This window comes from Prunus mume, linkage group LG6 (assembly GCF_029339155.1).
Source record: "Prunus mume cultivar Tortuosa linkage group LG6, ASM2933915v1, whole genome shotgun sequence".
NCBI lineage: Eukaryota > Viridiplantae > Streptophyta > Magnoliopsida > Rosales > Rosaceae > Prunus > Prunus mume.
Genome location: NC_142703.1, coordinates 1237909 through 1308791, shown reverse-complemented (window position 1 = coordinate 1308791; position 70883 = coordinate 1237909). Strand labels below are relative to the sequence as shown.

At 37.5% G+C, this 70883-nt stretch overlaps 6 protein-coding genes and 2 long non-coding RNA genes across 15 annotated transcripts; 5 read left to right on the top strand and 3 right to left on the bottom strand.

Moving 5' to 3' along the window:
• Positions 1 to 7160: 7160 nt before the first annotated feature.
• On the top strand, positions 7161 to 10970 carry LOC148915767 (uncharacterized). Its single transcript, XM_089054194.1, is given in 3 exon segments — positions 7161 to 8866; positions 8869 to 9773; positions 9910 to 10970. Coding segments are annotated over 3 exon segments (2772 nt in total). The 5' UTR covers positions 7161 to 7623; the 3' UTR covers positions 10534 to 10970.
• Positions 10971 to 18089: 7119 nt separating this feature from the next.
• On the top strand, positions 18090 to 19301 carry LOC148915766 (uncharacterized). Its single transcript, XR_016127706.1, has 2 exons — positions 18090 to 18785; positions 18877 to 19301. It is a non-coding gene; the product is annotated as an uncharacterized LOC148915766 (long non-coding RNA).
• A 5403-nt stretch (positions 19302 to 24704) lies between these two features.
• Positions 24705 to 28640, bottom strand: LOC148915765 (uncharacterized). Of its 6 annotated transcripts, XR_016127901.1 has the most exons (8): positions 28356 to 28623; positions 28139 to 28188; positions 27938 to 28026; positions 26762 to 26969; positions 25905 to 26004; positions 25765 to 25819; positions 25435 to 25663; positions 24705 to 24985 (listed from the first exon to the last, which is right to left on the bottom strand). It is a non-coding gene; the product is annotated as an uncharacterized LOC148915765 (long non-coding RNA). The 6 variants fall into 6 exon arrangements; XR_016127903.1 differs by having other exon boundaries at positions 25435 to 25671; positions 25905 to 26969; positions 28356 to 28640; XR_016127902.1 differs by having other exon boundaries at positions 25905 to 26969; positions 28139 to 28278; positions 28356 to 28636.
• A 138-nt stretch (positions 28641 to 28778) lies between these two features.
• Positions 28779 to 33663, top strand: LOC148915764 (somatic embryogenesis receptor kinase 1-like). The gene is made up of 7 exons (XM_089054501.1): positions 28779 to 29242; positions 30171 to 30303; positions 30402 to 30473; positions 31913 to 32056; positions 32837 to 32908; positions 33050 to 33121; positions 33204 to 33663. The coding sequence occupies exons 1-7, from the start codon at positions 29095 to 29097 to the stop codon at positions 33322 to 33324; spliced, it is 762 nt and encodes a 253-aa protein (XP_088910627.1). The 5' UTR covers positions 28779 to 29094; the 3' UTR covers positions 33325 to 33663.
• A 3145-nt stretch (positions 33664 to 36808) lies between these two features.
• LOC103343995 (somatic embryogenesis receptor kinase 2) lies at positions 36809 to 44897 on the top strand. The gene is made up of 11 exons (XM_008247619.3): positions 36809 to 37344; positions 38268 to 38400; positions 38499 to 38570; positions 40010 to 40153; positions 40934 to 41005; positions 41157 to 41228; positions 41311 to 41423; positions 42298 to 42429; positions 42506 to 42847; positions 43080 to 43474; positions 44337 to 44897. Exons 1-11 carry the CDS (start codon positions 37197 to 37199, stop codon positions 44649 to 44651), a joined length of 1938 nt encoding a protein of 645 aa, XP_008245841.1. The 5' UTR covers positions 36809 to 37196; the 3' UTR covers positions 44652 to 44897.
• Positions 44898 to 50339: 5442 nt separating this feature from the next.
• LOC103336108 (uncharacterized) lies at positions 50340 to 51198 on the top strand. Its single transcript, XM_008239146.2, has one exon. It carries the CDS (start codon positions 50340 to 50342, stop codon positions 51069 to 51071), a length of 732 nt encoding a protein of 243 aa, XP_008237368.2. The 3' UTR covers positions 51072 to 51198.
• Positions 51199 to 52168: 970 nt separating this feature from the next.
• Positions 52169 to 53289, bottom strand: ATPD (F-type H+-transporting ATPase subunit delta). The gene is given in 2 exon segments (XM_008239125.2): positions 52169 to 52953; positions 52955 to 53289. Coding segments are annotated over 2 exon segments (771 nt in total). The 5' UTR covers positions 53152 to 53289; the 3' UTR covers positions 52169 to 52379.
• Positions 53290 to 53549: 260 nt separating this feature from the next.
• On the bottom strand, positions 53550 to 58714 carry LOC103336091 (Regulator of Vps4 activity in the MVB pathway protein). Of its 3 annotated transcripts, XM_089054499.1 has the most exons (7): positions 58543 to 58635; positions 58359 to 58432; positions 57845 to 57977; positions 57586 to 57689; positions 55219 to 55390; positions 54940 to 55080; positions 53550 to 54842 (listed from the first exon to the last, which is right to left on the bottom strand). In XM_089054499.1, the coding sequence occupies exons 2-7, from the start codon at positions 58406 to 58408 to the stop codon at positions 53826 to 53828; spliced, it is 1617 nt and encodes a 538-aa protein (XP_088910625.1). In that variant the 5' UTR covers positions 58409 to 58432; positions 58543 to 58635; the 3' UTR covers positions 53550 to 53825. The 3 variants fall into 3 exon arrangements, with proteins under 3 accessions (XP_088910625.1, XP_008237348.1, XP_088910626.1); XM_008239126.3 differs by having other exon boundaries at positions 58359 to 58714; XM_089054500.1 differs by lacking the exons at positions 58359 to 58432; positions 58543 to 58635 and adding an exon at positions 58311 to 58330.
• Positions 58715 to 70883: the final 12169 nt, after the last annotated feature.

The window sequence follows — 70883 nt, the reverse complement described above, 5'->3', positions numbered from 1 at the left end:
ACAGAAAACATGTGAGTGGACAAAAATAAAGTTTGTATTTAAAACAACATAATAACCCCACCGTGTAAAAATAATACTCAAGACATGCAGATTCATAGCTTTCATTAAATCATAAAAAACGTCATTCTCCAAAACTCTTTAAAAACCAACACTCCCAACGTAAGCTTCATTCACCAACCTAATACTGTTCCCACCAAATCACTATACATGTCTTAACTGATTTATACTCACATAGCTATATATATATATATATATAAATATACATAATATTTATCACACTACTTAGGTACCGGGGAAACAATCCAACCGGGGGACGAAACTCCATAGTTCACACACCGGAAAATCCAATACTATGTGTAGCTCCAAAACTAAGTCCTACGCGCGCAGACTATATCATCACACACCGGAAACTCCAACACCATGTGTGATGATTCCAAGCAATATACGTAAGCTTCCCATACGCCGGAAATTCCAACGCCACGTAAGGGAAGTGTCTCACATGCCGGAAATTTCAACGCCACGTGTGAGACTAATAATCATGTGTTCTTCCCAGACGCTAGAAATTCCAACACCACGTGTGGGAAGCCTAGTAACTAGGGGATGATACTTACATAGTGTAATTATACATCTTCTCTCAACAACCCATCATACTCAAACCCTTCCACAATCTCACCTCAACATCCCACATACCCCACACATAGACCATATAGAGAGAATTTCTCAAAAATTCAAATATACATACTCAAGATACTCAATATGTCAAAACCCAAAATATATGGCCAAAACTTTATAAGAACATCAAATTCAACACCCGAATATATAAGATATCCAATACACCATTTTAAACATTATGCATAAATCTTTCATCAATAAAACCATGCGTATAATTTGAAAACAAAGTCCACTCACAAATAGTCCCAAGCTACCTGACCCTGAGAGGGTCCCGCCTGCTATGTATGGGCGGTCAGAGCACCTATTTAGAGATACGAACCCGTAATTAATATAAAATCACTTCAAAACGGAAATCACAAATTAAATACGTAAATCCCCAAGTTCCCGGTATGTGTATGTAGAACGAGATATCCTAAGGTTTAGGAATTACGTCTTGCAGGTGTGATCTGAAAGGGACGGTCGGATCGCTCACAATTGGATGGTTATCGCAAACCACAACTTCGAATTATTGAATCGAAACATCCGGGGCTCCAATTCACGATCCGCGAACTCCTACACGATTCTAGGAGTGCCTTGATCAACATATTTTAATTTGGAAACGATCCAACGGTCAGAACCTATCGAACCCGGATAATGTACAATATGTGCAATCCGTTCGATAGTCAAACGACGTCCGAATTGAAATCTGCGCACACCTTCGCGTTCGTGACAACACAAGGATTATAACATGATAGAAATGTGACCTCACCACCTTGCCCACATACCACCACACAAGGGCCGGCAGCGCGTGGGTGTGTAGATTAATTTCCAGCGACGGAAAATACTCCACACCACCGCTCACCCTTCCTACCCTAGGTACTACTCGAGGCAAGGATCATTTTATTCCACTAAGGGAAGGTCCAATTTGGACGGCAACCGAGTGGAATTTTAATTTGAAATCAGGCCAAAACCAAGGTTTCAAAATCGGCTTCCTAGACGGCAAATCAATCCAATCCTACCCCATAGACAGCTAGAGCATGTAAAAAGAGGAAGAACCCTTACCTGTTTCACCGGGATTGGACGGCGGAGGCAGCGGCTCAATGACGAAGGACAACCGGTTCAAACTAGTCGAAACTATGGCCATAATTTGAGGTTTTCGGCCGGGAAAAGCGGTGGTTCGGGTTCTGGGCTTCAAGAGAAGTCGATCGAGACCGTTCCGGCCCTTGCCGTGATCGGAGCTGAGAGAATCAAAGAGAGAGAAGGAGAGTGACGGTTTCGGGGAGAGAGAAAGAAAGGGACGTGCGTGTGAGGAGAGAGAAGAGAGGTTCTGATTTTTCTACTCCCAAATTTGAAATATTTACAGTTTTGCCACTGGTGTTGTTTTGTTCGTAACTTCTTCGTTACAACTCCAATTCAAACCTATCGCGTGTCTACGGACTCGTCTCAGTACGACCTACGTAACCATACTACTCGTTGGTCCAAAATCCTTCATGATAAGAAAATGACCCAATTACCCTTACTCCAAGGGTAAATTCGTAATTTCACTTAAATAACTTAAATAAGGAATTAAATTTAGAGTCGGGGTGTTACAATTTATTTCGAATTATTTACACTAATACCCCTAAATTTTTGGTCTTTTTACAAAACTCTTTTGAGGTTTCACAAATTACACAAACACCTTATGAGATATCAAATTATTTTCATAAAACCCCTTTAGTTAATTTTCGACCTCAAAATTGCTAATGTCATTAAAAATAAAATTGCCCCAAATGGTAAAGTTAAAATATGAGATTCCATAGACCACATCAAATTAAAGTCCTTTGTGTCATAAAAAAAAACCCTAGCCCCCTCCTTAGAAAAAAAGCCTCCCTAGCCACACAGACCTTGAGGTGGGAGGAGGTCAATGCTCCTCCTCCTCCCCTACTCTCTGCTTTGACGTAGAAATCCCCCTCCCATCCCCTACTTTTCCCCTCCCTTGTCCTCTAATCCTCTTCCTACCCTTTCCCTTCCTTTCTTACCCGCCTATCCCGTCACCTTCCCTCTCCTTTCAGGTTTTTTTTTTTTTGGTTTTTTTTTTTGCAAATCTAGGGTTCAGGCTTTTGATTCGGTTAGGGATGACGTGGCTGCCTTTGTTGATTTTGTTGGTTTTGTTTGATTTGCATGGTTCCAGCTCTTGATTTACTTCATATGTTTTAGTTTTTGTTTGTAATAAGTGCATCAACTCTTAAAGATTGTACTTCACAGTTGTAGTTCTTAGCGTTGAGGTGTGTTGTGGTCTATGCCTGACTTTTGCAAGCTTGTGTTTTTTATGTCATAATTTATTTGGCCCTTTATGGCTATGTGTGGAGGCACACTTGTGCGCCTGATGTTGCCAGTGGAGTCCTTTTTGTATTTGGATTAACCTTTTATGGTTATTGTGCTTCAGTATTTGTAATAACTTTGTGTGGTTATCTATATTCGTACTAGTCTAGCTTTAATGGTTGACAGTCTTTGTGCCTAAATTATAAATACAATCTATCGTCTTTATCTCAACCAAAAAATTAAACTGAGATTTCATTGTACAAACACCCAGATAAAATCATCAACTTTTTCGACAGAAAAATTAAAGTTAGGGGTTTAGTGAAAATAAAAAATAAAAACCTGAGGGGAACCAAGGGGTGTATCCCAACAACAAATTCCATAAAATCTCTGAAATTTAGTTTCATTAAAATCAATTAAAATAATTGAGAAATAAATGTATGGTATTAGAATACGGTGACGTGGTATAACTTGTCCATGTGTTATAGTAGTACTGGGTGACAGGGTTGATGTTTCCAACTTTTTGGGTATATGATATAAATAAATGCTCACTTATTTTATAACACGTAGACAAGTTATGTCACGTGGCCGTACTCCAATACCACACTAATTACTTGAAAAATCACTACAAACAATTTAACTTCCCTAAAATCAAACTAGGAAATTATTTTCTTTTTTCTTTTGCACCTTAAAAGAGTACAAAAGATAACAAGGATACCATCTGAAATAGTGTTATCTTAAAAAAGATTTGTTGCCTGAACCAAACGTAGGGAAACAAAAGAAAAACAAAACAAAAACAAAAACAAAAAGGAAGAAATCTTGGACACCTTAAAACTGCTCACAAGAAATATCAACAATCACTTTACACAAAACAAAACAAGGAAAATTAGAATAATAAAGACATATATCACAAGAAATAACAAGAATATGTATCAATCCATGTTTGCTACTTTAACAGGAAGATGGGGTTTAGGGGGCTCGCCCAGGGGCAAATGCACAGAGAATAAATGGGGTCAGACGAGCACATGACAGTCGAAAAATCAACTAGGGAGGTCTCAAGCGACCCCAGCCCTTGCTAGTGCGCGACCCCAAGGCGCACACTAGCTGTTCGATGAAATGCGCGAGAGAACCTCGCTCTGTTACTGCCTTGAGCAGCCCAAGCGAGGCTCTATTTTTCTTTTTTTTAAAGTGCCTGGCCAAAACAACGTCATTTTGGTCTAGGCGCATTCAATTTTTTTTAAATAACCTCGCTTCAAAAACGGCGTCGTTTTGAGCAAGGTTTAAAAAATAAAAAAGAACCCCCCCAGCTCTTACCCGACCCCAGCAGCCTCCAAAATGCCAAAATCCAATTTACTTTCACATTTTCTTCCTAGCAGATTTGATGTTGCTTTTGCTAACCATTAATCCAAATTCATTAATAACATGAAGAAGGTGCTCAGGTGGAGGACGGATCTTACAAAAATAGCTAATTTGTCTGGATTTCTTCGACAGGTACGTAGATTTCTAAACTTTGTAAACTTGTACTGTCATGCTAGCCTTTTTTGGTATTTGTTATTTATTAGAGTTTTTTAAAATTATTTCCATGAAATGGATGCAAAACAATATACTAATATCTCAAAAGGATGTAGTGATTAATATGAGTTAATATAAACACATATACAATAAGATGCAGTGTTATAGTTTGGGATGGTTCTAGGCGACGCGCGGCTATAGACACACCACCAACTAAATCTTATGTTACGACATGTTTTTTGTTTATTAATACGTATTCTAAAATGTTTAGCGTCAAGAGCACAATGATTTTCCACTTAAATGTGATTCTATTTCATTCTACACTTCCGTTCACATGAAGTATGTATGTATTGAGAAATATTTCTTCAGATATTCTTTTTACGTGTTTTATGTTAACCTTGTTTTCTTTTTCTTTTCTTTTTTTTTTTTTTTTTTTTGGGTCGTGGATGATCTAGCAAAGTTCTCTTCTTCCACTTGTATGTGTTAATGTTTTTAGTCCTTTTTTCATAGATATATATAATATTCTATTTTATAAAAATATAGTTTGTATTGTTAGTTTTGCTATAAATTATTAGTGGAAGTATTATCTTTCTGTTTCTTAATATTATTTTCTTCTTAAAAAAAAATTCAAGACTATGATCCTATGAGGTCACAATCATGTGTCTGCCATTGGGCTAGCCTACTTTAGAATTCAAAAGTTGTTGAAGAGGCTGTTAGAGATGCTCATGATCATCGTTGTCCTCACGGAGCTTTCTTGGGTTATTTCAACGGCAGGAGCATCAGCTTCTGGGGTTGGTTCTGTTGTTGTGGCTGCAGGTTAACTCTCACCACCAAAACAATTAAAAGAGCTCTTATTGCTGCTTCAAAGTTTCTCACTTTAAACCCATCTAATACAACAGTGCTCATCATCGCCTCCTCTCCTGATATTGCTGCTGCTGGTGAAGACTTTTCCATTTTATGATATATATCCTTGATTTACTTAGTTTCTTCTTCCCTACCCTCCCCTCCCATTAAATAGATGGATTCCTCTCTCCCTTCAAAATAAATTTAATTGGACTTTCATTGACCAAAATAATAATAATTATAATTGGTTTCTTTCCTTGACCAAAAAAACAAATAATTGGTTTCTTGTGTTGGTTGACTTGTACTTAATTCCAAATTTAAAATAACAATTGAGTTAAAATATAACATGTGTTTAAGAAAATTAAAATTAGTTATTGAATTTAGAGTCGGTATGATATTTTAACTAGACTAGACTGTTCTGCAACATTCGAAACTCCACATGAGTTTCTCTCATTATTAGTCGCCTTTCTCACTATCTAGAATGTTATACATAATTCCTAGCCTAAATTTGACAGTGTGATTATAAATTTCTCTTTAATTATAAATGCATAATAAGAATTTGAGTACGTATTCAACTGGAAAATTGAAGGGCATGTCAGTTTTTTTTTTTCTTTTAACCTAAAGCCTTTTATGCGTTTAAATTTCTCAAACATTTCTAATAGGGGAGGGGGCTAATGTTGTCATTTTCGTTGAGGGTAGGCATATGGGTCATTTTCTATCTTAGTCAAAGCAAAATATAACCAGCGTGGGAACTAAAATCAGGCTAAAATACAATTTGTATATAATGCATGTGTTACGAGGCAAAGTGATGCATGTGTTACGAGGCAAAGTAACAGCTATGCAAAAACCTACTCTTTTGAAGAAGGAATATGTCAGATGAATGGTATTAATCCATTGACTATTGGTCAGTGGTCATTTACCTAATCTCATATTATATAAATTAAGCTTGTCTATCATCACAGCTAATTGGACTTTGATCTAATTAAGTACTCAAATTGAAGTGACCAATGTCGCTTTTAAAATTATTTTAACAAATTGACATTGTATACATGATTCCAGCTAATTTGAGACTTTTATATAATTAAATACTCAAATTGAAGTGATCATCTGACATGGGCTTAGCAAGTTAAGTTGGTTAGAGTAGATATGCTCCTCACTTTGCATCTGAGTTTGAATCACCCCTCCGTAGTTTAGAGTATATTTTTCATGTACCTTGATGGAGTACAAAAAATTTATAATTAAAAAAAAAAAAATCAATTTCCAACGTCCAATTTGTGAAGATCTGTTTTTCTAATATTATATATTAGTTATTTCTTCCTTACAAAAGCTGGCCCATTGTTTAAGCTAGCCCAGATTTTCTTAAAAGCCCAAAAAAAAAAAAAAAACAAATCGGCCAACTTCTTCTCCGGCTACAACAAACGAGAGTTTTCATCTTTTAAAAAAGGCCCCCGTCTTCTTCTTTTCCTTGGTCTATTTTTACCGGCAGTATTGCTGAGTGATCTCACAAACACAGTTAAATGCGTATCTAAACAATCAAAGAAATCAGATTGTTCTTCTGTCTCCCTCCATAAATAGGAGTGTAGGCATCAAAATTTCGGTAGTCAATGATTTAAAGTTTGACAATTTTACTAGTCAAAGCTGACTCAACAGAAATGTGAATCCACAAGAAATACACGTGTCACATGACTCACCAAGACAAAGATGGGCATTGGAGATGACACATGTCAGCATATGGGAAGCATCATCACTCAAATCAAATCTTATGTAAAAAAGGAAGAAATCTTCCTTAATTGGTTACTTTCCTAAATCAAAGGTTAATTTCCTTATATTATAAGGATTTTGACTTAATAGGCTTGTGTCACGGCCCGCATGTTCAAGGCCCAACCCGTTGGATTGATCATGCTAGACCTCTTAGCCCACATGTCCAGATTCGTTGTATAGTAGTTGGTAGACTACAGTTGGTGACAGTAGTTGGTAGATGTTGGTAGGTGACATTGTATCTTACTCACCTACTGTGGTGGTAGGTGGGATAGGGATAGTATATAAGGGGGATGACACATTGTGTATCCTCACCTCACAACTTGTAAAGCATTTGAGTAGCAATACAAGCATATATTCTCCCAAACTCTGTTAAGCATTCTTACTTGTTCTTGCTCTTGCGATTGTTCTTTGCTTGGTTCGATCTTGTATTGTAGGAAGGAGGCTGACTTAGCTTGTTCGAGAGGCGATCAAGTCTAAGGCCGCACGGAAGGAAGACTCCGAAAAAGTCATCCCGTGATAGTTGGTATCAGAGCGAAAGCTCGAATCATTCGAAGAAGCATGTCGAAGAGCGGATCCGATGTGGAGACTGATCTGTCCAAGGTCAATATGGATCGTGGGGGCAAATCAAAGAGGGAACGATCTAGAGATGTTGTAGCCATGATGGAGAAGCGGCTTTCTAAGATGGAGATGGCCGTGGTCGAGTTTGATCAGCGACTCGAGGAGGACGTCCTTACGAAGAGTGGTTTCGAAGCTGTGGTGGATGAGCTTCAAGGCCAATTCCAAGGAGCCCTCAACTCCGCATTGGACAGCATGCGGCTAGATGTCCAAACCAAGATGGATCACTTCTTAGCGGAGCTTACTTCGCTTCGTGAGGAGGTGAAGGATGTGAAGGGAGATTGGGCTTTGTGCAAGGAAGCTGTCTTGAACAAGACCCGAACTCCGAAGGAACCCAAGGTGTTAGATTCTTTCAAGCCCAAATCCTATAATGGGAAGAGGGAGGCGAAGGAGCTAGACACATTTTTGTGGAATATCGAGAGGTATTTCAAGTATCTGAAGCTCGAGGATGATGAGCCCAAGATCAACACGGCAACGTTGTTTCTCACCGACAATGCTCTCATGTGGTGGCGTCGTCGATCTATGGAGATCGAACAAGGTACGTTTACACTTGAGACTTGGGATGAATTTAAGAAGGATATTATGTTGCATTTCTATCCAGAGAATGCCAAGTATGAGGCAAAGGAGAAGCTGAGATGGCTAAAGCAAACTGGGAGCGTGAAGGACTATGTCGCCACATTCACCAACCTATTGTTCGAGGTGCCTATCATGACAGATGAAGACAAGCTCATGTACTTCATGAGTGGCCTACAGAATTGGGCCAAGCTGGAGTTACAAAGGAGACACGTCCAAACCTTGTCAGAGGCGATTGCTGCAGCTGAGTCTCTTGTTGAGTTCAAGAGGAATGATCAAGGCGACTCCAAGTTCAAAGGAAAGAAAAATGGCAGTGAATCCGGTGGGGGAGACAACGAGCCGAAAGAGGGTAGCAAGCCGGGAGACAAGTCTGACGGTCACAAGTCATCCGGGAAGAAGAATGACAAAGGTGACAAGGGGAAAGACAAGTCAAAGCTAGCTTGTTACTTGTGCGATGGAGCGCACATGATGCGGGATTGTCCGCAAAAGAAAGCCTTGAATGCTATGAACCAAGAGAGGGAAGAGGAGGCCGAGAGGGAAGCAGGAATGGGGGCCATTCACCGCTTCAATGCCCTACAGCCAAAGTCGCTCAACCACAGGTTCAAGCCAAAGGTGTGATGTTCGTCGATGCCATGGTGAATGGTAAGACAACCCGTTGCCTGGTGGATACAGGTGCCTCGCACAACTTTATGTCCGTGCAGGAAGCAAAGAGACTTGGGTGTCGAGTCTCGAAGGAAGCAGGCAGTATGAAGACGGTGAATTCAACTGCCAAACCGATTGATGGAGTAGCTCGTGGTGTGGAGCTACACATTGCCACTTGGAAGGGAGTAGCTGACTTCTCCGTGATCTCAATGGATGACTACGATGTCGTGCTTGGAATGGAGTTCATGGACGAGGTAAAAGCATTTCCCATTCCATTCTACAATACTATGTGCATTGCACAGGGTGGAGCAATGCCATGCATGGTGCCAGTGGTGAGGCGACAAGGCGAGTCGAAGGTCTTGTCAACCATGCAATTTTCAAAGTCTTGGAAGAAGGGCGAACCGACGTTCCTTGCAACTATGAAGATGGATATAGTTCAGAAGGAAGTCCAACCCGTCCCGAAAGCTGTGGAGGCAATCCTTAAGGAGTTTGCAGATGTCATGCCCAAGGAGTTGCCCAAAACCTTACCACCTAAGAGGAAGGTGGATCATGCCTTCGAGGAGTTGAAGAGGACACCTATGGAGGAACCAATGCTGAGACTTCCTGATCTTAGCAAACCATTTGAGGTACACACTGATGCATCAGATTCTGCTATTGGTGGTGTACTCATGCAGGATGGACACCCATTGGCTTTCAAGAGTCGGAAGCTCAATGACACGGAGCAGAGGATACGAGAGGGCTTGTTGCATGATCCCCAAAAAAATCTGTTGGAGCTTGTCAAAGATGGGAAGACAAGAAGATTTTGGCCCGATGATGGTGTTCTTTATGCAACAAGGAAGGTGATCTATGTTCCAAGGTGGGACAATCTGAGGCACTATGTGAGTGCCAACCAGCGAGATTGGGCAAAGTTGTTGGATGTTGCTCAATTCTCATACAACTTGCAGCGGTCGGAGTCAACAGGGTCAAGTCCTTTCGAGTTGGCAACAGGACAACAACCTATGACACCGAACACAGGTGGTGTCAGGCTACACGGGGAGTAGCCCAGCTGCATACAAGACAGCCAAGGAGTGGCAAGAGACTAATGAGCTGGCTCGGGCTCAATTGGAGAAGGCAACTCGGAAGATGAAGAAATGGGCGGACAAGCATAGGCGAGATGTTGTGTTCCAACCAGGTGATATGGTCTTTGTGAAGCTCAACCCTTCTCAACACAAGTCCACTAGAAAGTTACACAAGGCGTTGTTGAGGAGATATGAGGGCCCATTTCCTATCATCCGATCAGTGGGAAGAGCTGCTTACCGTGTGGAACTACCACCCCGATTGAAGATTCATCCGGTGTTCCACGTGAGCAATCTCAAGCCCTACCATGCCGACTCCGAGGAGCCAAGTCGTGGAGAGTCCAAACGAGCTCCACCTTTGATGGTGACTTCATTTGACAAGGAGGTTGAGTGCATCATGGCCAAGCGAGAGGTGCGACGCAAGGGTGTACCGAGGTACTTTGAGTACTTTGTCAAATGGAAGGGCCTGCCAGAGTCCGAAGGCAACTGGGAGAAAGAAGAGTCTTTGTGGAAGTACAAAGACATCATCGAAGCATTCGAACGAGAAGGATCTACCTCGGCGACGAGGACGTCTCCGGATTAGGTGGGGGAGAATGTCACGGCCCGCATGTTCAAGGCCCAACCCGTTGGATTGATCATGCTAGACCTCTTAGCCCACATGTCCAGATTCGTTGTATAGTAGTTGGTAGACTACAGTTGGTGACAGTAGTTGGTAGATGTTGGTAGGTGACATTGTATCTTACTCACCTACTGTGGTGGTAGGTGGGATAGGGATAGTATATAAGGGGGATGACACATTGTGTATCCTCACCTCACAACTTGTAAAGCATTTGAGTAGCAATACAAGCATATATTCTCTCAAACTCTATTAAGCATTCTTACTGTTCTTGCTCTTGCGATTGTTCTTTGCTTGGTTCGATCTTGTATTGTAGGAAGGAGGCTGACTTAGCTTGTTCGAGAGGCGATCAAGTCTAAGGCCGCACGGAAGGAAGACTCCGAAAAAGTCATCCCGTGACACTTGGCAGGCCAAGACGGCCGGGCTTTTTTTTCTTTTCTAAGTCTTTTAAATCTTTTTGTTACAAATCTTTAGACTACATTGAAAAAATTAATTTCAATCATAACATATGTAAAACAAAGTAAAAAAGTTAATTAATTCATAGTACATATTACATTATTTCAATTAAGTCCACATAAATATTACATATTTCATTTCAATTACATTGTTACAAATACATAATAAATAAAGTGGTTTATTGTTCTATTTCTATTAATTTCATTTCTATACCATTGTTACATTGATATTTCATTTCTGCATTATTGGGCCAATTTTATTGTTCTATTTATTATTTATTTTATTTATGGGTGGGCCTAATTTTTCTTGCTCTATATTTATAAATATAGTCCTAATTTAGGTTCTTTTGCTCTAATCAATTTGTGTAGAGGCTTAGCATCGTGTGAGGTGTATGTAAATACAAAGGAAAAAGTGTCATTCGTGGTAGATACCATTTTCCATGAGTATAAGAAAGCTAGGACAAGGTTCTATGAGATCTTTCATGGAGAGAGATTTCTCACACACACACACAAACACAATTATTATGTCATGGGGATTCGAACCTGAGACCTTTGGTCTACAAGTTAAGGCCCCTTTCCACTGGGCTTAGGGTTGACAATGGGTCGTGTCGTGTCGAGATAATAAACGTGTCAAGAATGCTCAACCTGAACCCAACCTATTTAATAAACGTGTCATGTTGGGTTCGGGTCGTCTTTTATCGTGCGGGTTTCAAGTCTTGTAATGGGTTCATAAATAATAACATGCATGTTACGAAACTCACAGCTGAAAAAATTTAAATTAAAAAAATCAGAGAGAGTAGAGAAAATATAAGGAAAAAAAGAAAAAAAAGATAGAGAGAGGAGAGAAGAAAGAAGGAAAAGAAAGAAAAAAAATAGAGAGAGAGAGAGAGAGAGAGAGAGAGAGAGAGAGAGAGAGAGAGAGAGAGAGAGAGATTGAAGCAAAGAAAGAAAGAAAAATGAGAGATGAGAGAAAACTAAAGAGAAGGAAAAGAAAGAAGAAGAAAAAAGGAGAGAAGAGGAAAGGAAAAGAGAGGAGAAAGAAGAAAGAAGGAAAAGAAAGAAAAAAAGAAGAGGAGAAGAGACACGGAAAAGAAAGGAAAACACAAAAGAAAAAGAAATATTATAAATATCAAAAGGCATATCATAAAATCATAAAGTTGTTTGTAGCATAGTGGATAAGATGTTTGAGAGAAATGAGGGTGGTAGGGGTTTGAAACCCCTTGTGTGTGTGTTGAAGTCTCCATTTGTCTTTATTTTTTAGCGGGTTAGCGGGTTGTACACGAGTTGACACGACCGGTTTAATAAATGGGTTAGATAAGTATTATAGCGGGTCAGCGGGTTGACCCGAAATCCACCCGTTTATTAAACGGGTCAGAACGGGTTGACTTGAAATTGACCTGTTGTTTTATCGTGTGGGTTGAACCCACTAATTTCTCATGCGGGTTTCGAGTCGTGTATCGGGTCGTGTCTGAAATTGCCACCCCTAACTGGGCTAGACCCGTTTGGTTTTTGTTTTGAATGTTCTCTAACTACTTTAATGAAATATTTTATTTATTTTACGTCTACACATGGATTGAAAGAGAAAGAGGAAGATTGTGACAACTCTAGTTGCAATAGAATTAGAGAAAGATGAGCAAGAAATCCATTATGATCCCCTCAATGAGAACAGTGTAAATCATGGCAATATTGATACTTTTGCCGCATCCAATCAATGGTTTGCATAGAGGAATAATTTGGCTATTAGGATGTTTAATGACTGGATGTCAAATAGAGCAACATGTTAAGAATATTTATTATGTTTATGTTTATCTGGTTAAGTTGCGGAAGTCCTATTCTTTAGGGACTTGGTTGTTTAGTTTCTAGTTAATATGAGATTCCAAGATGTCATGGAGTCATGGTTAGTGAATGTCATGGTTTAGTCGTGCAGTAGTTGTTCCTATTATTTAGCTTAGTTGCTTTGTTAGTTTGCTCTTTAAGTTGTATTCAGTATTCAAGTTTAATGTGAAGAGAAGTTTGAATTCCACAAATACGTTCTTGGTTCTTCACTTGTTTCTTTATTTTTCAACATCTGGTATTAGAACCCTCACTGGGCCTAACGTATAAATTTCCAAAGAGTAGCCTCAGCGTTTCTTCCCAACAAGTGTCAAGGATGTCTGATAAAGCACCTGAGAATTTCGTGCAGCTAGCAATCCCTCATTTTCATGGTCATTATGATCATTGGAGCATGCTCATGGAGAATTTTCTGAGATCCAAGAAATATTGGGATCTTGTGGGAACATGCATTATAGAACAGGCGAGCTAACACAAGCACATCAAAAGAAAATAGATGACCTAAAGTTGAAGGACCTTAAGGTGAAAAATTACTTGTTTCAAACCATTGATGAGCAATTTTGGAGACCATTCTCAGATACTTCAAAGTAAATTTGGGACTCAATAAAGAGGAAGTTCCAAGGCTCAGCTAGAGTGAAGCGTGCACAGCTTCAAGCTTTGAGGAGGGATTTTGAGACCCTTCAAATGAAAAATGGAGAGTCTATGACATATTATTTTGCAAGAACCATGGGGATTGCAATAAGATGCGAATCCATGGTGAAATGATAGAAGATGTAGTCATTGTTGAGAAGATCCTACGTTCTCTGGCACCCAAATTTGATTATATTGTTTGCTCAATCAAAGAATCACATGACTACAGAGCTCCTTACTGGTCCATGAACATAAATTCAACAGAAGTACGACTGGTCTGTCCAATTGAAAACTAATCTGTTGAGTGTTGGCCAATTACAAGAGAAATGACATTTTAATACTATCAAGAATGGTGTTTGTCCAATTTATGATCCCGCAAGAGGTAGGTTGAGATGACAACTAACAAGTTGTTTCAGTTATAAATCAAGAATATCCATTCTGGTTTGGTGGCCAAGGTGACTGATCTGACATGGCTTTGGCATTTTCGCTATGGCCATTTAAATTTCAATGGGCTCAAGACACTTTATCATAAGCAGATGGTGACAGGTCTACCTATGGTCACTCCTCCCTCCAAAGTATGTGAAGAGTGTGTTGTTGGCAAACAACACTGTGATCAGTTTCCCAAAGGCAAGACATGGAGAGCTTAGAAGCTGCTAGAGCTTATACACTCTAGTTTATGTGGTCCCAACCCAACATATAATGGGAAAAATAAATACTTTATTTCTTTTATTGATGATTTTAGTCAGAAAACTTGGGTATATTTTTTGTAGGTAAAATCTGAGGCTTTTAAAGCATTTAAAACTTTCAAGGCTCATGTTAAAATTGAAGTTGGGAGAGCCATTAAGACACTCTATACTGATCATGAAGGAGAGTTCTGTTCAAAAGAGTTTGAAGTTTTTTTTTTTTACGAGCAAGGCATCTGAAGGCAACTGACAATAGCCTATACAACCCAACAAAATGGGGCGTCCGAGATAAAAAAAACAAAACCATTCTCAATATGGTGAGAAGCATGCTGGCAAAAGGGAGAGTTCCGAAATTTTTTTGCCATGAAGCAGTGAACTGGAGTGTTCATGTATTGAACAGAAGTCCCAATTTTTATGTTCAAAGCATGATACTAAAAGAAGCTTGGAATAGACGAGTTGATCACATCAAATTTTTTGGTTGCATTGCATATGCACATGTACCTGATGAGAAGAGAAAGAAATTGGATGACAAGGATGAAAAATGTGTTTTTCTTTGCGTAAATGACCATTCCAAATCCTATAGGTTATTCAATCAAATCACCAAGAAGATTGTCATCAATCGAGATGTAATTTTTGATAAGGAAAACACGTTGGAACTAGATTGAAAGTTTCTCACAGCAGCAACTTATTCCTGTAATTTTTTATGAAGAAGAAGAAAAGGAGGTTGACCCGTCATATGTACATCATGACCAATCAAACATGCAACTGCAACAACTAGCCCAACAACAGCAACTGTTAATTAATTCCAGCGAAAATCATCAAGGCGAGGCATCTAGCCTATGGTCCCAACGCTTGAGGAAGAGACCAACATGGATAATGGACTATGAGGGCAGTGGTGTTGTTCAATCTGATGATGATGATGATGACAATTGCACATTTTTCCTTGTTCTCATATTGTGATCCAATAAGTTTTCAAGAAGCTGTGAAGGAACCAAAGTGGCAAAAAGCCATGAAGGCAGAAATCAGGGCCATTTAGAAAAATGACACATGGGTTATGACAGACCTTCCAACTGCATAGAAAAAGATTGAAGTGAAATGGATTTTTAAAACAAAGCTAAATGAGAAGGGTGAGATTGACAAGCACAAGGCTCGTTTGGTGGCAAAGGTCTACAAGCCTGAGTTTGGTGTTGACTAGAAGGAGGTGTTTGTGCTAGTTGCAAGGATGGATACAATTCGGCTTGTTCTTTCCATGGCTGCCCAAAACTTGTGGCCAATTTTTCAATTGGATGTAAAGTCAGCATTTTTACATAGGGAGTTGGAAGAAGAAGTGTATGTTGAGCAACCGCCTGGATACATGCAACATGGGAAGGAGAAAAAGGTATAGAGATTGCACAAATCAATCTATGGGCTACAACCGCATAGATGCTTACTTTGCTAATCAAGGCTTTCACAAGTGTCCATATGAACATACTCCCTGTATTAAAGTTGGAAAAAGTGGAAAGATTTTTATTGTATGTTTATATGTTGATGATTTGATCTACACATAGAGTGATAAGGCTACGTTTGATGAGTTTAAAAATTCCATGATGACTAAGTTTGACATGTTAAACCTTGGGTTAACGCATTAATTTTTGGCATTGAAGTGAATCAATCCCCTGCCGGAATTTTTATCTCACAAAAGAAGTATGTTAAAGAAGTTTTGGACATGTTTCATATGAAGGTGAAATCATCATATGAAGTATGTCCTAAGGATGATGTTATTGATTTTATTTATTGTAAAAGTGAGGACCAAATTGCTGATATTTTTACCAAGCCTCTCAAGTTGTCTATGTACGTGAAAATGAGAAATATGTTGGGAGTTAGTTCTTTGAAGGATGTTGCTCGTTGCCCCTGAAGGTTGAAGAATTGAAGTTTTACCTTTACACTGATTGTCTGCATAACACTCAGTTTAAGGGAGGTTGTTAAGAATATTTATTATTCTATTTATTATGTTTATGTTTATCTGGTTAAGTTGTGGAAGTCCTATTCTTTAGGGACTTGGTTGTCTAGTTGCTAGTTAATAAGAGAGTCCAAGATGTCATAAAGTCATGGTTAGTGACTGAATGTCCTCGTTTAGTTGTGCAGTAGTTATTTCTATTATTTAGCTTAGTTGCTTTGTTAGTTTGCTATTTAAGTTGTATTCAGTATTCAAGTTTAATGTGAAGAGAGGTTTGAATTCCACAAATACATTTTTGGTTCTTCACCTATGTCCTTATTTTTCAACATTTTACCAAATTCCACAAATACGTAATTGGTTCTTCACCTATTTCCTTATTTTTCAACATCAACATAAGTGCTTGGTGATCATTTGAATTATGTGTTTATTATTAATTTTGTGAAGTTTTGGACTATTTTTTTTATGGATGTATCTTATTTTTAATTTTGTGTGGATGTTTTTTTAAAATTAGTTATTTATGATATTTAAAAAAATCTAATAAACATTAAAATTAATTTTAATATAAAATAATTTTGAAGTCCGATGCATTCTAGCCCCCACTTGTACCAAACAACGAACTGGACTTAAGTCTAGTGTAGTCTGCCCAACTTAAATGTGCAAACGACTTATTAAAGTCCAGTACAACCTAAGCTAGCACAGTCCAACTCGGCCACCAAATGGGGCCTAATATCAAAAATTAAATTAATTAAGAGGTAGTTGATAGCATACTCATTCATTCTCTCTATTAAAAGTCATACTCCAACCCAAACTATTTTCATCTTTTCTTCCCATCCTTATCTCTTTACATTCCTATCAAAACTATTTTTTAAGCCGATATCATTCAACATAAACTCATCATTTTTGGTGACCAGGATTGGATTGGATTAAGATGAAGGATTAGATTGCAATAGATTACATTGGATTGAAAATGATAAGCATCTTTCATTAGCACTAGTGCCCCGGGTTTGTGTTGCAGCTCTCGGTATTGAGTCCAAAGTCAAGGGGTTGGAGGAGTGGATTATGTATCCCACTTTCTTAGTATGATAAGTCATCCTACAAAAATGCACATAACGAGATTACAGTGGGATTACCTTTTATCCTATCCGCATCCATTCTTTTAGCACCAAACTTAGTATTGAATTAAGCTAATCCAATCCTTCTACTTATCTTACCTACCAAACAAAAGCCTATGTGAGTGGACTATGAGCTAAAGTTTTATCCTGCTTAATTATTTCTAAAGCAATCCTTTTGGGATAAACATGGTCAAAAGTGATCAAAACCAATGAGAAAGAATATGGTTCGCATGCAATTCGTTTGACTGTCTTATTTTCCTCATACTATTTGTTTTATCGTTGAAAGCCAATTTATACTTTTATCTTTGGTATGTTAAAATCAAGATAGCCACTGCTTTTTGCACAAAGAGGCGTAGAGCATAATAAATCCAATGTGCATACACACAATACAAAAGTGTACAGAAAACTAAAATCCAGGAGAAAATAAAAATAAAAATAAAAATAAAAGGCAGTGTCGTAATCAAATAAAATTATGTTTGTAAACTACTTTACTACTTGGCTTCATTATCAGGAGACTCCAAGATTGGGACCCACAAAATGGAATGCTGGATGTTGTAGTTTGGATTTTATTTATTATTATTATTATTCATTAATTTTTATAAAAAATAGAATAAACAATTATTAAGTTATTTAATTGTTTAATTAAAATATAAAGTGGAAGGGGAAGAAGTTGGACCGAATCTGAGGTGTCTAATGGTGTGGGCCCCACGTACTCAAGCCTGTGGAGTTTGACCAAAACGGGCTGCCCAGGTCACGCCCTTTCCACGTTGTAGCGCCAAGGCGTTTTGATCGTCCGGCAGCGGTCAGCACCGTCGCACCCTCTCTCCTTTTGCACTCTCACTCCACTCTCTCGCTCTTCTCTCTCTGTGCGCGCACGCCTCACTCGAAAAAAGCAAAAATTAAAAAAATTAAAAACAAATTAGAAACTGCAAGAGATATAACTATTAAGGATCCCACGCAAGTGCTCAGACACAGAGAGAGAAAGTGAGGGTGAGCAAAAGGGTAAGTTTGGCGAAAAGGGGAGCAGAGAAAGAGAATAAAATGGAGCTGCTTCATCTTTGAGAAAACAAACGAAAAAGCTTTGACGAACGCGAGGAAGACGTCACGTGCACTGGAGCTGCTTCATCTTTGCAATCTCTCTCTCTCTCTCTCTCAAATCCAATCCTCATCTTTGTCCTCAAGTCGGAATCTGAGCATCTCCTCTCTGCCGACACCGTGATGCAAGAACCATCAGAGAGGAGATTCAATGGGGTGATTCAGTTGAGTTCGTTGGGGGTGGTGTGGAAGGCCTTTATTTGAGTAGAAATTCAACGACTTAGTGTTGAATATGGAGTGAGAATGTCTGTGTTGCAGAGCCTTTGATGGGAGAAAAAATTCAACGCCTTGGACTGAATCTTGGTGATTTTTTCTTTTCCCTCTTTTAATAATTATTAATATTTTAATATTTTCTCTTAATTTCATCACAGCATCTGACCCACTGTGATCCTTTCTCCATCAAACCCATGTAATTTTCATTTTATGGAGGATTTTTTTCTTCCATGTATGAGGTTATGGATTTGTGCTTCAAAATAAGGTATGAAATTTTGAACAATCAGGTTGTTGATTTTCTTTAAAGTCTTGGATTCTTGAATTTTCTTCCTACTTTTTTTTTTTTTCAATTTCAGATTTGTTTTATTACTCAAGAACTCTGGTCATGATGAATCCAATTGGAGTTTTTGGGCTTGTTAGTGGAGAATTGAGGTTGGCATCAAAAGAGAAAGATGAGTTCTTTAACTGAGAAACCTCATAACTGGTTTTGGTTTCTTCAATCCAAGTGGTTGATGGTTAACTTTTGCAAGACACATTTCTTAGAGCAGGTGCTTTCCTAGCTATAGAATTTTAATACCAGTATTAACATCCAACACATTGTTTTGCTATATTATTTCTTATATGCAATTGCATATAGTTTTTGTGCAATTGCATACAGTTTATGCAATTTTTGACCCCCTGTATGCAATTAGCGATAGTGTGATGTTTAAAGAAATGTTTGACTCGAATGCTATATCATTGAGTTATTTACCCATTAACAATCTAGTAACAATTGAGGTTTCGTTCTTTGAGTATGTTGCGTTCATTTGATAAATTTAAATTTTGGTATGTTCGGTAAGAAAAAATAAGAGTTCACGAGAAAGAAGAAGACATGAATTTGGTTAAGTGTGGACGACATGAGAGAATGAAAACAGAGCTACGGTAAGCTTGGAGAACATGTGAAACCAATAATAGACATAGGGTCATAATAAAGTATTTGCTTGGTTTTCTTTGTATTTGCGCTATACATTAATTAGGTTTGCGTTTTTCAGCTATGTTTAGTTTGCACACAGCCCGTCGGCATTTGCATTGCACACATGCAATTGCATGACGGTGATGCAATGCAAGAGTCACTGTGCGCAAACCCCTAATAAGGAAAAATGGATCATATTTTTTTGTACATGCATAATTAGACCTATTTTTTGAACTATAAATCGAAGGGCGAAATGAACCGAAATACAAAGCATGAGAAACGGTAAGGGGCAAGAAGCCGAACATATTATATTACAAAAATGACCAATTATCGAAATTATGTAGTAATGGACATTGTCATGTAGCACAAATGATTTTCCAAAAGATCCCGAATTTCGTAAAACACAATGTGATTAACCCTAATATTGAATAATAGACATAGGGTCATAATAAGGTATTTGCTTGGTTCTCTTTGTCTTTGCGCTATACATTAATTAGGTTTGCGTTTTTCAGCTATGTTTAGTTTGCACACAGCCGGTCGGCATTTGCATTTCACACATGCAATTGCATGACGGTGATGCAATGCAAGAGTCACTGTGCGCAAACCCCTAATAAGGAAAAATGGATCATATTTTTTTGTACATGCATAATTAGACCTATTTTTTGAACTATAAATCGAAGGGCGAAATGAACCGAAATACAGAGCATGAGAAACGGTAAGGGGCAATAAGCCGAACATATTATATTACAAAAACGACCAATTATCGAAATTACGTAAGAATAGACATTGTCAAGTAGCACAAATGATTTTCCAAAAGATCCCGAATTTCGTAAAACACAATGTGATTAACCCTAATATTGAATAATAGACATAGGGTCATAATAAAGTATTTGCTTGGTTAGGGGATTTAAGTAGTTAATCATTAATTTCATCTATCTCATTCTCTCAAACATTTTCTTCAATATGGTAGTATTTTTGTTCAAAATTTTGAAATATGTCTCAAATTTGGAGCCTCCCTTTAATTTACAAAAAATAAAGAAAAAAAAAATAAAGAACACAAAACAAATAAACAAGTGACCCAATCTCTCGAGTTTAGTTAGCCAAGTCACGCTCTGAGTTAGGGCTGGCAATGGATCGTGTCGTGGCTAAAATGCTCAACTCAAACCCGACCCATTTAATAAATGTGTCGTGTCTAGTTTGAGTCTTGTTAAATAGGTTTTTAAACATGTTAGCTGGTTAATAACATGTTTAACAAATTATTAGGATTGCTATATGTGATTTCGTATCATGTAGTGCGAATCACATTCCAAAATATCCCCAATTTCGTAAACCAAAATGTGATTAACCCTAATATTGAATAATACACATAGGGTCCTAATAAAATTTGGAACTTTCCTTTCTTTGTCTTTGCGCTATACATTAATTAGGTTCGATTTTTTAAGCTATCTTTAGTTTGCACACAGCCGGTCGGCATTTGCATTGGAAACATGCAATTGCACGACGCTGATGCAATGCGAGAGTGACTGTGCAAACCCCTAAAAAGGAAAAATTGATAATTTTTTTTAAAAAGGCATAAGTAGACCTATTTTTTGTACTATCAATTGAATGGTGCGAGATTGGATATAAGAAGACTTCTCATACTTCCACTTCATTTCCTAAACATTCATGGTCATATATTATCAATTGGGCATTGATCATGATCGAAAAAGTCCAATTTTCTTTTTCGTCAATTCAATGTGGCTTAATCAATCGACCATTAAGTAATAATTTTTGGGGACATTTTGGAAAAGACCAAAGGAGAGAGAAATATTTTGAAAAGAAGACAAAGTGGACAAAAATGCCCTTATTATTTTTGGATTACCTAAGGAACCCTTTATATTTGTATGTCTTTGGTTTAAAAGTTGAGGGGTTTTTCTGTCTTTTCTTTAAAAAATTTGTCTTTTTCCAAAAGTGAAAGTTTGTGTGTAGCTAAAACCTAAATTTACTTCATTTTTGTTGAAAGTTTTTAAATTTATATTTGTATCAACAATCATATGTTTGATATTATTATTTTTTTAAATTAACAATATAGTAATAATTGGAGATAATCAACAAAGTTCAATTTTATTCCCAATAGTTCATTGGGTTAAATTAGTAGTAAATCACGAAAGTTATATTCAGTAATTTATGCCAAGTAACCTACCTAACGAACGCTAAGCGACTCATTCGTCGGGTAAATGACGTTGTCCGTTGACCAAATTACCCAACGAACTCCATGATTTACTCAACAAACAAGGTATTTGACTTCGAGGACGCAAGGGATGCGCTCGTTGAGTACATTTCGTCGTTCCTCGGGAAATTGGACAAACTAAAATACTTCATCAAACAAACGCGCTATTTTTTCACGCGAACACAAGGGATGCTTTAGTTGAATAAAGTTGGCCGTTCCCCCGAAAATTGGACCCAACTGTCTTACTTTTTCAAACAAATGGGCTATTTTTTCATGCGAACGTAGGGGTTGTGTTCGTTGATTAAAGTTTCCCGTTCCCGAAAAAATGGGCTAAACTAACTTACTTTTCCAAACAAACGGGCTATTTGTTTACGCAAACGCAGGGGTTGTATTCATTGAGTAAAGTTGCCCGTTCCCCGGAAAAATAGACCCAACTAACTTACTTTTTCAAACAAACGGGCTATTTATTCACGCGAATGCAAGGGTTGCGTTCTTTTAATAAAGTTGCCCGTTTCGCGGAAAAATGGGCCTAAATAACTTACATTTTCAAACAAACGGGTTATTTGTTCACACGAACGCAATGGGTTGCGTTCGTTGAGTAAAGTTGCCCGTTCCTTGAAAAAATGGGCCAACTAATTTACTTTTTCAATCAAATGGGCTATTTGTTCACACAAACGCAAGGGTTGTGTTGGTTGAGTAAAGTTGCCCGTTCCTCGGAAAACTTGGTCCAACTAAGTTACTTTTTCAAACAAACGGGCTGTTTGTTCACGCGAACGCAATGGGTTGCGTTCGTTGAGTAAAGTTGTCCGTTCCTCGGAAAAATGAGCTCAACTAACTTACTTTTTCAAATAATGGGCTATTTGTTCACGTAAACGCAGGGATTGCGTTTGTTGAATAAAGTTGCCCGTTCCCGAAAAAATGGGCCCAACTAACTTACTTTTTAAAACAAACGGGCTATTTATTCACGCAAACGTAGAGGTTATGTTCGTTGAGTGAAGTTGCCCGTTCCTTTGAAAAATGGGCCCCACTAACTTGCTTTTTCAAACAAATGCAAAGGTTGCGTTCGTTGAGTAAAGTTGCCCGTTCCCCGGAAAAATGGGCCAAACTAACTTACTTTTTCAAACAAACGGGCTATTTGTTCACGCAAATGCAGAGGTTATGTTCGTTGAGTAAAGTTGCTTGTTCCCTTGAAAAATGGGCCCAACTAATTTGCTTTTTCAAACAAACGGGTTATTTATTCACCCAAACGTAGAGGTTGCGTTCGTTGAGTAAAGTTACCCGTTCCCTAGGAGAATAAACCCCACTAACTTACTTTTTCAAACAAACGGGATATTTATTCACGCGAACGTAAGGAGTGCATTCGTTGAGTAAAGTTGCGAGTTCCCCAGGAAAATGGACCCCACTAACTTTCTTTTTCAAACAAACGCACTATTTTTTCACGTGTTTGCAGGGGCTGCGTTCGTTGAGTATGTTGCATTCATTTGATAAATTTAAATGTTGGTATGTTCGGTGATAAAAAATAAGAGTTCACGAGAAAGAAGAAGACATGATTTTTATTTTTTATTTTTGTTTTGTTTTGTTTTGAGTCGAAGAATTTATTATTATTATTTTTTAAAGAAAAACCGTATAGGTGTGATATATACTATTGTTAATTTAATTGGATCTTTCCCCTTATATTTTTCAAATGCTTCTTTTTTAAAACTATTTAAAGTTTTGCTCTTATAATAAAAAGAGAATAAAATTACAAATGTATTCACATAACTAAGACTCGAACGTAAGCCCTATACCAAGGAATATGCACTAGAAACCAACTCCACTAAATAAATTTTTGTGTCAATTTGTTGCACGTTGGAGTATATATACAGTTGTTATAATATTAATATAAATTATATAAAATGAAATAAAAATTAGGGGTTCTTCAAAAATCAGGGGCCCTGTGCATTGGCGCCACTTGCACTATTCTAGGGCCACCCCTTCCTACTAGTTGGGTTAATCCTAACTATCTCATATATATGAAGACAGTAGGGAGCTCAAGAGAGACCTATGTGCACCATGTTCAAACTAGGCTTACAAAATGCTCGGGTTACGTGACTTGGTATGATTATTGTATGAATCTAGATGATTGTTCCTCATTGTTTGAACCTTATTGGAGCTCTTCATTTATATAGATGGACACTTATCTAAATTGTAATCCAATGTTAAAACAAACTATTGATTTATGCATGGTTTATTCATTCTAATCAACATTTTATTTTCAAACTTTTCATTAACGCGTATTACATACCACTTATATTTCTTCATATGTATATCTTATTATTAGTAAATTATTAGTTTTATTTGTTCAATACATTCATTGATAATGTACATAACATTTATGAAAATTTTACACAAAAATTACGTATTTCAATGCCTATATTTGTCAATTTTGTTGATTTTTTCCTGATACCTAAAACAATAACGATATATTCCCCGAAATATCCATAAATTGGAGGTCTGATATTATCTGCACAGCTGATATTTTAATCCTTGTCCTTACCTTTGTGAGGTGCAGAAATTGGATTCATCACTATCCATGTTAAAGGTCAACTATTGCATATATATAGGGTCAACTATTGCATAAATGGTATGCAATTCCATATCCTGGTACGCAATTGTCTAATGATACAAAAACTAGACAGTTGTGTACAATTACCCTTTCCTCCATCTGTTTTATTTGCAATCAATCAACAACCAACATAACCAAATGGCATTGGTTAATTTATGTTAATTCACTTCTGCAAAGCGTCAAAACTAATTCAGTAGCAAAATCGAGTTGAACCTCACCACAACCTCTCTTTTCTTCTTCTCTAACTGGTATCTCAATGCTCTATTTTCTTTGATGACCAAGATGAATGATTTTTTTTTATACAATAAAATGAAATCTTAAGCTACAATTAAAAAAAAATCTAATTTAATAGATTAGAGAACCTTATATTAATTTTTATTTTAAAAAAAGGACAAGGGAAAAATTGAAGGAAGAAAAATTCACAAAACCCAAACTTGTTGCTCTAAATAAATTAAAAAAGTAAGAGAGAAAAAACAAAGAAACAACAACCAAGAGAAGCCAGATGCGTGGGAACTAAAATCTCCCAGCCAGATGCATGTGAATTGAAGTTGAATTTGAATGGTGAAGAGGTATTGTCTTTGTCCCCAACGTTGATGATGAAGCTTTGGCCTGAAATTTTGTTGTACCACATGAAAGTGATGAGGAGTTGCTTCTGGGTGAGAGTTTGGCTCTGTCTACCCACTTTCCATTTCCTTGTCTCTACAATTCTCACCAAGCAAGAGACCCTCAAAAAAGAATCCACAAAACATCACACAATCCCTCATTCCAACATCACTTAAATTCACACACCCAGGCATTCACAGAGTTCTTTTTCTAAATATTTCTACTCAACTTGTGAACTATTTCAATAACAGAAAGCTGAAGATTTAGTAGATGAAACGCACCAATTTATTTCCCATAATTAGAAAACAATGCAATAAATCCATGAAAATGAAAAGTAATCTATAAATTAGTAAAAAGGTCCCATTTGAGATGATGGATTCATATTTTCCTCAACATGAACACTCTAAAAATTTCTCATAATTATCAAATTGACGAACTCACAATTCTCAAATTCCAATTTGATTACTTTATGAATTTCCAATCCCAATACCTTAAATTTATCACAAAAGCCAAAATGAACAAGCAATAGAGAGATAATAACATACGGGCAATAGAAATTGGAGAAGATGGCAATCTTGTTGAGTAGATGACGTTCTGTATGAACGCCGAATATTAGTGCCGCCACCGCTGCTGCCGTGAATGCAGCACCACCCAACAACTCTAACGCATCTTCCCATGACAACACAACGATTGCAAGTCCGAAAGGCCGACGCAGCTCTGAGACGATTCAAGCGAGTCCGACCCGTCCTCTGCCACTTGTTTGAGCCGTCGAGACTATCCAGCTCCACAATACCGAGTAAGATGAGCGACAGTTCAAAAAGAGCATTTTTAATAAAATAATTAAAAAACTGACCCATTTCATTGCCATCTCTCACCTTACTGTCCAACTTTGCATTGGCCACTTTCCCCATTTCAAGTCGTTCTTTTTTCCTGTCAATCATTTATTTTTAATCAACAAAACCATCATAATATTAAGCAACCACGTTTCCAATTTTTAGATATATGTGCAACTTACATGAAATTAAAAAATGCATCCCCGCCAACTCTTGATTATTGTACATTACTCTCGGCTTTGCTCTTTCCTTTCGCTTCACCCCTTTTTTCAACTTCCATAACTTGCACAAATCAAGTACACAACACTATCATGCAATTGTCTCTAGTGACGAGAATCTGAATACTAATCCAAAGCCTAATACACCCTAAACCCCCTTAAACACCACAACATCACATTGATTAATTACAAAAATATGGTGAACAGGATTTGCACACAGTTGCTCTATAATTGCATATACCGATATGCAATTGCACGACACTACTTGCAATCGCTCAGTAATTGCGTATACCGATATGCAATTGCACGACACTACTTGCAAGTGCATCAACCCTCCATTATAACATTGCACAAATAATGCGCACAACCCATCCATGCATTTCTCTCTTGGGTCGGGATTCTCAATCCGTTCAAATCACAATCCAAATCTTAACCAATTCTAACATTACAGATTCGGAACACTTTATACTCCATAACAAAATATTCAAAAACACTGTCAAACCTACCTACCTTACCCTTCTTTTGGTTTTAGGGGGGTCAATTATTACATAAAATGTATGCAATTACATATTCGGGTATGCAATTGCAAATAAACTGTTACATCAAATTAAGAACCGATAAGTAACAATTGGTAATGGATCAACTATCAAAGAGATCGACTTGTGTAAATATGACAAAAAACTTTGTCGCACAAAGAAAGAATATCAAGACAGAACGTTCTGCCTTGATGCCTATATCCATGAGTTCAATTGCCATCCACAGCTCAACACAATGAAACATAATTTAGAACACAACAGAAGAAAACCAAAACCTCAAGCCACCTGCAATTGGCGGCGCCTAGCTGCATCTTTCTCAAGGACCTTAAATCTGCTAGCTTTCATTCATGCTCTCTGTTCATCTGTCATGATTTTCACTAGATTCACAACCTTCATTATTTGGAACTTGATTGGTTAATTCTTTCTGAAAACTACCTGCTGCAGATATACTAGGAGCAACCATATCACCATGCAAAGTCTCAGAGGGTTCCTCCTACAATTAGCAAAGCAAAGGAGCACCATCAATCTATTGCACACAGATACTAGAGACAACAAATGCATCTGTATTGTTCAGTGAAACGTCAACTTTACAAGGTTTTCTAACAATATTCTCTAATGAAATGCCCTTCATAATTCTTCAAAGAATCCTTTGAGGGTTATCTTTCAGTAGTAAACACTCAAGACAAGCAAATACTTAATAACAAACAGAGCCTATATATAAACCCCAAGACATTTAAAAGGATTCAATATTTAAATGGGAACATAGAAAGCAGTGGTTGTTTCCAAAGCGAATAGTTCAAATATCATTGATCAAACACAAATATTATAACAAATTCTGAAGAAGAACCCAAAAACTTCTAATTAAATTATTTCATAAAGAAAAGGAGACCTTCCAACTTAATTATTATTATTTTTTCAAAAACGAAGTAACATAGAATTATTGGCAGTAGATTTCCACTTATCAATATCATTCTCCCTGACATCTTTCATGTGAACTCAGAACAACTAATCTCCGGTTCAATGATGTTCTTCTCTCAGCATTATTCATGCTCCTCTCTCAGCATCATTCATGCTCCACTCAGTAGCCAATCCATTATCGTAGCATACTAACATCATGGTAAAAGTAGTCTATATGAAAAATTTCTTAACTGAGTTACAACCTCAACTTCTAAGGATTCCATTACCATAGTTATTAATGAATATGTAACTACTTTTCTCATCAGTCTGTTACACCAAAAAAAGGTTTTACACAGGAACTGTTTTTCTTTTTTCAATTTTCTTGACAGGTCTTTTGTTGCAATAGTAGAGTAATTGCATCCTTCAATCCTTCCAATTAATACCAAACAACTCAGGCAATATGCACTCAATACATTGTTCAAGCTGTAGCCTAAGCCACTAGAGCTGAGACACTATTGAATTCGAGCTATTATACAAAAATGAGATAATGACAGAGCATAATACCCTGTTGATCATTTGGAGAGCCTTGTTCGACTGCTGGTTCATGCAACTTTGTCGGGTCTCCTCCACTCGCAACTCTTTCTCTCAATTTTCTAAGAGAAATGTATCAAAATTTTGCACACAAAGAATAAAAGATTAAAGCAGAGTCCAAAATCCAAAGGATTTAAACATAAAAAAAATAAAAAAAGACAGAGAGATCAGTACTTTTACTTGTCTAGTGGCGGCAACCTGTTCGACCTCATCTCATGAACAAACTGATCAAAAGAATAATATGGGAGCAAACGTGAGTGCCATTCGGTGTACAACCCAATTAAGTTCCCCAAATCTCTAACCTCCAAAAACTGCTAAAAACAATTTAGCATAATATGATGAATTTTTTTCCACAAAAGAAAGGAAACAAGAGTGGAATTGAATATGAGACCTCGTTTCCGAGGCCACGGTACTTGAAAGCGCGAGTGAAGTGGCGGAGGACGTGGGCGAGGTCAGCTTCGGCCTAGTCTTCTGAACTGACACCTTTTTGCCTTCGAAGCACCGCTGTCTCTCTATCTCCTCTCCTCTGGCTGTTGCATCTCGGCCTGGGCAGAGATGAGACGCCCAGATTCCAATCTGGGGACATAGATGAAGCTTGGATTTCCGAAGAGAGAGATCGCAGAGAAGAGATGAAGCAGCCCCAGTGCATGCGAGGCGTCCTAGGTTTTGAAGGGGTGATTTTTTTTTCCCTTATTTTAACCGGTTAACTCAAACAACCAGTTTCACTTGTTTTTAAAAAATGCCCACGTGATTGGCTGTACCGGTACAGCCGATGTACCACAGAAGGACCTGCAAGAGATATAACTATTAAGGATCCCACGCAAATGCTCAGACACAGAGAGAGAAAGTGAGGGTGAGCAAAAGGGTAAGTTTGGCGAAAAGGGGAGCAGAGAAAGAGAATAAAATGGTTGAAAATTTGTAGGTGTTTTTTTTAAATGTGTTCTTTTAGCTGGTGAGATCAGGCTTTCTTATTTATAAAAAAAAACAATTTTTGATTTTGGTTTTGGTTGAGTGGGTGAAATTTTGGATTTTGGGAAGTGGGTAATGGTGGGTTTGTTAGGGTGAGATTTCTGAGCTGGGATTTTGGTAATCTGAGTTGGGTTTTGGGGGGTGGTTGTGGGTTTTCTGTGATGGTGTGTTTGGGTGTAAGATACCATTTGGATCTGAGACTTGAAAAAGCAAGTGAGATGGAGAGCAAGGTAGGGAATTCACTTTGTCTCTGGTTGATCTTAGTGGCTCATCCACTATGGATGACAATGGTGCTTGCTAATATGGAAGGTATGTAGTTGTTTGCTTTCTTGAGCTAGCTCACTTCGGTTGATTTTTGTTTCTTCATTCTCTTTTCCTTTTCCCTTCGCTTTCTTTTTTGTCTTTTTTGAAAATTATATTTTTGTTTACTGGTTTCATGAATTTCTGGAAATGGGGTTCTGTTAACTTTTGTTGTAAAGATTTATGGGTTAATGGAATTTGGTATCCTCATTTAAACCTACTTACCTTGTACTGAGTATTGAAAGACATTTATGAATCTTGAATATTGGAGTTTTTTATGCTTTTGATTTGTTTACAAAGCTATTAAATTTAATGAAATGGAAGCTGAACTTTGGTGTGACAAAGCCGTGATGAATTGTACAATTTTATGGCTTCTATTGGTGTTTTGGTTGCTATAACTCAACCGGTACTTAATATTAAGTGCCATTGTTTGGTTCTCTGAATATGACTTTATGATGTGTGTTGGTTGGATAGACCTCTATTTATTTGTCAAAAGTTATGAGTCAATAAGACTTTGATTGTAATAGTTTCTTTCTATTGGCCTTCTTATTTTAAAATCATCTCTACTATAGTCATGTTGAACCCACATAACTTTATGATTGAAAGCCTGACATCCACCATTTGTTTTTGCTTGTGAACAATTGTGGAAGCACGAGATTAATGGGCTTTATTTTATTTTCTTTGTAAATCAAGTCTGCCAAATTCCACAAACGCAAAAGCACAATGGTTTTTAAGCATCATATGTGCTGATTTAAGTTCTTATGCAATCTGGCCTTCCTGCATAATGGTTTTGTATCTGTTTCTGGAAATTCTAGAGAAGCGTGCTTTGCAAACTTCAAACATCGTTGTCTGATATGCTATGTCAAGTGTGTTAATCGTTTATATAGCAAGCAACTAATTGCTTTACCTTTTTTCATTTTTTTTTTTTTTCAAACAGGTGATGCTTTGCATAGTCTAAGGACCAACTTGGAGGACCCTAACAATGTCCTGCAAAATTGGGATCCTACCCTTGTCAACCCTTGTACATGGTTTCATGTCACATGCAACAATGAAAATAGTGTCATAAGAGTGTATGTTGTCTCTCTGACATCTACAAAGAATATGCTCTTGTGTTACTCCTCTCGGGAAGAATTCAATTGACAATGCTTTGTTTTGTGTTTAATTCCAGTGATCTCGGAAATGCACTCTTGTCGGGTCAACTTGTTCCACAGCTCGGCCTTCTTAAGAATTTACAATATTTGTAAGTTACTTTGTGCTTCGATTCTGTGCTGTTGGCTATCATTCTTTTCTAAGTGTTGTTAGTCCTAATGGAGTTACTCTGGTTGCTTTTTTTTTCCTTTTTTTTTTTCATGCATAGTCATTTGATTGTTATGCATATGAAAGAAATATATTTAGCAGCTTAGTACCAAGGCATTGCCTAGGCTAGGGCTCAAGTGAGTAATATCAGGTTGGTGTGGGATACTTAACTGAAACACAAATACTATGAACATTAAAGTTGTGGTTTTCAGGTATGTTAGAAAACAACATTTGAGGTAGGATAGTATGAGGAACATGATGGCAGATACATTAAATTCCTGGAAGAAACAATTAGTTCGTATAATGTAACTAAAGCACTTAGATAGGTTTAAAGAACTTAGTCTACACTGTGTATCTATTTTGCCGGTTTTGTTGGAACTTAGAAATACTGGTATCTAGTTGAAGGAAAGGACTTAAGGTTATGAAATACAAGAAGTATTAGTGGCAGGTAGCAGACCCTTTTGTCTATGAGGTAGGTGGTGGGTTGGGGCCTACTTTAGGGTTTAGGGTTTAGATTGCATGAATAGATAAAAATATATATAACCTTCTTTAATCAAGTTGGAATCAGTATAGATCAACCCTAAACGTAATCTACTTATTAATTGGAATTTTGTTGAGAGACTACTTTTTGTAGCAATCTTCTGTAAGAAGGTTCTCTGTTTATGGTGTTGTATGTCAAGCTTTGGAAGTTATATGTAGCCACAGGTCTGGTAGAACACCATTTGTGAACAATGAGATGTGGCTCATTGTAGAGATTTTTCCTTTGAATTAGTCCAGTTTTTTTCAGTTCACAATTTTTAAGTGTATCATATGTATTTGTGGGAATGTTCTCAAAATGTCATCTGACTTTCGTTCAGTGTTCCTGAAATATGTTAACTGGCTTTTTTGGTTGCTTCTGGTCCAGAACCCGAATAGTCTATCAGAAGCTGAATGAAAAAAATTGTTAAATTGTTACAATGGAAAAGTTTTGCACACTTTTATTTATGCCCAACAGTGGCATTCATTTTGGAACCATATGTTTCATCTGGCATGTTCATCTTTTGGCCATTTGCTGAGATATTCATTTGGAAAAACATAATGTAATGACACCTTTTGCACGCCCAAATCCCGAATAAAGTGTTTGGTGCATATCAAATTATCAGGAATTCACTTATCAATATTATCTACACTGTTATCTTTACTTAGACATACTGCTTTCAGGTCATAAACTAGATTTTCCCAAAAAGTGTGGTAACTTAAAGTTTTGATGTTAAATATGTCCATGCTGATTTGTATTCTTAAAATGAGATCTACCAGTGTCTTATGATTTTCCCCGAGTCATCTGATATTATTGCAAACTTTTCCAGAGCTATCTATTAAATTTTTTTCCCCCTTAAATGACAGGGAACTCTACAGTAATAACATAAGTGGACCAATTCCTAGTGAACTGGGGAACCTAACCAGCTTGGTGAGCTTGGATCTTTATTTGAATAGTTTTGCGGGTCAAATCCCAGACACCTTGGGCAAGCTGTCAAAACTGCGATTCCTGTGGGTATACTTGTCTTTTACCTTGTTTCTTTAATGTCCACATTCTTGACACGCATGCCCTGTGATATTTGGCTAGTTTTCTAAAACATGAGGGCCTAACAAAGAGAGCATATATTCATGAACTACTGAGACTAAGAGGAAAGAAAACAAGATTGAAAGAAGTATTTATTTGCATAAAAAAACACAAATTTATTTTATAACCTTACCATATTTTTTGATTTTGGGAAATGGAAGAAAGGAAAAGACTCTATGTCATAGTACTTTGACTATTCAAGTATGTAACAAACATATAAGAAATTTGCTGCTTCATGTTTAAGATTGTAAAGGATTTGAAAAGCTACATATTATATTCATAAAGTAAAAGTTCCATTCACTTCATTGGTAGATATTTGAAAAGAAACTCTGCAATTGTAGAAGTCTGTACATATATTTGATATAAAAGTAAAATCAATAAAATATAGGCTGCCCTCCTTGAACTTCCAAAACCACAGCAATATTGATGACCCAAAGGAGACTAAGTTCAGTATTTTTGTGTTGTCAACATGACACACATATAAAATCAAGTGGCTTTATAATATCATTGTAATTATATTACACACGTGTCAAACATTTCATTCCAAAGAAGAAATATGTATAAAACATTTTGCTCGTGCTTTTCTAACAGGCTAAGCATAAATAGTCTATAATATTGTTGTTTTCAAATAATTCAAATGAGTAATATTATTTGATTGATTGTCGATGTTAACATCTATTTTCTTGAAAACTTTTCTGTAAGGATAGCCGACTTAACAACAACAGCTTGGTGGGTCCGATCCCTATGTCATTGACTAATATCTCCTCACTTCAAGTACTGTGAGTGCAAATTTTTTATTTCAATATCTCCCTCTCTCTCTCTCTCTCTCTCTCTCTCTCTCTCTCTCACGCTCATGTCTCATGTGTAGTATTTGTTCATTGCAAGAATTATATGCTCTGACGTTGTATTTCTAAATGTAGGGATCTGTCAAATAATCAGCTCTCTGGAGAAGTTCCGAACAATGGCTCCTTCTCTTTATTCACTCCCCTAAGGTTTCTTGTTAATGTCGAAATTCTCTTGCATTTTCTGACTCTCATGTTGATGATATGCTGAAGTGTTCTCTGTCATTTGCAGTTTTGCTAACAACTTGAATCTATGTGGCCCAGTAACTGGTCGCCCCTGCCCAGGATCTCCTCCATTTTCGCCTCCCCCACCTTTTGTCCCACCACCCCCAATTTCAACACCAGGTGATTGATCTTCTTATTTCTATTAAACCTCCAGGGTTTTAGGTGATGGTTATATCTAGCACATCTTCCTCCATGGTCCTGGACTCCTATGGTTTCACATCTTGGTTATGATACTTAAGTTCATTGCTTCTCTATTGTCTTTGGGAAGTGTTATTTATGTAGTAGTTGTACTTTTATTGATTACTCAGCCAATACAGACAGTCTTTTCTTTTTCTTTTGCTGTACCTTTTTTTTTTCTCTCGATATTTTTCCCTGGTTACAACTCAATAGTGAACTACAGTGAGCTTTATTGCATCCTTTATCTGCAAAGGTAAATATATGTTAAATTTGGTAGGCAGGTTTCTTCATTTTAGTTCGTAGTTTCACTCTTCTAGAGTATGATGAACTGCATTATCCTTATGAAACTTAAATTTGATGAAGTGTTGGCAAGGTTTTTTTGGTGCACTTCCAAGTTTTTGATGGGCATGGTGTTTGGGAGATGTGCTGTCATGGCAATCTTTTGGGTGGTATGGATGGAGAGGAATGGAAGAAATTTTTTGGGAGAAAGGGATGAGCTGGTGGATCTTCTATGTGATAGAGTTCGTTTTTGGGGTTCTCTTTGGGCGTCAGTATCTTCAGAATTTAGGATAGTTCTTTTCAACCTTTAGAAAAAGCCATGAAGGCAGAAATCAGGGCCATTTAGAAAAATGACACATGGGTTATGACAGACCTTCCAACTGCATAGAAAAAGATTGAAGTGAAATGGATTTTTAAAACCAAGCTAAATGAGAAGGGTGAGATTGACAAGCACAAGGCTCGTTTGGTGGCAAAGGTCTACAAGCCTGAGTTTGGTGTTGACTAGACGGAGGTGTTTGTGCTAGTTGCAAGGATGGATACAATTCGGCTTGTTCTTTCCATGGCTGCCCAAAACTCGTGGCCAATTTTTCAATTGGATGTAAAGTCAGCATTTTTACATAGGGAGTTGGAAGAAGAAGTGTATGTTGAGCAACCGCACAAGTGTCCATATGAACATACTCCCTGTATTAAAGTTGGAAAAAGTGGAAAGATTTTTATTGTATGTTTATATGTTGATGATTTGATCTACACATAGAGTGATAAGGCTACGTTTGATGAGTTTAAAAATTCCATGATGACTAAGTTTGACATGTTAAACCTTGGGTTAACGCATTAATTTTTGGCATTGAAGTGAATCAATCCCCTGCCGGAATTTTTATCTCACAAAAGAAGTATGTTAAAGAAGTTTTGGACATGTTTCATATGAAGGTGAAATCATCATATGAAGTATGTCCTAAGGATGATGTTATTGATTTTATTTATTGTAAAAGTGAGGACCAAATTGCTGATATTTTTACCAAGCCTCTCAAGTTGTCTATGTACGTGAAAATGAGAAATATGTTGGGAGTTAGTTCTTTGAAGGATGTTGCTCGTTGCCCCTGAAGGTTGAAGAATTGAAGTTTTACCTTTACACTGATTGTCTGCATAACACTCAGTTTAAGGGAGGTTGTTAAGAATATTTATTATTCTATTTATTATGTTTATGTTTATCTGGTTAAGTTGTGGAAGTCCTATTCTTTAGGGACTTGGTTGTCTAGTTGCTAGTTAATAAGAGAGTCCAAGATGTCATAAAGTCATGGTTAGTGACTGAATGTCCTCGTTTAGTTGTGCAGTAGTTATTTCTATTATTTAGCTTAGTTGCTTTGTTAGTTTGCTATTTAAGTTGTATTCAGTATTCAAGTTTAATGTGAAGAGAGGTTTGAATTCCACAAATACATTTTTGGTTCTTCACCTATGTCCTTATTTTTCAACATCTTACCAAATTCCACAAATACGTTATTGGCTCTTCACCTATTTCCTTATTTTTCAACATCAACATAAGTATTTGGTGATCATTTGAATTATGTGTTTATTATTAGTTTTGTGAAGTTTTGGACTATTTTTTTTATGGATGTATCTTATTTTTAATTTTGTGTGGATGTTTTTTTAAAATTAGTTATTTATGATATTTAAAAAAATCTAATAAACATTAAAATTAATTTTAATATAAAATAATTTTGAAGTCCGATGCATAAGAGCCCCCACTTGTACCAAACAACGAACTGGACTTAAGTCTAGTGTAGTCTGCCCAACTTAAATGTGCAAACGACTTATTAAAGTCCAGTACAACCTAAGCTAGCACAGTCCAACTCGGCCACCAAATGGGGCCTAATATCAAAAATTAAATTAATTAAGAGGTAATTGATAGCATACTCATTCATTCTCTCTATTAAAAGTCATACTCCAACCCAAACTATTTTCATCTTTTCTTCCCATCCTTATCTCTTTACATTCCTATCAAAACTATTTTTTAAGCCGATATCATTCAACATAAACTCATCATTTTTGGTGACCAGGATTAGATTGGATTAAGATGAAGGATTAGATTGCAATAGATTACATTGGATTGAAAATGATAAGCATCTTTCATTAGCACTAGTGCCCCGGGTTTGTGTTGCAGCTCTCGGTATTGAGTCCAAAGTCAAGGGGTTGGAGGAGTGGATTATGTATCCCACTTTCTTAGTATGATAAGTCATCCTACAAAAATGCACATAACGAGATTACAGTGGGATTACCTTTTATCCTATCCGCATCCATTCTTTTAGCACCAAACTTAGTATTGAATTAAGCTAATCCAATCCTTCTACTTATCTTACCTACCAAACAAAAGCCTATGTGAGTGGACTATGAGCTAAAGTTTTATCCTGCTTAATTATTTCTAAAGCAATACTTTTGGGATAAACATGGTCAAAAGTGATCAAAACCAATGAGAAAGAATATGGTTCGCATGCAATTCGTTTGACTGTCTTATTTTCCTCATACTATTTGTTTTATCGTTGAAAGCCAATTTATACTTTTATCTTTGGTATGTTAAAATCAAGATAGCCACTGCTTTTTGCACAAAGAGGCGTAGAGCATAATAAATCCAATGTGCATACACACAATACAAAAGTGTACAGAAAACTAAAATCCAGGAGAAAATAAAAATAAAAATAAAAATAAAAATAAAAATAAAAGGCAGTGTCGTAATCAAATAAAATTATGTTTGTAAACTACTTTACTACTTGGCTTCATTATCAGGAGACTCCAAGATTGGGACCCACAAAATGGAATGCTGGATGTTGTAGTTTGGATTTTTTATTATTATTATTATTCATTAATTTTTATAAAAAATAGAATAAACAATTATTAAGTTATTTAATTGTTTAATTAAAATATAAAGTGGAAGGGGAAGAAGTTGGACCGAATCTGAGGTGTCTAATGGTGTGGGCCCCCACGTACTCAAGCCCAGGATTTGACTGAAAACGGGGCTGCCCAGGGTCACGTCCCTTTCCACGTTGTAGCGCCAAGGCGTTTTGACTGCGTCCGGGCAGCGGTCAGCACCGTTCGGGCACCCCTCTCTCTCCTTTTTGCACTCTCACTCCACTCTCTCACTCTTCTCTCTCTGTGCGCGCACGCCTCACTCGAAAAAAGCGAAAATTAAAAAAATTAAAAACAAATTAGAAACTGCAAGAGATATAACTATTAAGGATCCCACGCAAGTGCTCAGACACAGAGAGAGAAAGTGAGGGTGAGCAAAAGGGTAAGTTTGGCGAAAAGGGGAGCAGAGAAAGAGAATAAAATGGTTGAAAATTTGTAGGTGTTTTTTTTAAATGTGTTCTTTTAGCTGGTGAGATCAGGCTTTCTTATTTATAAAAAAAACAATTTTTGATTTTGGTTTTGGTTGAGTGGGTGAAATTTTGGATTTTGGGAAGTGGGTAATGGTGGGTTTGTTAGGGTGAGATTTCTGAGCTGGGATTTTGGTAATCTGAGTTGGGTTTTGGGGGGTGGTTGTGGGTTTTCTGTGATGGTGTGTTTGGGTGTAAGATACCATTTGGATCTGAGACTTGAAAAAGCAAGTGAGATGGAGAGCAAGGTAGGGAATTCACTTTGTCTCTGGTTGATCTTAGTGGCTCATCCACTATGGATGACAATGGTGCTTGCTAATATGGAAGGTATGTAGTTGTTTGCTTTCTTGAGCTAGCTCACTTCGGTTGATTTTTGTTTCTTCATTCTCTTTTCCTTTTCCCTTCGCTTTCTTTTTTGTCTTTTTTGAAAATTATATTTTTGTTTACTGGTTTCATGAATTTCTGGAAATGGGGTTCTGTTAACTTTTGTTGTAAAGATTTATGGGTTAATGGAATTTGGTATCCTCATTTAAACCTACTTACCTTGTACTGAGTATTGAAAGACATTTATGAATCTTGAATATTGGAGTTTTTTATGCTTTTGATTTGTTTACAAAGCTATTAAATTTAATGAAATGGAAGCTGAACTTTGGTGTGACAAAGCCGTGATGAATTGTACAATTTTATGGCTTCTATTGGTGTTTTGGTTGCTATAACTCAACCGGTACTTAATATTAAGTGCCATTATTTGGTTCTCTGAATATGACTTTATGATGTGTGTTGGTTGGATAGACCTCTATTTATTTGTCAAAAGTTATGAGTCAATAAGACTTTGATTGTAATAGTTTCTTTCTATTGGCCTTCTTATTTTAAAATCATCTCTACTATAGTCATGTTGAACCCACATAACTTTATGATTGAAAGCCTGACATCCACCATTTGTTTTTGCTTGTGAACAATTGTGGAAGCACGAGATTAATGGGCTTTATTTTATTTTCTTTGTAAATCAAGTCTGCCAAATTCCACAAACGCAAAAGCACAATGGTTTTTAAGCATCATATGTGCTGATTTAAGTTCTTATGCAATCTGGCCTTCCTGCATAATGGTTTTGTATCTGTTTCTGGAAATTCTAGAGAAGCGTGCTTTGCAAACTTCAAACATCGTTGTCTGATATGCTATGTCAAGTGTGTTAATCGTTTATATAGCAAGCAACTAATTGCTTTACCTTTTTTCATTTTTTTTTCAAACAGGTGATGCTTTGCATAGTCTAAGGACCAACTTGGAGGACCCTAACAATGTCCTGCAAAGTTGGGATCCTACCCTTGTCAACCCTTGTACATGGTTTCATGTCACATGCAACAATGAAAATAGTGTCATAAGAGTGTATGTTGTCTCTCTGACATCTACAAAGAATATGCTCTTGTGTTACTCCTCTCGGGAAGAATTCAATTGACAATGCTTTGTTTTGTGTTTAATTCCAGTGATCTCGGAAATGCACTCTTGTCGGGTCAACTTGTTCCACAGCTCGGCCTTCTTAAGAATTTACAATATTTGTAAGTTACTTTGTGCTTCGATTCTGTGCTGTTGGCTATCATTCTTTTCTAAGTGTTGTTAGTCCTAATGGAGTTACTCTGGTTGCTTTTTTTTTTCATTTTTTTTTTCATGCATAGTCATTTGATTGTTATGCATATGAAAGAAATATATTTAGCAGCTTAGTACCAAGGCATTGCCTGGGCTATGGCTCAAGTGAGTAATATCAGGTTGGTGTGGGATACTTAACTGAAACACAAATACTATGAACATTAAAGTTGTGGTTTTCAGGTATGTTAGAAAACAACATTTGAGGTAGGATAGTATGAGGAACATGATGGCAGATACATTAAATTCCTGGAAGAAATAATTAGTTCGTATAATGTAACTAAAGCACTTAGATAGGTTTAAAGAACTTAGTCTACACTGTGTATCTATTTTGCCGGTTTTGTTGGAACTTAGAAATACTGGTATCTAGTTGAAGGAAAGGACTTAAGGTTATGAAATACAAGAAGTATTAGTGGCAGGTAGCAGACCCTTTTGTCTATGAGGTAGGTGGTGGGTTGGGGCCTACTTTAGGGTTTAGAGTTTAGATTGCATGAATAGATAAAAATATATATAACCTTCTTTAATCAAGTTGGAATCAGTATAGATCAACCCTAAACGTAATCTACTTATTAATTGGAATTTTGTTGAGAGACTACTTTTTGTAGCAATCTTCTGTAAGAAGGTTCTCTGTTTATGGTGTTGTATGTCAAGCTTTGGAAGTTATATGTAGCCACCGGTCTGGTAGAACACCATTTGTGAACAATGAGATGTGGCTCATTGTAGAGATTTTTCCTTTGAATTAGTCCAGTTTTTTTCAGTTCACAATTTTTAAGTGTATCATATGTATTTGTGGGAATGTTCTCAAAATGTCATCTGACTTTCGTTCAGTGTTCCTGAAATATGTTAACTGGCTTTTTTGGTTGCTTCTGGTCCAGAACCCGAATAGTCTATCAGAAGCTGAATGAAAAAAATTGTTAAATTGTTACAATGGAAAAGTTTTGCACACTTTTATTTATGCCCAACAGTGGCATTCATTTTGGAACCATATGTTTCATCTGGCATGTTCTTCTTTTGGCCATTTGCTGAGATATTCATTTGGAAAAACATAATGTAATGACACCTTTTGCACGCCCAAATCCCGAATAAAGTGTTTGGTGCATATCAAATTATCAGGAATTCACTTATCAATATTATCTACACTGTTATCTTTACTTAGACATACTGCTTTCAGGTCATAAACTAGATTTTCCCAAAAAGTGTGGTAACTTAAAGTTTTGATGTTAAATATGTCCATGCTGATTTGTATTCTTAAAATGAGATCTACCAGTGTCTTATGATTTTCCCCGAGTCATCTGATATTATTGCAAACTTTTCCAGAGCTATCTATTAAATTTTTTTCCCCCTTAAATGACAGGGAACTCTACAGTAATAACATAAGTGGACCAATTCCTAGTGAACTGGGGAACCTAACCAGCTTGGTGAGCTTGGATCTTTATTTGAATAGTTTTGCGGGTCAAATCCCAGACACCTTGGGCAAGCTGTCAAAACTGCGATTCCTGTGGGTATACTTGTCTTTTTCCTTGTTTCTTTAATGTCCACATTCTTGACACGCATGCCCTGTGATATTTGGCTAGTTTTCTAAAACATGAGGGCCTAACAAAGAGAGCATATATTCATGAACTACTGAGACTAAGAGGAAAGAAAACAAGATTGAAAGAAGTATTTATTTGCATAAAAAAACACAAATTTATTTTATAAGCTTACCATATTTTTTGATTTTGGGAAATGGAAGAAAGGAAAAGACTCTATGTCATAGTACTTTGACTATTCAAGTATGTAACAAACATATAAGAAATTTGCTGCTTCATGTTTAAGATTGTAAAGGATTTGAAAAGCTACATATTATATTCATAAAGTAAAAGTTCCATTCACTTCATTGGTAGATATTTGAAAAGAAACTCTGCAATTGTAGAAGTCTGTACATATATTTGATATAAAAGTAAAATCAATAAAATATAGGCTGCCCTCCTTGAACTTCCAAAACCACAGCAATATTGATGACCCAAAGGAGACTAAGTTCAGTATTTTTGTGTTGTCAACATGACACACATATAAAATCAAGTGGCTTTATAATATCATTGTAATTATATTACACACGTGTCAAACATTTCATTCCAAAGAAGAAATATGTATAAAACATTTTGCTCGTGCTTTTCTAACAGACTAAGCATATATAGTCTATAATATTGTTGTTTTCTAATAATTCAAATGAGTAATATTATTTGATTGATTGTCGATGTTAACATCTATTTTCTTGAAAACTTTTCTGTAAGGATAGCCGACTTAACAACAACAGCTTGGTGGGTCCGATCCCTATGTCATTGACTAATATCTCCTCACTTCAAGTACTGTGAGTGCAAATTTTTTATTTCAATATCTCCCTCTCTCTCTCTCTCTCTCTCTCTCTCTCTCTCTCTCTCTCTCTCTCACGCTCATGTCTCATGTGTAGTATTTGTTCATTGCAAGAATTATATGCTCTGACGTTGTATTTCTAAATGTAGGGATCTGTCAAATAATCAGCTCTCTGGAGAAGTTCCGGACAATGGCTCCTTCTCTTTATTCACTCCCATAAGGTTTCTTGTTAATGTCGAAATTCTCTTGCATTTTCTGACTCTCATGTTGATGATATGCTGAAGTGTTCTCTGTCATTTGCAGTTTTGCTAACAACTTGAATCTATGTGGCCCAGTAACTGGTCGCCCCTGCCCAGGATCTCCTCCATTTTCGCCTCCCCCACCTTTTGTCCCACCACCCCCAATTTCAACACCAGGTGATTGATCTTCTTATTTCTATTAAACCTCCAGGGTTTTAGGTGATGGTTATATCTAGCACATCTTCCTCCATGGTCCTGGACTCCTATGGTTTCACATCTTGGTTATGATACTTAAGTTCATAGCTTCTCTATTGTCTTTGGGAAGTGTTATTTATGTAGTAGTTGTACTTTTATTGATTACTCAGCCAATACAGACAGTCTTTTCTTTTTCTTTTGCTGTACCTTTTTTTTTTCTCTCGATATTTTTCCCTGGTTACAACTCAATAGTGAACTACAGTGAGCTTTATTGCATCCTTTATCTGCAAAGATAAATATATGTTAAATTTGGTAGGCAGGTTTCTTCATTTTAGTTCGTAGTTTCACTCTTCTAGAGTATGATGAACTGCATTATCCTTATGAAACTTAAATTTGATGAAGTGTTGGCAAGGTTTTTTTGGTGCACTTCCAAGTTTTTGATGGGCATGGTGTTTGGGAGATGTGCTGTCATGGCAATCTTTTGGGTGGTATGGATGGAGAGGAATGGAAGAAATTTTTTGGGAGAAAGGGATGAGCTGGTGGATCTTCTATGTGATAGAGTTCGTTTTTGGGGTTCTCTTTGGGCGTCAGTATCTTCAGAATTTAGGATAGTTCTTTTCAACCTTTATTGTATTTTTGGAATTCTGCTGTATACTAGTTTTTTTAAGGTCTGCTGCCATGTATCTTTATTGCCTAGCTTTGTTTTGCAGTCTTTGTAGTTGTATTTAGCTATAATGAAATTATGTTTCTTATCAGAAAAAGAAAAAGAAAGTTGGAAGTGTTGGCAAGTATACTTTTTATTGGCTTTAAAACTTTGAGTATGTGGTATCTAATCTTTATTTTCTTCACAATACAGGAGGGAATAGTGCCACTGGGGCTATCGCTGGTGGAGTTGCTGCTGGTGCTGCTTTACTATTTGCTGCCCCTGCAATTGCATTTGCATGGTGGCGACGGAGAAAGCCGCAAGAATTTTTCTTTGATGTACCTGGTTAGTAATTCAACTCAAATATGGGTCAGTTTCAGCGTAATTGTTTGTTTAAAATATTATCTACATCTCTTTGCAGCTGAGGAGGATCCTGAAGTACATCTTGGGCAGCTTAAGAGGTTTTCTTTGCGAGAATTACAAGTTGCAACAGATAGTTTTAGCAACAAAAACATTCTGGGGAGAGGTGGGTTTGGTAAGGTCTATAAAGGGCGACTAGCAGATGGTTCACTGGTCGCTGTGAAAAGACTGAAAGAAGAGCGCACCCCTGGTGGGGAGTTGCAGTTTCAAACAGAAGTAGAGATGATCAGCATGGCCGTGCATCGAAATCTTCTTCGGTTACGTGGGTTCTGTATGACACCAACTGAGCGTTTACTTGTTTATCCTTATATGGCTAATGGCAGTGTTGCCTCATGTTTAAGAGGTAGAGCTTCAACACATTTTGATACACTTTTAGGATGAATACTTTATTGCTTCAGAAGCTTACTTTATCTCATTCAATTTGTGCTTTCAAGGTCTAACCCTGTTTGCTATTTCCTTATAGCTTCCTTAGTGTACATTTCTTCCATGATATGTTCAACTTCGCAAATTTACAAAAGGAATGAATTTTCTGTGTCCAGTCCTTTATTCATGCCTGAATTTATGCTTTTTTCTAGAACGCCCACCATCCCAACCACCTCTTGATTGGCCAACTCGGAAGCGAATTGCATTGGGATCTGCAAGGGGTCTTTCTTATTTGCACGATCATTGTGACCCGAAGATTATCCACCGTGATGTGAAAGCTGCAAACATTTTGCTGGATGAGGAGTTTGAGGCTGTGGTTGGAGACTTTGGGTTGGCTAAACTTATGGACTACAAAGACACCCATGTCACTACTGCCGTACGTGGCACAATTGGACATATAGCTCCAGAGTACCTGTCTACTGGGAAGTCTTCTGAGAAAACTGATGTTTTCGGTTACGGCATCATGCTTCTGGAGCTTATTACTGGTCAGAGGGCTTTTGATCTTGCTCGGCTTGCCAATGATGATGATGTGATGTTGCTTGATTGGGTATGCATCTGTTCCATTATTATTCATGTTCGTGGATTTGTTTTACTTCTATCATTATTTTTTATTAGTTAATGCCACCAGTGAACAATCTCTTGGACTCTAGCTATGAAGTCGCATTGTACCTTTTTACTCTCAATGTTGTATCCCTGAAGTAATCCCTAGAAACCAATAGCTCTTTCTTTATTTTGATATCCAACCTTAGAATGAAGGTCAGGGTTATTGAGAGTATCAACCTTCTGAGGTAGGGTAGGAATGCTCATCAACTTTGCTTCTGTATACCAACAAAATATAGATGTTGAGACAACACAAATGTGAATTACTAGGTGAAGATTCTGTTCGGATTTTTTTTTACTTACTGGGTAGGTTCCTCTTCCCCCCTCCCTCGAAATCACCTTTTTACATGTATATATATTTTACGTTCCTGGACCTGAAGCTTTGCTAGGGCAAAAAAATTGTTTATTCGTCTTGTCCTCATTATATATTTGGATGAAGTCAAGAAACTCTTGAGAACTGCAGTTTGGATTGTTTTCCTCATATTTTTTATATGTGTGTGTGTGTGTGTGTAAACATACATGACGTCAATAAATGGGATCAAAGTTGAATAAAATAGAGTACAAGTGAGGTTTTCTCAGCACATCTTATCTTAAAGATGGGACATCTTGTATAGAGAATCTCTGATATTTGGTTGCTGCTGTGATATTTGGTTGTTTTTCCCCTATGTAGATACTTGCCTTGTTTAACTCCTGTCTTTAGATTTAAGGGAGCAATTATCAATAATCTAGTGCCTGAGGTTTCTCTGGATTGTTAGGAAACTGAGATGTGTAATGTCTACAAGATCTCATACAGCTGAGTGCTTTTCCAGGTTAAAGGACTACTCAAAGAGAAAAAGCTAGAAATGCTGGTTGATCCTGATCTCCAGAACAATTATGTAGAAGCTGAGGTAGAGCAGCTAATTCAAGTTGCACTGCTCTGCACACAAGGTTCTCCAATGGACCGGCCTAAGATGTCAGAAGTGGTGAGAATGCTTGAAGGTGATGGCTTAGCAGAGCGATGGGATGAGTGGCAAAAGGTCGAAGTACTCCGCCAGGAAGTGGAGTTAGCTCCTCACCCAAATTCCGATTGGATTGTTGACTCAACAGAAAATTTGCATGCAGTTGAATTATCTGGTCCAAGGTGACCTTGGCATGGTAGAAGTGAGAAAAGAAAGGGGGGGGGAATTATTTTCAACTTAATTTTTTAACTATATATATTTTTTGTTTAATGACCATATCCTGATTAATGTATCTTGTAAGTCCATTCTGCATTTTATTCGTTACACTTGTGCATATGAGTTGCTTTACTAAGGTGCAATTTGTATCATCTGCGGCAGTTTGACAAAGCCATAATTTTATATATAAGAAGCTGTGGCAGTTTTAATCTTTTATGCCCTGCATGTATATGCTAGGTCAATTTTTTTTGCCTCGTCTGTTTATTCATGGGAGGCCTCATCTTTGAATGAAATCAAATCCTGCAGTTAGAGAACAGTTTCCTAGTTTGCTCATTCATGTAGGCAAGTTAAATTTTCACCCCAAGTGTCATCTTGAGGTCTACTAGAGGTTATGCTATTGAAATTTCAATTGAATGAGCCTGCAGGCAGAAGGAATTACCCAGAGAATGTGATTTATGGAATGAATTTGTGAGAGCATTTTCAGTATAGCCTACCTTTCTTAGGATTCAGGGGTATTTAATCAGGATCTTTATAAAAGTACGGGTGTATTCACTTCAGACTTTTATGGACTTTTATAAAATCATACAAACGATGACAACGCTTTTGGTGGTAGCATGTATTGTTGGTGGTGCTACTGGCGGTAGTGGCTTTCTGCAGTTCTACTGGCTGAGTGGCCGTAGTGTGTGGTTGATTATTGGTGGGGAACCAGTAATCATGGGAGATTCAAGGAACTGATGTGGTGGTAAAGACTGGCCTTAAAATTGTTTGTTTTCCTTCGAAAAATCTTCATATCCTTCAAAACAATGTGAAAAAATTCTTCAATTATTATTATTTTTTTTTCCCGGGAGGATTTGAATTTATGACCTCTTATATTATTGGGAAAAGAAATACCATTATATTAAGAACTAAGAGAAAATTGCTAGCTTAATCACAAACTAATGTTGACTCAATTGTCCCTAGTTCAACATGTTTTCATCTTAATAGTAAATTAGTTATATGTTGTCGGGGCAAATTTTGGGTTCTTGATTTCAACGTTAGATTCCACTCTGTCGACCCTTCCATGTTGGTAGATTTTGTGTTCATTTTGGTGCATTGGCGGGCCCCATTTTGGTGGAGTTGTTGTTTATCGTGCGGATGTTTTTATGCTTTTGTTTTTTCTGTTTGGTGAAGATTTATTGGTTTTTGTGGCAGATCTGTGGGTATTGGCCTTCTTGTAGTGTGTTTTTATGTGGTGGCAGGTTCTCCTTCTCAACTTTGGCTAAGTGGTGTGCCGCTCCTGTATTTCTGGAGGCAGTGGCGGATTCAAAAAATTTCATTTCGAGGGTCAAAGTGTAAAAGGTTATAAATAAATAAAATATATACAAAATAGGCCCATTGAAATAAAACGATAATACTATAATTCATAGTTAATAGATAAAACCATACAAAATATTCATGTTCATTATCAAAGATAACTGCATCAACTTCAAAAAATAGGCACACATTGCAATACACCAGAAATATCTCCAAGAATGTGATAATAAACCAAAAAATTAGTGCAATCCTCTTCACCTTTCAAGGCTCTCGTCTTATTCGACATAAGAACTAGCATATCTTAGCGCAATCCTTATCATTTTAGGGCTTTTACGTCATTTTTTAGGTCCGTCGTAGTTTTGATTTGGGGCTTTATCTGCATTTCTTTTGGGTTCTAGCTCTCAAACTTTGGACCCTTATGAGTACTGTCTTAGGGGAAGCTTATTCAATCAAATATTTCTTCAATACGTAAGAGTTCGATTATTATTGTAAAACTCTTTGTGGATTGAACACTTAAGGCTTTTTACTTAGATTGACTTTAAGTCCATTCATGCATTCATATCATACATGAAAAATTGTTTTAAGTAAAAATATTGGCCAAGTATGAAAAATGATTTTTCAAAATAATCATTTTCTCAAGATAATTTTTGGCAGCTTTTATTCCTTACACATAAAATAAAAAACTTGATTTTATGGGATTTTATTATGAAGTATATATTGACTTAATGAGCCATCATTTTTAGCCTAAATCGTATTTTGCACTAAAACCGATTTTTCATATTTTGATTTGGTGGGAATTTGATTTTCTAGTATTTTTATTTGAATCCAAATTGGGGGCACTTCCTTATTTATATTGTAAACTTAAGTAAATTGAGTAATATAAAAATAAATGAAAGTAAGGTAATCTGCCTGCTGTGCTTGTTTGCTGTGCCTTCTAGAGCATTTCATCAAGCAGTTTAGGGGCAATTTGCAAGGGTCAACATCTTCGCCTCCAATGGTGAATTTCAAGCTTGCATGGGTCAATGGACCCCTCTTGCCCTTATGTGGATCCACCCCTGCCTGAAGGCACTAACGACTATGGTGCTTTTGTGCTAGGCTTTGGTTGGGACTTATGTCTCTCGGGAGCTCTATCTGGATTAGGCTTTACCAAAAAAGAATTATGCATGGATCTCTCATTTTATTATACGATCATTTTTGTTTTAACTTTGCATACCTCCAAATATAAAAATAAAATAAATGATGACATTCCTTCAATTCTACACGACTCTTAGCGCTCGTTTGTTATACTCGTTTTAGCATGGACTGTGCTTAGGGACTGTCTTGACTTCGCTTGGCTTGGTCTAAGTTGGATAACACTTATCCTGTGTTTGCTATATGCTTGGACTAGGACTATATATATTTTATTTTTTTCAAAACTATCTATATATATGTATATATACATACATATAATATATATATGTATATATGACATATATGTGTATGTACATGTATATATGTATATTATAATAATATTATATATGTATATATATATATGTGTGTGTGTGTGTGGGTGTGTATATATGTATATTATAATATAATATATATATATATATACACACATATATTATACATGGGGGCGGATCCGTGGCACCATATTTTTGACACAAGTTTTGACACAATTTTTGGGCCATTAGATTACTCCACTTTTAATGGTTGAGATTAAATATGACATGGCAAAATAATATTTTTCTCTTTAATTAATATTTATACATTGGGATTAAAATCCTGATACCATATTAATTAAGAATTCATTCTCTCTCTTCTCATTAATTATCTTTAATTAATTAATTCTCTCTCTTTCTTCTACAGAGAATTGACGCCTCTCTCTCTCTCTCTCTCTCTCTCTCTCTCTCCCCAAACCAGCTTCTTAATTAATATTTGCATTCTGGTTTCATATCATTTTCATTTTCCTCCCAAATTTCTTCCTTTCACTTTTTATTTTAATGTCTAAGAGGTGGAAGAACTAACTGTTATCAGAGAATTTATTCAATGAAATACTTCATTGATCAAAGCTATAGGCAAACCTTACTGGTTTCATATCATTTTCATTTGCCGATTCAATCAAAGGAAAGAGAGAGAGGCGTGAGAAGTGGGATTGTGGTTTGGGTATTTAGTTTTTGGTGAGATTGTTTATTTATTAGACCCTAATAAATATTTGAGATTAAAGAGGCAGGAGAGATTACGTCTTCTAGCAAAAAGGTTGGAGAGAGAAAAATTTCCTTTTATTTTTATGAGAGAGAAAATAAAAAACTAAAACTACTTGCCATATAATATTTAATCTCAACCATTGAAAGTGGAGTAATCTAATTGCCCAAAAATTGTGTCAAAACTTGTGTAAAAAACGTAGTGCCACGGATCCGCCCCCATTATACATATATAACATATATGTGTATGTATGCGTGTATATGTATATTATAATACATACATGGGTATAATGTATATACACATATATGTATATATACGTATGTATGTATTATAATATATAATATAATATATTACATATATACATGTATGCTATTATTATAATATTAATATGTATGTGTATATGGGTATATTATAATAATAATATATGTATATATATACATATATACATATGTGTGTATATACGTGTATATATGTATATTATAGTATATGTGTATGTAAGTTTAGTATAATAATATTATTAATAATAGTAATATATGTTATTAGTATTATAATATAATATATGCATTTTATACATTGGTGAGCATGAGATAGTTAATCCTCCCTTTCCATAGGGTTTAGTAGTCCCCTCCTAAGGAAGTGTTTTTGGTGGGCCCAGTATTAGCAATCTCATCTAAGACTAGGATTAGATGAAACCAATATGGTACTAAATTTAGTCTAAGCCAGGTCAAGCCAAGCCTGTGTAACAAACGACCCCTTAATAATTTGAGGGTTCTTCAAATAAATTTATTTGAGAGACACCATTTGGAGCCCATTAAGAATTTTATTTCAAGAATCCGAAGAGTCTATTTTTCTAATATTCATTCATAGATCATCCTTGTAAAAATAATATTAATAATTTTAAAAATAAATAAAGACAAATCAGAAATTGTTAATACATCCAATTATACTCTACAAAATCGTATTAACAGCTTTGAAGGAAAATTGAAATACAATACGGGATGGGTCCTACAGGGGTATCCCTCAATTAAGCTTATTTAAGGGATCACCCAACTAAATAAGCTCTCCGATATATTAATCTGCAAGTATTTGAAGCATTGAGCTTGCTAAGAGCCACTTAATGACAAAATGGAAGCATTTGAAGGAACATTCTCAAATGAAACATGACATAAAACTCCAAATGAAACATGAGATAAAACTCCAGAAGAAAAGAAGACGTGGTTTTTATGTCCCTCAAGTATCTACTCGAGCGATATTTGCACAGGCCTCTATAAAATATGAATTCAGAACATCAGTACGCACATAAGAAGGTAAATAACAAAAATATTTTATAAGAAAAAAAAGAAGAAAGGCATCCATAAGAGAAGATATTCACATAGAAAGGGAAATATTTTAAATTAAAAAAAAAAACAAGGGGAAAGAGTAAGTGTGGAAATTAAAACAACAGTAGGTAAAGTCCATTGACAATGAATCACGAAGAGTTCAAACTCTCAATATGATCTTGCGGAGCGATGGCGGTTACTTTTTCCCTTTGTCAGCATTCCAAAATCTATAATCTTAGTGAAAAACTATAACTTGCTTTCCAAGTATGCATAAACTTAATAACTCAACAAAAAGAGGTATGTGTTTGAGGTTCGCTTTCAACTAAAGAAGGGAAAAGAAAAGACTAGAAACTAGTATTTTATTATGTTTGGTTATATGAAAAAAGGGAAAATAAAGAACGCATTTCATCGTAATCCTTAAAATTAACCCCACGCTTTTTATTTTATAAGCATATTAAATACCCTATGACGATTTTATAACACCAGTAGTCTTTTTAAAAATCTAAACGGTTCCGTCTATAAAATCTGGGGGTGCTTCTTCCCTTGTAATAATCTGAATAAATTTAAATTTATCTTCAAAATACAGAAACCCTAAATCACTCTCACAAAATCAAAAGAAATAGGGCGGCAAGCAACCGCTGGAATTGTTTCCTGGTCGAAGTTGGATTTCAAGCTTTGGATTGGGTTTAGATTTTCAAGAGCCCATTTGGATTGGGTATATCTGTAAATATTTACTAATACTTCTCCTTGTACCCCTCGGATTAGGACTACGTAGTCTATATATATGCATTACCAAAATCCCATTTTCGACATTCTTGGTCTCTCTCGTCTTTTCCCATCCCATTTATAATCTCTAGTTACCATGTCCATCGTTAGGTACTTTGACACCCTCGTTTGGCAAAGAACAAAACCTGACATCAACCAATCCCATCTTCCACCTGACGTTCTTCACATCGTATTCAAACTCTACAAGTCAACCATAAGAGCTTGGTGCCCTCAAGAAGATGATCATGATGTTCCAATAGTGGTTCCATATTCACCAAGAAACCTCGTACTTATAACTCAAGAAACCATCAAGGTCCCTCGTACCATGCTAAAATCTTCTAGTACTACATCCCTCGTGGTTGACATTCTCTCCAGCATGCTTGTCCCCGAGCATGAACATCCAGCTCTTATCGAAAACATATTTCGTGTCCTTGTCGAAAAATATTCATCGGACAAGACCAACACCATGCTACCCATTGTTGTGGGCATAAATGATGCGACTTTGCGCATAATCACTATCGGCGACGACAGTCAAACAACCGAGGAGGTTCTTGATAGGGTTACCATGGAATCCACTCAAACATATGAGCCCAAGCCTATCCCTGCAGATAAATCGATCATTGAGCAATTGGAGAAGCTGAGGCTTGATGGCTTGGAAGAAAATACCAGACAGATGGCGTGCACCATTTGCATGGAGGACTTTGAGGGTGGTGCTGAAGTTACTCGCTTGCCTTGCTTGCATCTTTACCATGGAGATTGTATTGTTCAGTGGTTGGAGACGAGTAACTTGTGTCCTTTGTGTCGATATCCAATGCCTCCTGCTCATTAATTTTTGAGTTTAGTTGCTAGATATTATATCATGTTGTAATGGAAGATTAAGCAAATAAAGGATCTGATAATCAATGAGCAATGAGATACTTTTTTGGATAACTCTTAATAGTTATCTTGAATTTTAATCAGCCTTTTGGTTGGGCTCAAAGTTCTTTTTTTTTAAAAAAAATCTCCTTGTTAAGTTTTTTTGTCCTGGTTAAGTTTTCTTGTTCGATAACTCTAGTTTTAGTAATTTATTGTAATTAGAAGATTAATCATCCGTCTCGAGTGAGTCGAACTTAAAACAATAAAACTCTACTCTTCGAATATGGGTGAAATTGTGTTGGGAGATTTTTCCTTACAATTTTCCCTCAACAATCCTGTCAGTTCCATCCATGCCCTGGCTTTGGCTAAGCTCAAAAGATTTAACAAGGTTGTAATGGAAACTGATAACTTGTGTGAGGGTGTTAAAGTTCGTTTGGGAAATAGAATACGGATCATTTACCCTCTTGCGGAGACAAGGCATATTGTGAATCACCTCGCTCATGTGGCGGCCACGATTGGTGCTCGAGCGGTGGAACTGGAAAGCCTCCGTCTTTGGTTCACGTCCTGAATTCCGATGGGCTCCCTTGCCCCCTAGTTTGTAACTTTTTATGTTCTAGTTTTGGTAGTGTAACTGTCTCAACTTGTTGTGCTGAGCTTAACTTTCCTTCCTATTTGGTTGGAGGTTGCTTTTGATTAGACAAATTGTTCATTTTGCATAGAGCCCCTAAGAGAGCTCAAAACCAAGGTTATCCTTGCTTGGAAATGAATGTTCAAGCTTTGCCCTTTGTCATGGACGACCTGCCTCCTATTTAAAGAGATTTCCACCATGGATGGTGAAACCTCCAGAATCTCATCTTCTTGCCAAAGGCCTCCTTTCTAATTTTTTTTTTTCTTCTTTTAATTGCAAAATTAGGTTAAAACAAAATAGAGAAGGTTGAACACAACCCAAGTTCGAATTGACCCTGATTAAATAGGTTTAGTTGGTCACATACCGCACGTGTAGAACTCACATATCTAATAATATCACATCGCGTGAATTAATTTAAAAATAATTATAAAAAAAACAATTACTTAAAGAAAATATAAACATTCATTAAGCATAAAAAAAATGAACATTCAAAATTGCCTCCATCATTTGTAATTCCAAAACCACAAAGAGGAGTAAAATTTCCCCAACAAGAAAACATACATTATATATTCAACCATGGTTTTACACATTACACCAAACCAAAAAAAAAAATCAAAATAAAATAAGAAGAAATCAAAAGGGCAAAATGTGCAGTTATAAATTGAGCTTAATATCACCCAAATCAAGCTCCGCAGCAATCTCCTCAAGCTGCTTCTTCACGCTCAAATCGATAAGCTTCGACCCAGAGTTGCCATATCTCACAGTGAACCCAGCCACCAAGCTTGGATCAATCTCCGTCTTGATCCTCACGTTCTTCGCCCCGGTCAGCTTCTGCACCTGCTTCGCTATCTGCGCCAGGTGCTGCGACTCCAGCTTCACCACCGAGGTCACGATGGCAAGCTCTGTGTCCGTGATTTTGTTGTAAACCACCTCGAACTCCTTTATGATGTCCTTTATGAGGTCGATTCGCTTGGCGTCGACGAGGATGTTGAGGAAATTTACGGTGTGGGGCTGGAGGGTGGAGGACTTGGCGATTTCGTCGAGGACCTTGCGCTTCTTGTCGAGGTCGATGGTGGGGTTGATGAAGAAGTCGAAGACTGACGGCTCGCCGAAGAACTTGTCGATCTTCTCCACGTCGCCGGCGGTGGTTTCGAGGGTGTTGTTGGATTTGGCGACGTCTGCCAACGCCGTGGCGTAGCTGGCGGCCGCGGAGGCGTTCATTCTGGCGCAGGGCTCCGCCACCGTTACGGCGGAGGGTGACGACGGCTGCGGCGGAGGAGGAGAGCTTGAGGGGGATGGGGGTGAAGGTGGAGGAGAAGGAGAAGGAGAGGGTGGAGGTTCTGGGGGTGAGGGTGGAGGAGAGTTGTGGTGGGGATGATGGGGTTTGGGATTGAAGAGAGATTGGGGTGTGTTGGAGGGCGGCCATTGGTCAATTGGGTGGCTCTCTTTCTCACTCTTGGTTTGATGATGGGAAGAGAGAGTTTGTGGAATTGAAAGGAAGTGGTTGTTTGGAGGTTTTGGGGATTGATTGATATGGAGGAGGAAGGGGTTGACGGTTGGGATGGTGAAAGAGGGAAGAGGGGTGGACGGTGGAGATTTGATGGGTTTTTATCCTTGTTTGAGTGTTAGTAGCCACTGATATCTTAAGGAGATAATGGATTTGACGCGTGGATGGGTTTCATAGGATAAGGTATATTTTTTATATTTTATAGAAGAAAGTCTTCCTTCACCGTTTGTAAATTAGTGGCGGTGGTGATACTTAATGTATTGCATGGATTGTGGCACGAGAAAAAACGAAACACGAAGCTGTGAAACTCGAAGAAATGCCTGAAAAAAATATTTATTTCCAGCAGCAAAGTGATTGGTACATTGCCATCCATCCCAAATGCTCACCAACATTACACACGACGAACTTCCCAACAACAGAAGCAAAAGCACAAACTCAGCCATTGAACTTACATATCAAGTGTTATACTATACAAATAACCGAAGACACCATATAACACAAGTTCTATGTTCTACGATAGTATAAACATATCCACTTTACCAGCAATGGGAAAATAAAATTGAGTAGAGGCGTCATAGGATAAATATTCCAACTCAGCGTCCATGCGAAGGAAAAGAGTCATCTGTAGAAGACTGAGCACCGGATCCGGCATTTGAGTTTTGTGATGTAAATAAGTTTGGGTATGAGAAGTATGGATCATCTTCCATTGAACTCAATCTCTGAGGCTGATGTCGAACAGGCTCATGTTCAAAAGCATGATCATTGGGAAGTGAGGAATCCAAATCCGCATTAAGTGGCTCCATAGTGACAGAATTAAGATCTGATACCTTAGCTCCATGGCCATATTCATGGACTTGATGCAGTCCCAAAGAATGTATAACACCATCAGAATCACCATTGCGGATAGCATGATCAAAATCTGGTTTTTCTCTAGTATCTGACTCGCTAGGAATGTCTTCGTGAAATGGGTTTTCACAGCTATTTTCAGGGACTTCTTCACTGTTTTTCTTGGTAAGCTCGTTGATTCTAACTTGTGCAAGACTAGCTGCTGAGCGTGCTGCTGCTGCTGCACGTTCTGCAGAGTCTGCAGCAGCCTGAGCAGCAGCTAACACATCCTGAAAATCCACATTGGCGTCACTTCTTGTTCTTGAAAGAGAGGGTGGTGGATTGCTTCGTCTTGTAGAAAATGATGCAGACGAAAGTGATGGGGGAGAAATAAATGGCAAGAACTGTTTATCTTCCACACCACCAACTGAAACATGAGACTGTTCGTGTTTGTTAGCCACTGATCTTGCTTGCATCGCTTCTTCAGACTCAAAGGATAACTCTTCAGACGGATTTTCAATGGCCCCAGAATCTTTTGACAATCCATGATCAACTTCAGGGTGTGGCGGAGTTGGTAAAGGTGGAGGCATCGCAGGTGCTGAGGCTGGATTCGCAATTGGTCGTAGTGATACCGTAGGCACTTCAGGAAAGTCTAATGAGTCCAAACCATCATCAGAATCAGACTGTTCTTTCTGAGATTGATCCGGGGCGCAGTGCGATGGTTCGTCATGTTTTTCTTTGGGGAGGGGCAGTTTAGACCCACTGACAAACTGTGTTGGACCATTCTGACAAAGAGAGGACAGATTTATAGCAGACAGGTGAAAAAGGAAAAAGGAAAAGGGAAAAAGGACAAAAGAAAATGAGTCCGAGTATTATGTTTACCAATAAATCTTCATGTGGTTTGAAAATTTCAGCTTCAGATGCAGCAGGATCCCAATCCAGCTCATGCTCTTCGGCAATTTCTTTCAGTAGCTTCAGTTTTTTCTCAGGCGAAGGAGCACGAACAGATAGCAGTTCTATCAACTGCAGTTAAAATCCAGAGTCACAAACACAAAGTAGGAACCTAAATAGCTTGAATAATAGCGTTACAATTCTAGTGCACTAAAAGATGAATATCATGGGGGGAAAAGGATTGCACTACAAAAAGAAAGTTCATAAAACCTGGCGATTGACACCACAATCTGGAATTAGTTCTGTTGCAGCTGATACAAATTCTTTCCCATATTTTGAAGCAAATAGCATTTGAACTTGTAGCAACTCAGACAGATCAGCACATCTTGGCGCAGCAAAACACACACTGGATATTGCTTCTTTTAAGTCTAGAGGACATTCCCTGTATCAAAAAATTTAGTTATTAAGTTTTTAAGGACTGGGTGAATTTTAACCTATACGTAACTACAAAACTTAGCATACTAACTTTCTGTGTCAAAATTTCAAGAAACTTAAATGCCAACTAAGTAAATCAAATAGCAGACCTAGAAATATGACGACATTTAATTTTACAAAAACAAAGGTTGAGTGGAAAGATGAGAAAATCAAAGATAATAAACTAACAAAGATGATAAGCTAAGTGATGCAAGAGGTACAAAGTATTTCACAAGCTACCACATAAAGTAACTTAGCGGCATATGCGGCAGTGCCATGTGAGTTAATGAAATTTCCCCATGATACATGAGGATAAGGGCAGTACAAATACATGGCATGCCATCTCCGTTGCCACACCCACAACGGTTTGTAAAAGCATGATCCATCAAGGATAGAGTAAAGTGAAACCCATAAAAAATTCCTAAAACTGATACTACTGTACTCCCTATTCCAGAACCACCAGACTCAACAACTGGGTGGAGAACAGAGACCATGCTCGCCACTAGCATTTAATGGGTTTTGTGACTCAATTGCAATTTTCCTATGACAAGCTCTAGTTAGTTTCAAGTATCAATAGAAAATGGTATTAGATTTTTTAATTGCAAGAATTTGGAAGCGAAGTACAAACCTAATATAACTGTCCAACTTAGCTGAAGTGCTAATGTTCCAGAAGAAGATACACCAATCACAAGTTCTCAACCTTTCTTTTTTCCTTTGTTTTCTCTCCCGAGACATTTCAGTAACCAAATTAACTATGTCTGAAACTAGAAAGCAGGAACATCCTAAAAGAGAGAAAGTGCAGTAGTGAAACTAGAAAGCACGTATTCTATTGAATTGCAAAAGTGGGCCTTTCTCTTTCATGAATATCTATTTCACAGGGCTCCAAACAAGTCAACTAAATGATTGATTCCTAAATATTTCAGTCCCTCCTTTAACAGCTGAAGCATCTCATATCTATTTTAATATAAACTGCAGTAGTCTTATTTCTCCACCATTGGAAAAAAGAGACTGGTGTACAAGCTTAGCCAATTACTAAAATGTTAAGTTTTACACCGGAAATTTCAAGCTTTGCAGATCAAGCCACAGAATGTCTGATTAAGTAAAAAAAGAATGAAGTCCTGCTTTAACAAAAATGTTCTGACTTGTATTCTAAGTCTCACGTCCTTGTATGTAAGAATGTATATATGCCAATCACTTGTTATATTTCTAGTCTCTTTTTCTTATCTATTATTTTCTCTTAATCATTTTTTCTCTGCATCCATGGATGTCATTGTCCCAAAACTATGTGTGTGTTTGTGAATGTGCACTTTTGTCTTGGTCTAAAGAGGAGTGTCCCGAGAAGCTTGAAGTGTTTCTGGTGTTTCTGTGAAGAAAAACCAGTCACATCAATCTATTGCAAAGTTGCAAACAACAACTAACAGAAGTTTAGTTGGTCATGGAAAGAAAACTGGTAACCTTTCATTTTGATTAATAGAGAGTTATTCTTTATTATATAAACAATGGTCTTCTCTTTCCATTCCACCCTCTCCCCACAAGGAAAAGGAACAAGGAGTACACATGGACTAAGGATAATCAGAATAATTAATATTTTCAACAGTTCATATCAACTTGAGATATTTGTCTTGAATCACATTTCAGCAATGCATTTCATTTTTTTCTTTTCTAAATCATAATCTGTTCATGATTTCAGAAATACATGCATGCTACTAAATCCATGAAATCCATCCTAGAACACACCAGAGTTTTCACCTCACTAGTTTAGAAGAATTACAACGAATCAATTGCTTTTTAAAAAATAAGAGTCCGCGGAGTAATGCATACATGAAGAAAAAATAATATTCTTTCTTTTAACAAAGAACAAACAGTTGTTCTTTCACCATACCAGGATATGCATGAAGGTTTACAAAATTTTCCATATGTAGCCATTAAAAAAGATAGCAGGAATTGCTGCATGCATTATAACCCATGAACTGCAGATCATCTTAGTTTTTTTCTGTCTACGAAATATTTATCAGTACAGAAAACGTTGCAGTTGCAGAGAGAATTTGAGATATTACATAATTTTAGCTTAGGATTCTGACAAATCAAAACTAAAAATTGCATGCCAGATTATTGGAACAAACAGAAGCATGGTACAAGAAAATCACCAGTTTAGAGATTAACCTTTGTGATTCAATAATTGGAAGGCGGACAGCAATAAGCTCACAAAATAGCTCAAGAATCTCGTGAGCTGCCATCATATTCTCTTCTCTAATAATATGCTCTACCTGAAATGTAAATATCAATAACACCATTATGAAATGATCATGAGAAAAATTCTCAGTAAAATTTTTCTTGATACTTTCTAATTAAATTAACTAGTTCATACTTTGTGATAGAAAAATTGAATAGTAAAAACATAAATGGAAAAGAGTAGTATTACCCGAATCCTAGCAGTAGCCTCTTGGCCAGTCTCAAGAAGCTTGGCAATGTCACGGCGCATCTGTTTAATCTGAATTTCTCTCCTGTTCCTCAACAACTTTATCCGCGGAATAGTCAATTTCAGCAGGGTTTTGCTGCACACAAAAAGCACAAACTTACATGAAATCACCAGAAACCAAACTAAAAACAAATTTGCATTGCACATCAACAGAACACAAATAATTCAAAACCCATGTCCTCAAAATATTCAGTTGGCCCTAAATTTGTTATAATCTGATTATTTCATTTCTTGCAATGTTAAGATTAACTCAACTAAGTTAGGTTTCTGCACTTATTCGCAACATTTACTACTTCCTCAACAGCCAAACATCAATAGAAACTCGATCAAAGTTTTCGATCTCATAAAACTCACAAACCCAGAAAAGACCCAGAAAGTAAAAAAACAAAATGGGAAACGGAAACACAACTGAGAGATCAGAGGAGCAAATAACAGTTGGGGTGATCAATGATGGTACCATTTGGCCGCTTTGAAGCCCTTGTTGAAGAACGAATCGAGCATCGACATGGCTGACGACGAAAATCAAAATCCCTAATTCCAAACAAAGTCAAAGATTTGCTTTTTCTTTTTGGTAGCTCTTATAAGTTCTTGGTGATGTTGCAGAAACAGAGAAGGAGATGGATGATGGCGAGAGAGACTACCCGCTACGTAAAAGAAAGAAACACAGGGTTTTGGCTACGGACAAAACGCGTCGTTTTACAAGTTTGCTTAGTCGACAAGGAGGCTCTGCGTAGCTCTATGTTTGCGCGGGCGGTCTGTGTGCTTATATTTTATTGCTGTGGGGCCAAACACTGAGGCTGAGGGGCTCCTTCTCCTTCCTGATGATGTTGCCTTCTACCTTCAACGATTCACAATATTTGCTAAATGTTTTTTTTTTAATCAAACTAATAGATATTAAATTTATAATTTATATCTTCTTTTTTTTTTTTAAATACAAGTAATATTAGAGGAGGAAAGTTTTCTTATACGCTTTCAAGGTGCCATAAGGTTCAAATATAAGATCATTTGATCGTAGTCAAAAGTCATTTCACTGGAGCTAGATCCATTGGTTTATAATTTATATCTTAAGAGCAAGAACGGCATCCGCCAGCCGAACAAGTAAGGGATTCCTTGCCCAGTGTGCTGGCTTGGTTCCAGCTTTGGCTTCTTGATTGGCTATTGCCAGAGAAGACATTTATGTTATACCAACATATGGAGCAGACATGGCAAGATACAACATATTAAAGAATGAGCCAAAACCGAACAAGCAAGGCCAAAGCCAAATGCCGACCTAAGATGGGACGCTTGAGGGAGACTTTTGAGTTTCCCGACAAGTCGATGCACAACCGAAAGGTGAATGCTTTGCCAAACTCGTGTACAACTCCTTTCCTGTGTATTGATTTCTGCTTATTACATGCTTAATTTCCTAAGTTCTTTCACCACAGCACCCCTTGACCAAAGAAACCAAAAACCAAAAAGCCAAGATCTCTATAAAGCGAGGGAAAGAATACAGATGTACAGCAGAGAAAGAAGAAAGACTAATGCCATAAGAGCGTAGATGGAATATGTAACATCCCACATTGACCAACAGAGAGGGGGGATGTGTCTTATATGTACATGCCCATCTTCATCTAACACGAGGCCTTTTGGGAGCTCACTGGCTTTAGAGTCATTGGGAACTCCGAAGTTAAGTGAGTTTGGGCTAGAGCAATCACATGATGAGTGACCCACTGAGAAGTTGCTTGTGAGTTCCTAGAAACAAAATCATGAGGGCAGGGAGCCTAAAGCGAACAATATCGTGTTACTGGCGGGCCGATCCAGGATGTGACAGAATGGTATCGAGCCACTTTGCCCTATGGTGCAGGTGTCTGACGAGGACGTCAGGCCCCTAAAAGAGGTGGATTGTAACATCCCACATTGACCAACAGAGAGGGGATGATGTGCCTTATATATACATGCCCACCTCCATTTAGCATGAGGCCTTTTGAGAGCTCACTAACTTTGGAGTCATGGGAACTCCGAAGCTAATCTAGTTTGGGCTAAAGCAATCCCAGGATGGAGTGAGAATTTGCTCGTGAGTTCCCATAAAAAAAAAATCGTGAGGGCAAGGGACCCAAAGCGGACAATATTGTGCTACTGGCAGAGCCAATCTGGGAATGTAACAGAATAAGGTCTAAAGGAGACCGCCCATTTATCACATGGGAGGAGAAGACTAGTCAAACATTCAAGCTGTAAACTCGCAATATAGACTTGAAAAAAAGAAAGATATTGAGACGGAATATGAATGAAGGATTGAAGCATCTGACCGTATAATACACCGAAAAATTCGAGGTGGATTTTCATATTTTAGTGAAAAAAAATATTATGGTGGAGAATGATTATGGGTATTTTATCAAGTAATTTTGGATTAAGATCATTAAATTAAGTGTGTTTAATTTGAAGTTGGACAAACATGACCAAAATACCCTTATGTGTGAAAGATTACAAAAATACCCTTTTAGGCAACAACAACAACAAAAAAATGTGGAGGGCATCAAACCATCATCCTCCCATTCTTCCCCTCTTGCCTCAAGCTTCCAAATTTGCAATTATGAAAGTGGTGAGTCACCTATTCTAAATTGATGACTCACCTAGCCTAAAATTCCTTAATTAATCATGAATGTATTCTCTTCCTCCCCATTCATTATATTATCACTCTAAAATTGATGACTCACCTCTAAGAATCTTCAATCATGAAATTATTCTTATCCTCATCATTCATTGTATCATCCCTTTCTTCCTCATTCACATATTTTCATCCTTATTCTTCTTTTGTTCTTCTTCAAAAATTCAAAAATTCGTCATTTCCTTGGAGCAGCTGAGAACTCAAATTTAGAGAGTTCAAATGAGAAAACTTCCTTCATAAAAGTTGTTCATTTACGTGATTCCTATAACATACTCCATTTTCACCTCAATCTGATTAGTACTGACTCCGAAAACTTGGTATGATCACAGTATGTTTATCATTTTCGGATTTCACAGTAGTACACTCGGTTTCAGAATATTTCTATGATTTCTTGTACTCAAAAGACTTTGGTTCCTCCATCAAAGTTGTTCTAAATTCTGTCTACTATAACATATAAAAAATTAAGGTTGATCGGACTTCTATAGCCACCTTGGGAAAGTTTAGAGTGAAACTTGTTCTTTGATTATATTGAATTTCTTGTTATAGATGTGTACTTTCTCTCAAATGGTTTGTTACTTGTCTTTCAATTGATAAAATTAGCCACTATCATCTCAAGTAAATGATTCTTTGAAGATATAAAGCTCATTTTCGTATTGTCTCTTTGAGTGCTAATTGTAAATCAAGTATTGGTTAGATTGCCTTAATGATATATATTTCTTTCAAAGTGCGTTTATGTGAAGTTCTAGATTATTTCGATGTGATTTTGTACCAATTTTATTGTGGAATTTTGTTATATCAAAATTGATATCTCAAGGGTTATTTCAAAGTTGGTTTTGTGCCATTTGAATTTAAATTGAGTTTTTTTGTGAAATTTCAAAGTAGAGATTATGTTGTTGGAATTGTTCTGATTCTACCACATGCCATGTTTTGTATACGTGTTTGAAAACTTACTGAATTTGAATTTTCATGAAATTTTAATATGTTTTACTTTCACATATTTTCTTCAAATCTAGAAAGTTTTATCCATTTTGGTTGTAAATTGAAATTTTGGTGAGTTTTCAAAATAAAGTGTACAAACCTGAAAAAGAGAACATTTTGCAGCCTAGTTCGTTTTGGTTCTATTTTGACATGCTTCCTAAACCCTAATTTCCATCAAATTTTGACATTTTTAATTTTCCTATGTCTAGGTGTGATGTGAAATTTTTTTACATTATTTTGATTTAAACTCAATATTTAGTGAATTTTCAAAGTTAACATGTTCCAACCTAAATGTTTAGCAAAACTGAAGTTTTTGTTTTAATTGATGTTTTAAATTTTCTTTATGAGTCTAGAGCCGAACCACCTGATTTTAAACATCCAAAAGAGTAGAACAATTATAGCAGGGAAATAGATTGGTTTTCCTTGACCTTTGGTTCTAATGCTTGTTTAAACGTGAGGTTAAGGGAGTAATGATCAGGTTGAACAACTTGTCAAGTGTTTTTTGGGGCTTTAGGTCTACGTACTTTCGAGGACGAACCTGCACAAGGTTAAGCTAGCTGGACATGAGGTAAGGTTTCCTAATTTCCCGATGATTGGGCTTTATCATTTTTAATTTTGGTGCTTATATATAGTACTATAAATATGAATATTATTGTTGCTTTGCTCGGTGAATATTATTTGATGTTATGTGAATATTATTATTGATGTTTCTCCATGGATATTATTTTTGATGTTGGATGAATATAATTATTCATGTGATTAAGCCTGATATATATTATTGTTATTATTTGTATCATTATTCTATAGAGGTAAATGAGATTTACACTGCATTACATATGCATCATAAAGACATTGGTGTTTGAGCAGTATGTGTGTCGTTTGAGGTATCTCTAAGGGGTGGGAGAAGGCTTTAGATATATCTGTTTGCCCGTTTTGCGTTTACTCCTGTGATGGAAGGGCAAAGTTCCCCACTGCCTTGAGAACCATAAACTGGTCAACAAGTCAGCTTTCTTTGGCGTGCGAGCGTGCCCTGCTAGTAATAAAAATTCTAGCAGAATTAGTTTGGAATGGATAACTTGCGCCCCAAGTTACTGATTTCTGCAAACAAACGATTGTGAATTTGGGTGAGGAATATCTCTCAAGTAAGTTATTTTCTTGCCTCAGGTGGTGAGGACTTTAACAATTTATCTCGGTATAAAAGGCATTACGGCGAGAATGGTTGATGGAATTTAAAGCTGTTTGAGCGAGGCGCCTTTTACAAAACTATAACAATAAATACCCATGCTAGAGAGATGAAGATACTGATTGGAACTCCATTTACTGGATGGGAGGCTCTGATGGACTGGAATGTTGACAACTCGATTGCTAAGCTTCAACTATAAATCGATACAAAGGTAGATTCTGGCAGAGCTTCAATGTACTTTAAGCTTTTGTGAAGCTTACTGAGTGGGCGAGCTGCGGCTTCTTGATCTGTAAGGCGAAGTGGTGTTCTCGAGGACTTGATGGGCTAGAGACTGCACTGTAAAATTTGTTGAGGTTTTCATGTTTGGGAAAAGCTCAAGCTCTACCTGTCTTGGTTTTTGCTAAGTCTGAACCTTGGGAATTCTAATCTAAAGCTGGTTTTCACTTGGAATTCAAGTGAGCTTCTGGTTGAGTTGTTTGTTTGTGAGTGTCTTGGCTCAATGAGCTTTGGTTGCTTCAGTGTTTTGAAGGTTTTTTGAGATCAAGTGATCATTTTGAGTTTTTGTTTTTGATTGATTTTTTGGTTGTTTTTGAGTGTCCTTTACCCTGTTCACTCCTTCTTGTATTTATAGTAAAACTGTTTCTTCTCTGGAGTAGGGTGATTGTGTTTTTTTATTGGGCAGCAAAGATATTTTCCCCCTTTTCCTCTTCTTCTTGATTTTGGCAGATAGGCTCTCGGATAAGCGATCACTTCCTGTTTTCAGCCCCTTGTGATATTTTACCCGTGATGGTTAGTTTGATTCCTTTTCGGACAGCTCCACCTTTCTGCTTATCCCTCTCGAGATTGTAACTTGCTTATCTTCTTGGGAGAATTACCTTCTCGAGAAGACAAGAAAAATATCTGAATATACATATATAAGAGGGATTTGATCTTGAGTTCTTCAGAATCAACTTGAATGTCATGAACCCTTCAATCACTTCTTCTATGGCAGTTGCCATTGCTTGACTTCCGCCATTGCTGACTTTTTATCCCGAAGTTGCCACGTGGGATTGTTCCTTCTTCGGACTCCCTCTTCCTATTATGTTGGGCTGTGAGGCCCAAATCACTTTGTTTGCTCTGATGAGCCTTGGGTTTGGACTCTTACGGTTTTGGGCTTCCATCTTTTATTTGGGATGTGTCAATTTTTGGCCCAAACAATGCCCCCTTAAGTTTGAATCATTTTTGGAGCACGGTTTCAGACTTAAATGACATAGGCCATTAAATTGGCGCGTGGTAAATTCCCGTTAAAGGAAAACAGCAGTAGAAGTACAACAAAGGGACAAACTCAAAGACAGAAGTAGAAACAAAAGGACAAACTTAAAGACAGAAGTAGAAACAAAGGGACAAACTTAAAGACAAATCTAAAACAAGGGTAATTTTGAAAGGAACCAAAAGTTTTCTAGTGTAATCTTGTGTCTATCCCAGGGTCTGTTTGTACAGCCTGCGAATCCCACATGGTTGGATAAAACTTTTTTAACCATTTGCCATTGATTGGGGCCGTATGAACTTCTCCATCCTTATCCTGCAACCTGTATGCCCCCATTCCGAGGATCTGATTGATTATGAAAGGGCCTTCCCATGTAGGCGACCATTTTCCATAACCAGCCACATGGGTTCCGAGGGGCAGAACGCCTTCTAGACTATCTCCCCTTCTTGAAACTCTTGTCCCTGACTCTCTTGTTGTAGGCCCTTGATACAGCCTGTTTTCCTACGGAGTTTGTTGAGAGTGTCAGTGCACTGCATCTAATCCCTCCAGTTCAGCATGGCACAGGGTAGTTTTCTCCTACTAAGTCATGTTGGTGAGCAATTCGAGGTGAGCAGCTATCTCCATAGGCGAATTGCATCATGACCGTAGGTTAACACATAGAGTCATGCGATTGCTTCTCTTTTTGAAGTTCTATATGCCCACAGAGTTTCTGACAGCTTCTCATGCCATTGTTTCGGATTCTTCTCAAGCATTTTCCTGATAATGTTGATGATCACTTTGTTGCTTGATTCCGCCTGTCCATTGGCTTGGGCATAATAAGGAGTGGATTGGAGCAGTCTGAATTTGAATGCCTCTGCCATGTCCAGCATTTCTCCGGATATGAAGGAGGATCCTCTATCAGTTGTGATTGATTCTGGGATGCCAAATCTTTGGATAATCTGCTCTTCTATGAAAGTGATGATCTCTTGAGATGTAGTAGATTTAACAGCCTTGGCTTCCACCCACTTAGTGAAATAGTCTGTGGCAACAATGATAAGCGATCTTTGCTGGCTGGATAGATCTTACCAATGAGATCCATTGCCCATCCTCTAAAGGGCCATGGTTTTACCACTGGATTCATGGGAACTGATGGAGCTCTGGACTGGGCCGTGTCTTTGACAAGATTCACACCCCTTGGAATAGTTAATGCAATCTTTCATCATGGTTGGCCAGAAGTAGCCATATCTCCTAATTAACCAGCACATTTTTCTCCCACCTTGATGTGCTCCACAGATTCCTTCATGGGTTTCCCCCATAACTTTCATGTATTCTTTCTTTCCGAGGCACCTTAAAAGCACCTCATCCTTACTCTTTCGGACCAAATCTTCATTCCACATAAGGTAGTTTAAAGCCATGATTCTGACTCTCTTCTCAGAGGGCAAAGTTGGATATCGTAGATAGGTCATGATAGGATTTCTCCAATCATCTTCAGTGATTGTGGCAGAGTTGACATCTATCTCCATCCCCGGCCAGAACAGATGGTAGGCTTTTCTTTCCTATCCTGATGATTCTTTGTACACTCTTGGGCATTTGTACACTGTTGCCACCTGGGCCAATTCATTGGCTGCAAAATTTTCTTCCCTTGGGATATGTTCCCAAGTGGCTTCTCTGAATGCAGGAAGATTCTGGCTGCCACCAAGTAGACAGCCAAAGAAGGGCTTAGGCACTTGTATTCTCCAGCAATTTGTTTCAAAACTAGCATGGAATCTCCCAGAATTTCCACAGATTGGATTCCTAGTTCTACCAGTATTTCTAAGCCAATGATTAAGGCCTCATATTACCTTGTTGTTGGTGCATTGGAAATCCAATTGGAAAGAGTAGCATGTCTGATTCCAAGTGGTTCTTCCAAGACAATTCCTTGAAGTTATATCAGTTTTTGATCCATCAAAGTATAACTTCCAAGGTGCAAGATGAACTGAGTAGATAGGATTGTTGAGGCAGGTGTGAGCTCTGGTCAATAGATCTGCATTTGCTATGTCTAAAGAGTCCATATTTTCAATCTCCTCTCCGGGATGATCTGCTAGGAAGTCTGCCACAGCTTGTCCTTTGACGGCTTTACGAGGAACATATCGAAGGCAAATTCTGTCAAGGCCAAGGTCCATTTTCCAATTCTGCCTCTTAGCATTGGTCTTGTTAGCATGTATTTGATCAGATCTGTTTTGGCAATGATATAGATGGTGTATGGCAGCATGTAATGTCTGAGCTTTACTGCAGTGAAGTACAAGGCTAGGCAAAGTCTTTCAATTGCAGAATATTTTCTTTCCATACATCGAGTTACTGCTTAGGTAATAAACCGCCTGTTCCTTTCCTTCCTTGTTATCCTGAACCAATAAACTTCCAATGGATACTTGATGCAGATATATAGAGCTTGAGTGGTCTGCCTCTCCTTGGTGGGGACAGAACTGGTGGGTTTGAGAGGTAATGTTTGATTTCCTCAAAAGCTTGTTGGTGCTGTTCTTCCCACTTAAAGGTTTGTTCTGTTTTAATCTTAACAAAGAAGAGAAAGGCTTTGGATCTTTCCTGCAGAATTGGATATAAATCTCCTCAAAAATTAATTTTTCCTAAGAGACTTTGCAATTCCTTCTTGTTCCTAGGTGGCAAAGCTTCTATGATGGATCTTGCTTTGTTTTTGTCGATCTCTATGCCTCTTTGGTGGACCAAGAATCCTAGGAAATTTCCCGCTTGAACTCCAAAAACGCACTTCTTTGGGTTCATTTTCAGTTTATGTTGCCTCATTCTTAGGAATGCTCTTCTTAGATCTGTCATGTGGTTTCCCTCCTCTGGTGATTTAATCACAACATCATCAATATAAACTTCCAGGAATGTCCAATCATATCGTGGAAAGCAATTCATTGCCCTTTGATAGGTAGCCTGCATTTCTCAAGCCAAAAGGCATTACTGTGTATTCAAAAGCACCTATATGCCTGGACACATGAAAGTGTCTTGTGGATATCTTCTTACGCCATCATGATCGATTGTAACTGCGTTGCCATCCATAAAAGATAGCATCTGGTTATGGGCAGCTCCATCTACTAGCATGTCGCCATTGGCATAGGTACTCATCCTTGGGAGAGGCTTCATTGGTTTACGTAATCCACGCGGACCAAGGATTGAAATATCGATATATCCGCCATTATATCTCGATAAGTGCAATATTCGATATTTTGCGATATCCCGATATTTCCCGATCACATAACTGGAAGTTTTGAAGGCAATTAAAGCAAATTGAAACCCAAATATAGCTAAAACCCTATAATTTATTAATATGAAGAGTCTATGCACAGTCCACTACCCACATATCTCCAATCCATCTGAAGAGGACATGGCGTTCAGATTTGGATCTATGAGCATAGGAACTAGACCTAGTATTAACTCAAATGAATCTTATGATGTCTATGTCTATGTTTATGTCATGTCTAATTATAGTGGAACTAGTTATGAAGCTCAAGATGATAAAAAAAATTATGGACCTACTAGTTGGTTAATCCTAACTATCCTATATATGGGAGGACAATAGAGAGCTCAAGAGAGACCTATGTGCATTATGTTCAAACATGACTTACAAACTGCTCGGGTTACATGACTTGGTATGACTATTGTATGAATCTAGATGGTTGTTCCTCATTGTTTGAACCTCATTGAAGCTCTTCATTTATGTAGATGGACACTTATCTAAATTGTGATACAATGTTTAAACAAACTATGGATTTATGCATGGTTTAATCATTCTAATTAACATTTTATTTTCAAACTTTTCATTAATGCGCATTACATACCACTTATATTTTATCATATGCATATCTTATTATTAGTAAATTTTGAGTTTTATTTGTTCAATACATTGATTGATAATGTACATAACATCTATGAAAGTTTTACACAAAAATTATGTGTTTCAATGCCTATATCTGTCATTTTTGTTAATTTTTTCCCAAAACCTAAAACGATAACGATATATCCCCCGAAATATCCGTAAATTGAAGGCCCGATATTATCTGCAGGCCGATATTTTAATCCTTGATTCGACTAACAATGTTAGCTAGCCAATCAACATAGATGGCGGTGATGAATCCCTTGAGCCCTTTCTATTTCTTCTTTGACTTTCAGTGTGTCCATGGACATCCTTCTTGAAGGTATCCCTCTTTGATTGGCTGTTCTACCAATTCCTGTCTAATCCTGGCATCTCATGATAATGCCAAGCAAAACAATCTTTGAACTCTTGTAGAAGTGCAACGAGTTCATTCTTAAGTGGCTCTTTCAAGGTAGTGCGCTGATAAAGGTAGGCCTTGGATCCTCCCCTGTTCCTAAGTTTATTTCCTGCAAGGATCTTCTACCTCTGGCAGAGTCATCCAGGTCTGGTGGTGCAAAATCTAGCACTTCCTCTGTAGTTCCTCTTCCTCCGGCTTTCCGTGCTTTCATGAGTGAATTCGCCATATTGATGGTGAATTCTGCAAAAACTTTCTTTACCTCCCAGTATATCAACAATCTTTTTGTAATGGACCGGATTGTTGCAGCTCGATCCTTTTCTTGTTGATTGGGACTAGACATTAGTGCTATGGAAATTTAGAACAAAAGGTCTGTTCCAATCCTCCAAGAAATTGGTTAGACCTTCTTCAATGAGCCTCTGGGCCGTGACACCATGGGGGCGGCCGTTCTGGTTGACTCCAAAGAAGGTGAAAGGACCAAGGTCATCATGATAATACCTTGCCTCACAACACATGGCAGAAGGTAGAAATGGCCGTGGATCGGCCTCTATTATCTCCATGTAGCCTTCTTCATTCCATAAAGCTAACTGTTGATGAAGAGTGGAAGGAACACATAGACTCTGGTGAATCCAGGTCTCTGCTAAGCAATGCATTGTAAGTGGTAGAGGTAGTTTCTACCACAAAGAATGCAACCTTCAGCTTCTTGCTTCCTACTAAAACATCCACATCTAGGATCCCAAGGGTTTTGGTGATGCCTCCTGCGAAATTGGTGACGGTCAGGCGGGTTGGAATTAAGTCCTTTTTACGCCCATTTTGCTCAGCGTGAGGCAGAAGGTTGATGGCTGCACCTCCATCTACCATAGTTTTGGGAATAGGAACACCCCCAAAGTTCGCTATTATAAACAAGGGTCGAGGTGGTTTGCCATTTCTTTGGTTGGTTTGGAGAAGCAAAGTGACTGTAGCCAACTTGTGGGTTGTTCATACATCATGGGATGCATTTCTTTATTACGGCCCTTCTTCCGCTTCGCCAACCTTTGCATTCAAAACTTTCTTGGGAAAATACGTCTCCGTCAGTGCTCTTGTCCTTCTCTGCCCGAACTTTTCGCGGAATGAACACCATATTGATGCCTAGGTCGGCCTTAACAAGTCCTCCACCCCGCACCGAAGGCCTCGGTTTCGCATCCAATTCTCCGTCATAATCCATCTTTCTCCATCACACTCATCCGTCCATTCTCCTAGTTCTTCATTCAGGAGCGCATTCTGTCATCTGTAGATGGTTCATAATCCAGCTCCTCTTCATATTCCTCAACCCAGTCTCCTTGCCCTTCTCCTGGAATAGGATCGGTTTTTTCCTCTGGTCGGGGAGTTTTAAGTAGATTTTCTGAGGTGGAGGTAGAATGGATAGAAGGTTTCTTTGAGGATTCTGCTTTTTCCCACTTCGTGGTTGAGAGATTGCTTGTTACATGCAGGGAAATATTTACGCTCTTTCCCTTTTTGGCGAAATTGGCCTCTGGAAGCACTGCGTTTTCTCGTTATTGAGAATGTGCGATCTTGTCTCTGAACCCTCCTCCTTTGGGTTCTTATCGGCTCCATTGTTGGTCTGCCACTTTTCCGACAGAATACCACCGCCTTCAATGATGGCTGCCAAAGGTTTATCACTATGGGCACTCTTATTGATTTTTCTTCCTTGGTGCTTAGTCATTCTTCTTTGGATTGGACAGGCCTAGGGTAGTTTCTCTGTCTGGCCTTATCACAGGCGTGGTTCCAATCCGGTCAAAAACACTTGGAGTGGGCAGATCCTGTTTTCGGGATTACCTCGGCTTTCGACCTCACACTTGCACTTTGCGAGCACTATTCAGTGAAATGGTTGCTTTTGGTCTTTCCATAGTCTCCTTTGAAACTATTCGCTTCTCTTTGAGTCGACCTCTATATTTGTCATTTCTTTCGTTCGCCAATTTAGGTTGACCATGTTAACTTGTGGCGGGGAAAGGATCTGGTGACGGATGGAAGTTTTTTGCTAGCTTCACCTTCTGCTTATCCCTTCTGTATAACATCTCTGAAAACAACACAACTATTGGTAGAATGATTCCAAGAATTGTGCCATCTGCAATACTGTCTGCCCTTGAGTTCTTCTGGTTTGGGCATTCTGTGAGGCATCTCTATTGCTTTCTGTAGCAACATTTCATCAAACAAAGCATCTACTTTGGTCAGATCGAAAGAATATACTTTGTTCTGCATGGGTTTGTTTGGAACGAACCCTCCTGTGAATGGTGGCGGCTTTTGATCCCTTGGAGGCTTTGTAAGGGTTTTACAACTGATGGGATGCTTTAATTTTGCCATTTCCGCAACTGCAACCTCTCTCTCCTCCGATTCCTCTGCATCTTCTTCTGACTCCACTTCAATCATATGTATTGAGGAAGAAGGGGATTTGTAATACGTGCCTTTGGAAGAGTTTCTCTTCTGCTGTTCTTCCCTGAGCAATTCCTCGTACTTGGCTTTATCGCGATTCTGCCAGAATCTCCAAACAACATCCCATCAAATCTTTTCCTCAAAGAAATTTTGAGGCGACTGAGCCATTTGGATGAAGTGTCTTTCTTCGATGGGGATTCGGCACTTCATTTTGAGCTTCTGAACCTGTTTATAAAGTCTTGGGCAGGTTCATCTTCACTCTGTTTGAGAGCGGCAAG

Bases quoted from the DNA above. Each gene is read 5' to 3' on its own strand.
- LOC103336091 (XM_008239126.3), bottom strand. From the start codon at position 58,408: ATGTCGATGCTCGATTCGTTCTTCAACAAGGGCTTCAAAGCGGCCAAA. The intron at 57,978-58,358 runs GTACCATCATTG...TTTTGTGTGCAG, and splicing joins GGCTTCAAAGCGGCCAAATG to CAAAACCCTGCTGAAATTGA. The intron at 54,843-54,939 runs GTAAACATAATA...TCTCTTTGTCAG, and splicing joins AACCACATGAAGATTTATTG to AATGGTCCAACACAGTTTGT.
- LOC103336108 (XM_008239146.2), top strand. From the start codon at position 50,340: ATGTCCATCGTTAGGTACTTTGACACCCTCGTTTGGCAAAGAACAAAA.
- LOC148915764 (XM_089054501.1), top strand. From the start codon at position 29,095: ATGGTGTGTTTGGGTGTAAGATACCATTTGGATCTGAGACTTGAAAAA. The intron at 29,243-30,170 runs GTATGTAGTTGT...TTTTTCAAACAG, and splicing joins GGTGCTTGCTAATATGGAAG to GTGATGCTTTGCATAGTCTA. The intron at 32,057-32,836 runs GTGGGTATACTT...CTGTAAGGATAG, and splicing joins CTGTCAAAACTGCGATTCCT to CCGACTTAACAACAACAGCT.
- LOC103343995 (XM_008247619.3), top strand. From the start codon at position 37,197: ATGGTGTGTTTGGGTGTAAGATACCATTTGGATCTGAGACTTGAAAAA. The intron at 38,401-38,498 runs GTATGTTGTCTC...GTTTAATTCCAG, and splicing joins GAAAATAGTGTCATAAGAGT to TGATCTCGGAAATGCACTCT. The intron at 42,848-43,079 runs GTAGAGCTTCAA...GCTTTTTTCTAG, and splicing joins TGTTGCCTCATGTTTAAGAG to AACGCCCACCATCCCAACCA.